The sequence below is a fragment of the Dysidea avara genome, chromosome 4, assembly GCF_963678975.1.
Source record: "Dysidea avara chromosome 4, odDysAvar1.4, whole genome shotgun sequence".
Lineage (NCBI taxonomy): Eukaryota > Metazoa > Porifera > Demospongiae > Dictyoceratida > Dysideidae > Dysidea > Dysidea avara.
Window position 1 is genome coordinate 1,509,213 of NC_089275.1, and position 72,089 is coordinate 1,581,301.

Consider the following 72,089-nt stretch of genomic DNA (forward strand, 5'->3'; position numbering starts at 1 on the left):
CAGAGTTTGGCAAGAGGGGTGCAGTAGGTATACAGAGTAAGGGGTCTGCAGGATGAAGCTAAAGGATCAGAACTGAAATTTTGAAGTAGAGCAGTGTTATATACAATTATCTAAATCATATTACTTTCTATTAAATGATCTGCATTGATCAAGAATTGTACAGTCATGTCATTGAGTAACTATATAGTTCAGCAAGAATGGCATACAAAGGATCATGTTCATTTTATTTGCAAAATATTTCTAGCACACTAAATGTGCCCAGTGGATGGTACTGCAGATACAAGCTGTCATGCTCAGTAACTGTCGAGGGTTCTTAATAGTGGTATATATTTGTGGCCACCACTGCATATTGTAGAGCAAAATTTGAAGTAAGAAACTTAGAACAACTAGAACAACTGAATATTTCAATGAGCAAATTTTTTGACAATATGTTATGTTATGGAATACACTAAACATTGAGGGAAAATGTTGGAGATCTGAAAGTGTATTGTATATTTTTGTACTCTGGAGTGATTTTGTTCTTACTTAAAAAGGACAATACATTGGTTTTGTTAACATTTCTAAGTTTACAACAGAATAACTAGTGATGTAGAATAATAAAGAAGTAGGGGAAGTTTATAAAACACTTGTACTTCTACCTCTGTGAAAGAATAGCAAGGTACATCTGTATGAAAGTAACACTATGCAACAATTTGTGTCCTTGTATCACAACCACGTGGATGATCAGAGTGTTACCATTATCATATCTGAGTTCTATGGAAATGGGTGAAACTATATCTCACTTGGCTAACAATCAATGTACAACCCTGAATCTTGTAATTTCTAGTGTACTTACTGTAATAGTGCATATAATTACAGCTTTGAAAAGATTTCATTTAGCTAAAGTGAAATAGTGCATGGCTATGACATACTATACCTTTTAATAGTACTGTAACTAGCTGTATAACTAGGTAATAGTTTTTTACTTATAATTTACTTTATTTTAGTGCAAAATTTTATGATAAAAGTTTTCATGTTACAGTTTTTCATATGATTTACATGAATGACTGCACTATTAGAGTATCTCAATCTCTTGTATGTAAAAAAATCATATAATTTTTGTACAATGAAAAAAGTGAATACAGTATATTAGGATCTCCAATTTGATTCTAATCACATGCAAAAGAATGTTTACAGCTGGATTGAAGCTGTATTATCATAGATACTATAGACTCCATACCAGTATGGTGTCTATAGTATCTATGGTATTACATGTACCACCAAGGCAACAAACTTTATGAAGTAAAAAATTTATGTATTTTCATTCAAAATTATTTCCTGATCTTAGATCAACCACTAAAACATTTTTGCTCCATATCTACTATAAAACATACACAGTTTAAGTGTGTATGACTTATAACTGGATCTTCACCTGATCAGCAGGTTATTCCAGTAGATGTTCTATTGAAGTTTTGGTTACATACTGCATACTGCTGGACCTATAATAATGTATTAAAAAATATTTAACTTCAGACATTTCCTGATTATTATCAGAACATTGTGAAAGTTGAGTGGACATCAAACAATTTACCCGGACATTTAAACCTTTTGCTTTCTTACATGTGCTTCTGCCAATGTAGCTAAATGTTTGTTTCAAGCATTGAAGTCACCATTGTATTGCACTGTACTCAACTTCTCTCTAGTAGTGGCCAGGTTAAACTTAGCTTAGTGGTCCTAAAACTATAGTCAAAATTATATCTTGTTCATTCTAACCTAAAATGTAAAGTGACTATACAGGTGAATACCACAAGTAAAAGGCTAACATGGTATAAGTAGAGCGGCATAGTGTGATAGTACACTATGTGCAAAATTTTATGATAAAAGTTCTCATGTAAAAGTTTTTCATATGATTTACACGAATGACTGCACTATTAGAGTATCTCAATCTCTTGTATGTAAAAAAATTCATATAATTTTTGTACAATGAAAAAAGTGAATACAGTATATTAGGATCTCCAATTTGATTCTAATCACATGCAAAAGAATGTTTACAGCTGGATTGAAGCTGTATTATCATAGATACTATAGACTCCATACCGGTATGGTGTCTATAGTATCTATGGTATTACATGTACCACCAAGGCAACAAACTTTATGATGTAAAAGTTTTATGTATTTTCATTCAAAATTATTTCCTGATCTTAGATCAACCACTAAAACATTTTTGCTCCATATCTACTATAAAACATACACAGTTTAAGTGTGTATGACTTATAACTGGATCTTCACCTGATCAGCAGGTTATTCCAGTAGATGTTCTATTGAAGTTTTGGTTACATACTGCATACTGCTGGACCTATAATAATGTATTAAAAAATATTTAACTTCAGACATTTCCTGATTATTATCAGAACATTGTGAAAGTTGAGTGGACATCAAACAATTTACCCGGATATTTAAACCTTTTGCTTTCCTACATGTGCTTCTGCCAATGTAGCTAAATGTTTGTTTCAAGCATTGAAGTCACCATTGTATTGCACTGTACTCAACTTCTTTCTAGTAGTGGCTAGGTTAAACTTAGCTTAGTGGTCCTAAAACTATAGTCAAAACAATATCTTGCTATTCTAACCTAAAATGTAAAGTGACTGTACAAGTGAATACCACAAGTAAAAGGCTAACATGGTATAAGTAGAGCGGCATAGTGTGAACGTTACATCACACATGACACAATTATGAAACTTTTCACATAAGTTATACATCTGGTTACATATATAGTGCCATTGAAGATTTGACTTTTGGTGACCTTTGCAGCCACTTTGTATTGAAAATTTATCATTATTGTGCTTATCTCCCTTAGGCATTATTTTACACTGTTAAAACACAGTTTCAGATTAAAGGTCTTGCTAAAAGAAACAACCTTTGAAGTCAATAAGTAGTTACATTCCAAAGTTACAATAATTATATACTAGCCATGAAATTGTATAAAGTTTACTGCTCATTGGTAATTTACACCCCAAGAGCAGCAAATTTTATTAAAGTAACATAACTTTGCAGTGGAGCAAGCTATTCACTTCAAACAAAAAGTCATGTTGTTTCTTAAAACAGCCCCTTTAATGGTTTGACAGTGTAGAATAATGTCTCAGGGAGATAAAGACAATAAATTTCAGTGCAAAAACAGCTGTAAAGGTTATAAAAAGCAAAATCTGCAGTGGCACTATATCAAAAAATAAATGTCATCAGGAGTATTATTTATGTTGTTAAAGTTTCACAATTGTACCACAGAGTGCACAAAATTACCAATCTTTTTGCACTTAGCTGCTCTGCTAATAAGTAGTTTTACTGCAGTATTAGACAAGTAGACTGGTACAATGTTAGACATATATACCTTTGTGGTCACCACAAACCAGCAACACAATACTTAATTACATGCCATGGCCTCCCCTAATACCACACAATAAACTCTACTACACTTAAACACATTATTACAGTGTATATGTGACAAATTCAGACAATTATTGCAACACATCTAGACTGGTAATTGTTCATTTTCCAACTATTATTTCACATACTTTCGATCTTAATATAATTTGTTGAACCATTAATTTTGTGTTTAGTGTACAGATTAATTATAATGTACTGGGTAGTGTGATTTGTATAGTCACATCAGTGTATGTTATTTGTTCTCACCTACAGAATGGTGACACTCCTCTACACATTGCAGTATATGAGGGCAAAGATGATTCAGTAAAAATACTACATAAATATGGAGGAAACATGTATTGTGAGAACAAGGTCAGTTGAGTATTGTTGTTATAGAGGTAACATATGTGTATCATAGTTATGCTATAACCAAGAGTTCATAGTATGTGTTTGTACAGGACATACTGGCAGTTAGATACTATCTCCTGTACAAATATTATGAACTCTGGCTATACTACAAATTGTTGTTAAGCTATTAGTTAAGGTACATGCAATAAATAGTAATGAATCAATAGTCAGGGGGGAAAATCCCTACTTCAGCATTGAACAAATTGTAAGTGTAGGGATTTTCCCACATTACCATTGGGTAATACCATCATCTCTTGTTTCTATACCTTTTATTTTATGGATCTTGTTTGGTGTTTATTTTTAAACTAAATTTTTCATTAGAGTATGTTGTATTAGTGTGACTAGTATCTTGATCATGTGACTGATCTCACTGGTAGAAATATCCCACATGATATATCAATAAGAAATGTAGTCACTGGGTCTTCCAATTATGTCAGCAGAGGAGTAACAAGACATTGAGCATAATACCAGCATAATAGACACAAGGTTTGTGTATTGACTGCATGGTTTGCATGATAATAATCTAATAAAACAGACAAACCCATAAAATTAGGTTACAGCTAGAATATTTGTGAAGGGATGAGCATAATAAAGATTGAGATACTCTAATAGAACGGTCAATGCATCTTAAATATCCTGTAATAATTATCATGTGTGTAGTAGTTAGAGATCAAAATAATACAAAAATGTGCTCCAGAACTTTTTCAGAAAAGAATGAGCACCATCCTTGATGGTCTAGTAGGTGTCCTGTGCTTGATGGACGACATTCTCATCTTTGGGAAAGACCAGAAGGAACATGATGTTAGACTGACAACAGCCTTGGAAAGAATCCAAGCAGCTGGTGTGACACTCAACAAGGACAAGTGTGAGTTCAATAAAACCTCATTAACTTTCCTAGATCACACTATTGATGGAAAAGGAATCTCTCCTGATGCTCAGAAAACAGCAGCAATCAACAAGATGGCTTCACCCAAGTCTACCTCTGAGCTAAGACGTTTCATGGGGATGGTCAATCAACTGGGAAAATTTTCTCCCCCGAATTGCTGAGCTTTCAAAGCCAATGAGAGAACTACTCAGCAGCAAACGAGCCTGGAACTGGGGGCCAGCTCAAGAAGAATCATTTGTCAAGGTGAAAGCTGAACTAACAGCACACACAGTTTTGGCGTTGTATGACCCACAGGCAGATACAAAAATTTCTGCTGATGCCTCTTCTCATGGACTTGGTGCTGTACTGCTACAAAATCAAAAGAAAGAATGGCGACCAGTTGCCTATGCTTCTAGATCTATGTCAGAGACAGAAACTAGATATGCTCAGATTGAGAAAGAAGCTCTTGCTATCACATGGGCATGTGAGAAATTCTCTACCTACTTCCTTGGAAAACATATCAGTATCGAGACTGATCACAAACCTCTAGTTCCACTATTGGGAAACAAGCATCTTGACAACCTCCCACCAAGAGTGTTGAGATTCCGTTTGAGACTGATGCGATTCAGCTACTCAATTCAACATGTTCCAGGGAAACTTCTGTATACTGCTGACACACTCTCCAGAGCTCCACTGAGAGAAGAGTATGATACTCAAACCTTACAGAGACAATCTGAGGTAGAGTCATTCATTAACACCATTACTTTCCAATTGCCAGCTAGCCAACAGCGACTTCAAGTGTACCAGAAGACTCAAGCAGCAGATCCAGTTTGCTCCAGAGTTATCACTTACTGCAAGTCAGGATGGCCGAAAAGCTGCAATGATCCTGAAGTAAAGCCCTACTGGACTGTCAAAGGCAACCTTACCCTTCATGATGAGCTATTACTATATGGAAGAAGAATAGTGGTTCCAAAGCAGTTACAAAAAGAAACCGTTCAGAAGATACACACTGGTCATCAAGGAATTGTGCGATGTCGCCTTAACGCAGTTTCTTCAGTTTGGTGGCCAGGTATTTCAAAACAACTAGAACACTTTGTACAACAATGTCCTGAATGTGTTAAGTTGACTCCAACCCCAGGGAACTGCTGATGCCTACTCCTTTACCAAAACATCCTTGGGAAAAGTAGCAACCAATTTGTTTCAGCTGAATAACTCAACCTACCTTTTATTTGTGGACTACTTCTCAAGGTACCCTGAAGTGATAAAGCTCAATTCTACCACATCTAAAGCTGTGATCTCTAGTCTGAAAGCAATCTTTTCTCGCCATGGTGTTCCCTCAGTGCTAATAAGTGATAATGGGCCACAATTTGATTCCAGTGATATGAAAGAGTTTGCCAACACTTATGCTTTCCAACATATCACAAGCAGCCCTCGCTATCCACAGAGCTATGGTCTGGCAGAAAGAACAGTGAAGACAATGAAAGGTTTGCTAAAACATACTGCTGATCCATATATGGCATTGCTTAGCTACCGATCTACACCACTGCCATGGTGCAATTACAGTCCTGCAGAGCTGTTGATGGGAAGAAAAGTCAAGACTGACATACCCCAGACAGCCAATTAACTCCACAATGGCACTTCATACCTGACTTTCAACAAAAAGACAGGGACTTTAAAGACAAACAGAAAAGGAACTATGACCGCCAACATCGTGTGAGACCAGCTGACACATTACCTGACAATTCATCAGTGTGGGTGAGAACTTGTAACAATCAAACAACAGGAAGAGTTGTGTCCAATGCTGGCACTCCAAGATCTTATGTTGCATCTACCCCTTCTGGACAAGTGCGTAGAAACAGACAGCACCTTAACTGTAGACTGAACACAGCAAATGACAATGTCCAAGACATTCCTGATGATTCCATTACATCAACATCGCCTCATACTACAGAGCCTCCAAGAAACAGAATCATGGCTAGAACTCAAACAGGTACTGACATTAGACCTCCTAACAGATTGACGTATGACTAAGCTCAGGAGGGAGATGTGGCATAATGCACACACTGATTAGATAGAAACCTGCAACACACACTGTTTACTGTGTATGCATAATTGGGTTGTAATTTACACATGTATTAACACACTATTTTATGGTTATCTTGTAATAGGTAAACACAGTTGTTTTTGTAATATACCCACTAGCACTTTTGTAAACATGTATACTCGTATGTATTCTTGTTGTAGTATAAATAGAGTTGCGTTGTACCCTGCATTCATTGCCGTTGTTATATTGCTATAAAGACTTTTAACTAGAATATATTCTGTGACACTACAGTTAGTAGGATGTGTAACACCTGATTACTTTCATCGTCCCTCTTCTCTTAGGTCATGTCCTGCATGTAATTCTTCTATGAAAGACATATGCAGTAAACATAATACAGCTTGTGTATTACAGTATCTGACTATCTGTAGTTTATGTGCACCTCTTTTTTAACTGTTTGTGCAATTAACTCACTCCTTCACGCTGTAAATGCTGGTGTCATAGTGTCAATGTGCTGCTCTGTGAACAAATTAGAGATATAAGACAAAATTACAACTTAAGAAAAGAGTCATCAGCTTTCTTTCTTATCTTGAGTAAATTTGTTAGCATGTAATTGAATATAACAAGTCAAAAAACCTATAATATTTATGAAGTTGTTGTAAATTAAAAAATTGTGATAATATAACACTGATTGGTAATGGCTCACTGCATGGACTTTCCCTTACTGCAATTTTGTGTTGGTCATCTGACTTCACAGCTCACCAACGTCCTTCCTAAGAGTTAAAATTGCCTGTATCATCATTTGGCGTTCTTGAGACCCACATGCAGCTATATAAGTAGAGGATATTGTACACAGGACATGGCATACACAAGTAAAATTCATACCAATACCTACAGTAAATTATTATTTATTCTTGCCAATACTATTAGCACACAAAGCTAAGGGGTATATATGGCCACATGTTGTCTTGGGTTTGGGCTAGGCCAGTCACATGCATCACACCCAAGAGTAGGGACCCGCCGATTATGCTCATAATTTTACCTATTATGCTATGCTGCACTGCTCAAAAATTCACCTATTATACTTAAATTAATGCTCAATATTTACCTATTATGCTCGATTATGCTCAATGTTCATGCCTTAGTTCACATGCTTTGCTACTAGTTTAACACTATATAGAAAGAAAAAAATGAGTGGCTGGAACACAAATAATAAATTCTTGCTGCATGCCTGCATGTAAGAGACAAGATCGATATACTCTAATAGAACAGTCAGTTTGATGATTGTTCTATTAGAGTTACTGACTGCTCTATTAGAGTATATCGATCTTATTTTGCAATTGTCATTTTTCCAGCAAGAGTTTACACTATCGTACTAATATTTAACCTATTATGCTGTCATTATGCTCAATGCTTTTAGGTACCTATTATGCTCAAAATTATGCCAGCATAATCAGCGGGGCGGGTCCCTACCCAAGAGAGATGAGACAAAGATGCAACAGTTACACTTTTGTCTGTAACCGTAGTTATTATATTAATAACTAGCTGGGCACTTTATAATAACAGGTACAGAGATTTAAAATAAAGCACACTACAGGAATATCACAATAATTAATAATTGTATGTGACTCATCTGATACAGATGGGTCTCTCAATACATTGCATCAGCTCCCACAGATGCAAAGCATCCCACAGAATGCCCACGCAACAGACCAGACAAGTAGAACTGGTAAGTAAAGCGTGTCGACAGTTTTATGAGTACATGTAAAGAATGACCCCTTACAATCTCACACTCAAGCAATCCTGTGTGTACTACTGCATGTGTGCAAGCTTCTGTTGTTCTTTTTGAAGGGGTGAGCATTGCCAGACTGACTCAACAAAATTTAATTCTGCCATGGATTCACCTTCATTGACCCACTCGGACTTTTACACCTCTGTTCAGGACCACAGAAATCAGGCCAGCCTAGATTCTATGCTGAGACCATTGGATTGACTCTACTAGTCTGTTGTGGCCATGTCACTTTCTCTTCAGACAACAGAGGAAGTATGCTGCAATATATGGATTGGCAGTGAGCAACTAGTCTACAGCCAGAGCACTGTTTTGTCATTGGGTCAGCAAAAAAACAGATGTTTTACTATGTGATAGCAGTGTTGGGCCACTACTAAATATCTACCATCAAGAATCTGCTAACGTTTGCACCTTGAATCAAATTTACTAATAACATGATGCTGATATTTCGTACATCACAAAGAATCTCTCTGGCTAAAGTTTGTAAAGAGTGGCTAGGAATTCATATTGCCTAACCAAATTCATACAAACTGAAAATAATTACTAGATGAATAAAAAATTGGAAATTTTAAAATGGGAATAGGGATCACTGAAAAAAGCCACAAAACAAGAATGGATCGCTGGGGTGGTAATGTAAACCACAAATCCCTATTTTGACTCTCTGTCATAAATCTTTAGTTACATGCTCTGTTGTTTTGAAGTGAGTCAAATAGGGATTTGTGGTTTACATTACCACCGACAGAGAGTCAAAATAGGGATTTGTGGTTTACATTACCACCCCAGTGATCCCTTCTTGTTTTGTGGATTTTTTCAGCGATCCCTATTCCCATTTTAAAATTTCCAATTTTTTATTCATCTAGTTTGTGTACTTTTTGTTAATCTGGTAATGGATTATGAAGAAGACTGTGGTGAATAGTGTAATTTTGCATTCTGCATAGTAACACCGTCAACATTTCAGTACACACATGAAACTGATCAAATTGCAATGTGCATACAGACTGAGAGTCTTCTAATATGAGCTACAATTTACGTTACTGGTGCCTTTAATAGCTATCAAATTCAGTACAAGGATTGTTGTTATACACTTGACTGCATTATTCATCAGGGTGAACTCCCTTCAGACTGGAAGAGGGCATATGTAACACCAGTATACAAGAAAGGCCCGTGTACTAATCCATCGAACTATAGACCTATATCATTGACTAGTATTTGCTGTAAGTTGTTGGAACATATCATCTCCTCAGCAATATCTTCTCACACCATTGACTACAATATCATGTGTACAAATTAACATGGATTTATTTGATCGATAATGAAGACTGTTGTGAATACTATAATTTTGCATTCTGCATAGTAACACCGTCAACGTTTCAGTACAAACATGAAACTGATCAAATTGCAATGTGCATACAGACTGAGAATCTTCCAATATGAGCTACAATTTACATTACTGGTGCCTTTAATAGCTGTCAAATTCAGTGCAAGGATTGTTGTTATACACTTGACTGCATTATTAGAGTATTTACATGACTGCTCTATTAGAGTATTTAATCTGGATAACCCGCCCACGTACAATAATCACGGAGCGAAATAAACCACCTTACAACCAAGTCATCAGCCCAGATTAAGCTTCCTGGCCTATACTGAGTTTAATAAAGACGGATTCTATTAGCCACAAGTAGCGCACACCAAAAAACTTAACTCTGAGCGCGTCTTGTATGGCTTCTCGAGCGTAATGGCGTTTTGGCAAGAAGAAACGGCCCGATTTGGGCTGTTTCCATCCGAAAACGAAATCAAAAATAGGTCATGGACACGCAAAATGATCCATTTAGCAAGCTTTGCTACTTTTTATCCCAGGATTCTCCTTGTAAACTTCGCTATGCCTGTGAAAGAATAATAATGATAATAATATTATGAATCAAGACACACGGTAGTGTGTCGTGCGGCCCAAGAAGCCGGCGTGCCACCCGTGAGTATATTAACAGGAAGAAAGAAATTTTCACACCTATGTAGCTCTGTGATCCCTTACCCGATTGGAACCAAATTTGCTAGAGAGGTGCCGGCCAGTAAGGGGAGTCTACACACCAAATTTGAAGAAAATCGCTCCAGCCATTTCCGAGATACGAGCGAACAAAATTTCGTTTTAATTTCTTCGTTTTTTTCTTCTTCTAGTTCTACTTCTTCATTACGCACACTTCGCAAAATCCGCCATAAAACACGAATTCGTGCTCGGATCGGGCTGAAATTTGGCACACTTAAAGGGCTCATTAAGGCGGATCTGTGTACCAACTTTGGTAGGAATCCGATGAACATTCACGGAGTTATGACCGATTATTTGCGTAAAATAAGGTCGAAGGTCTGTCACGCCTACAGGGTAAACTCCTTTGAGGAATCAGTTGAAAATTGCTATGTAGATGGAGCAACCATCGTAGGAGTGCCTTTTTGTGGTTTGAAAGGAATCGGGATAAAGACCACGGAGATATGACACAAAACCCGACCTGTGTCAAAATTACGCGATCGATTTTTATGAATAAAAAACTATTAGTTTTCGTGTCTATCAGGCAAACCGCTTAGAGAAATGAGCTGAAAATCAGTATGTAGCTGGAATAATCATCATAGAAAGTCCTTGCAGTAGTACAGAAGAATTGGATTACAAACCACTGAGTTATGATTCGAAAGGCAACTACGTGTAGCAAATGCGAGATCGAGATACTCTAATAGAACAGTCACCCTAATAAAGCATTCAGCTACATTTATAATCTAATCAAAAACAGCCAAGCTGTAAAAAAAGGTATGGCCCCCAAAAAAGGCCATGGTGAAAAAAGATGTGAAATCCAAAGTGGCGGCCAAGAAATGGCTGTGATGGTAGGTTAATGGTTACATTTTAATAACAACAATTCAGGTGAATTTGGTGCCAAGATCAAGCGGCACAAAATTCACCTGAATTGTCGTTATTAAAATGTAACCATTAACCTACCATCACAGCCATTTCTTGGCCGCCACCTTGGATTTCACATCTTTTTTCACCATGGCCTTTTTGGGGGCCGCACCTTTTTTTACAGCTTGGCTGTTTTTGATTAGATATCACTTCTTTTTGTATTCGTATACTGCAAAGCCGGCCTATGGCTGGCTTTGGGGCTTTTTTTAACCCATGTGTTTTTTTCTTTACCACAGGAAGAAGAAAAGAACTTAAAGAAGATTTGTAATACTTCAATTATTTTTGATTTTATTAGTAATTATACAAATTATATACATATATTTATTACATGCCCATTATGCCCCACAGGATATTATTTTTGCAGCTGATCACTCTACTGGGTGACTTGAAATGTAGCTGAACTATATACAGGATGGTTTCTTTGTAGCTGAACTCTCTACAAGGTAACCTCTTCTAGCTGGTCTCTCTACGGGGTATTTTGTTTCTAGCTGAACTCTCTATAGGTGATTTGTTTGCAGCTAAACTCTCTACATGGTGGTGTCTTTGTAGCCGAACTCTCTACATGATGGTTTCTTTGTAGCTGAACTCTCTATAAGGTGACTTCGTCTAGCTGAACTCTCTACAGAGTGATTTTTTTGTAGCTGAACTCTCTGCAGGGTGATTTGTTTGCAGCTGAACTGTCTACATGATGGTTTCTTTGTAGCTGAACTTTCTACAAGGTGACTTCGTCCAGCTGATCTCTCTACAGGGTGATTTGTTTCTAGCTGAACTCTCTACAGGTGATTTGTTTGCAGCTAAACTCTCTACATGGTGGTTTCTTTGTAGCTGAACTCCCTACATGATGGTTTCTTTGTAGCTGAACTCTCTACAAGGTAACTTCTTCTCTACAGGGTGATTTGTTGTAGTTGAATTCTCTATTCGTACAAGGTGGTTTGTATGAGGCTGAACTCTCTACATGGCGGTTTCTTTGTAGCTGAACTTTCTACAGAGTGATTTGTTTGCAGCTGAACTCTCTACATGATGGTTTCTTTGTAACTGAACACTCTACAAGGTGACTTCTTCTAGCTGATCTTTCTACAGGGTGAATTGTTGCAGCTGAACTATCTACAAGGTAACTTCTTCTAGCTGATCTCTATACAGGGTGATTTGTTTGTAGTTGAATTCTGTACAGGTGGTTTCTTTGTAGCTGAACTCTGTACATGATGGTTTCTTTGTAGCTGAACTCTTTACAAGGTGACTTCTTATAGCTGAACTCTCTACGGGGTAATTTCTTTGTAGCTGAACTCTCTATATGATGGTTTCTTTGTAACTGAACTCTCTACAAGGTAACTTCTTCTAGCTGATCTTTCTACTGGGTGATTTGTTTGCAGCTGAACTCTCTACATGGTGGTTTCTTTGTTGCGGAACTCTCTACAAGGTGAATTCTTCTACCTGATCTCTCTACAGGGTAATTTGTTTGTAACTGAATTCTGTACAAGTGCGTTTTTGTGGGTGATCTCACTGCAGGTTGATTTGTTTGTAGCTGAACTCACAAAAGGGTGATTTTGCTTGTAGCTAAACTCCTTGCATTGTATCTAGTTTCTAGCTGATCTCTCTACACGGTGATTTGTTTGTAGCTGATCTCTCTACAAGTTGATTTGTGTGTAGCTGATCTCTCTGCAGGTTGATTAATTTGCAGCCGGTCTCTCTACAAGGTAATTTGTTTGTAGCTGAACTGTCTATAAAGTGATTTATTTGTAGCTGATCTCTCTTCAGGTTGATTTGTTTTAGCTGAACTCTCTACAGGGTGATTTACTTGTAGCTGAACTCCTTACATTGTGTGTAGTTTCTAGCTCATCTCTCTACAGGGTGATTTGTTTGTAGCTGATCTCTCTACAAGTTGATTTGTGTGTAGCTGATCTTTCTACAGGTTGATTTGTTTGTAGCCGATCTCTCTACAGGGTAATTTGTTTGTAGCTGAACTCTCTACAAGGTGCTTTTTTGTAGGTGATCTCACTGCAGGTTGATTTGTTTGTAGCCGAACTTACTAAAGGGTGATTTGCTTGTAGCTGAACTCCTTACATTGTGTCTAGTTTCTAGCTGATCTCTCTACAGGGTGATTTGTTTGTAGCTGAACTCTCTATTAGGTGATTTGTTTGCAGCTGAACTCTCTACATGGTGGTTTCTTTGTTGCTGAACTCTCTACAGGGTGTTTTGCTTGTAGCTGAACTCTCTACAGGGTGATTTGTTTCTAGCTTATCTCTCTACAGGTTGATTTGTGTGTAACTGATCTCTCTACATGCTGATTTGTTTGTAGCTGAATTCTCTGCAAAGTGTTTTGTTTGTAGCTGACCTCTCTTCAGGGTGATTTGTTTCTAGCTGATTGCTCTGCAGGTTGATTTGCTTGTAGATGAACTCTCTACAGGGTAACTTGCTTGTAGCTGAACTCCTTACTTTGTGTCTAGTTTGTAGCTGATCTCTCTACAAGGTGATTTGTTTGTAGCTGATCACTCTGCAGATTGATTTGTTTTAGCTGAACTCTGATTTGTTTTTAGCTTATCTCTGTACAGGTTGATTTGTGTGTAACTGATCTCTCTACAAGCTGATTTGTTTGTAGCTGATCACTCTGCAGGTTGATTTGTTTCTAGATGATCTCTCTACAGGTTGATTTGTTTGTTGCTGATTGCTCTAAAGGTTGATTTGTTTGTAGCTGAACTCTCTGCAGAATGTTTTGTTTGTAGTTGATCTCTCTACAAGGTGATTTTTTGTAGCTGACCTCTCTTCAGGGTGATTTCTTTCTAGCTGATATCTCTACAGGGTGAATTTTTGTAGCTGACCTCTCTTCAGGGTGATTTGTTTCTAGCTGATCGCTCTACAGGTTGGTTTGTTTGTAGCTGAACTCTCTACACGGTGATTTGCTTGTAGCTGAACTCCTTACATTGTGTCTAGTTTCTAGCTGATCTCTCTACAGGGTGATTTGTTTGTAGCTGATCTCTCTACAAGTTGAATTGTGTGTAGCTGATCTCTCTGCAGGTTGATTTGTTTGTAGCCGATCTCTCTACAAGGTAATTTGTTTGTAGCTGAACTGTCTAAAAGGTGATTTGTAGCTGATCTCTCTGCAGGTAGATTTGTTTTAGCTGAACTCTCTACAGGGTGATTTATTTGTAGCTGAACTCCTTACATTGTGTGTAGTTTCTAGCTGATCTCTCTACAGGGTGATTTGTTTGTAGCTGATCTCTCTACAAGTTGATTTGTGTGTAGCTGATCTCTCTGCAGGTTGATTTGTTTGTAGCCGATCTCTCTATAGGGTAATTTGTTTGTAGCTGAACTCTCTATAAGGTGATTTGTTTGTAATTGATCTCTCTGCAGGTTGATTTGTTTTAGCTGAACTCTCTACAGGCTGATTTGTTTGTAGCCGATCTCTCTACAGGGTAATTTGTTTGTAGCTGAACTTTCTACAAGTTGATTTGTGTGTAGCTGATCTCTCTGCAGGTTGATTTGTTTGTAACCGATCTCTCTACAGGGCAATTTGTTTGTAGCTGATCTCTCTACAGGGTGATTTGTTTGTAGCTGATCTCTCTACAAGTTGAATTGTGTGTAGCTGATCTCTCTGCAGGTTGATTTGTTTGTAACCGATCTCTCTACAGGGCAATTTGTTTGTAGCTGATCTCTCTACAGGGTGATCTTTTTGTAGCTGACCTTTCTTCAGGGTGATTTGTTTCCAGCTGATTGCTCTACAGGTTGATTTGTTTGTAGATGAACTCTCTACAGGGTAATTTGCTTGTAACTGAACTCCTTACTTTGTGTCTAGTTTGTAGCTGATCTCTCTACAGAGTGATTTGTTTGTAGCTGATCTCTATACAAGTTGATATGTGTGTAGCTGTTCTCTCTGCAGGGTGATTTGTTTTTAGCCGATCTCTCTACAAGGTAATTTGTTTGTAGCTGAACTATCTATAAGGTGATTTGTACGCAGCTGATCTCTCTGCAGATTGATTTGTTTTAGCTGAACTCTCTACAGGGTGATTTGTTTCTAGCTTATCTCTCTACAGGTTGATTTGTTTGTTGCTGATCGCTCTAAAGGTTGATTTGTTTGTAGCTAGCTGAACTCTCTGCAAAGTGTTTTGTTTGTAGTTGATTTCTCTACAAGGTGATTTTTTGTAGCTGACCTCTCTTCAGGGTGATTTGTTTCTAGCTGATATCTCTAAAGGTTGATTTGTTTGTAGCTGAACTCTCTGCAAAGTGTTTTGTTTGTAGTTGATTTCTCTACAAGGTGTTTTTTTGTAGCTGACCTCTCTTCAGGGTAATTTGTTTCTAGCTGATCGCTCTACAGGTTGGTTTGTTTGTAGCTGAACTCCTTACATTGTGTCTAGTTTCTAGCTGATCTCCCTACAGGGTAATTTGTTTGTAGCTGATCTCTCTACAAGTTGAATTGTGTGTAACTGATCTCTCTGCAGGTTGATTTGTTTGTAGCCGATCTCTCTACAAGGTAATTTGTTTGTAGCTGATCTCTCTGCTGGTTGATTTGTTTTAGCTGAACTCTCTACAGGGTGATTTGTTTGTAGCTGAACTCCTTACATTGTGTGTAGTTTCTAGCTGATCTCCCTACAGGGTAATTTGTTTGTAGCTGATCTCTCTACAAGTTGATTTGTGTGTAGCTGATCTCTCTGCAGGTTGATTTGTTTGTAGCCGATCTCTCTACAGGTAATCTGTTTGTAGCTGAACTCTCTATAAGGTGCAAAGTGTTTTGTTTGTAGCCGATCACTCTAAAGGGTAATTTGTTTGTAGCTGAACTCTCTCCACAGTGACTTGTGTGTAGCTGAATTCTGTGTAACTGAATTCTCTAGAGAGTGACTTAATTGTAGCTGAATTCTCTACACAGTGCATGACTTGTTTATAGCTGAACTTTCTTCAGTGTGACTTGTAATGTTCTGAATCTATATTTGCTTAACTCTCCACATGGTGACTGTCTTCTTGCTGAACTGTCTATAGGATTAACTGTTTGCAGCTGAACTCCCTACAGAATAACTTGTGATGTAATAAAATTCTATAATGGAATAAATAAATTAGCCGAATGCTCTATTAGGGTGACTGTTCTATTAGAATATCTCGATCTCGCATTTGCTACACGGAGTTGGCTTTTGAATCATAACTCAGTGGTTTGTAATCCGATTCTTCTGTACTACTGCAAGGACTTTCAATGAAGATTATTCCAGCTATGCACCGATTTTCAGCTCATTGCTCTAAACGGTTTGCCTAGTAGGCGTGAAAACTAATACTTTTTTATTCATAAAAATCGATCGCGTAATTGTGACACATGTTGGGTTTTGTGTCATATCTCCGTGGTCTTTATCTCAAACCACCAAAAGGCACTCCTACGATGGTTACTCCATCTACATAGCAATTTCCAACTCATTCCATGAAGCGGTTTACCCTGTAGGCGTGGCAACAAATCGATCTTGTTTTACGCGAATAATCGGTCATACCTCCTGAACCATTCATCGGATTTGTACCAAATTTGATGCTAGGATCCGCCTTTGGACTCCCTTTCTGTGTGCCAAATTTCAAGGCGATCGGAGTACGCGTTTGCTTGTTATAGCAATTTTTGCAAGTGTGCGAAAAGACGAAGAAGAAAAAAAAAACAAAGAAAAAAAGCGAAACTTTGGCAGCTCGTATCTCGGAAATGGCTGGAGCGATTTCCTTCAAATTTGGAATGTATACTCCCTTGGCTGGCGGGCAACTGTGTAGCAAATTTGGTTCCAATCAGATAAGTGATCACCGAGATACAAATGTGTGAAAACGACGTTTTCGTTCTTCCTGTCAATATACTCACGGGTGTGGCGCGCCGGCTTCTTGGGCCGCACGACACACTACCGTGTGTCTTGATTTACTCAATTATATTACATTGCAAATTATTCTGTAGTGAATTCAGTTACAAACAAGTCACCCTGTAGTCAGATCAGCCAGAAGAAGGTACCTAATAGAGAGTTCAGCTACAAAGAAACCATCATGTAGAGAGTTCAGCTCAAACAAATTGCCCTGTAGAGAGATCAGCTAGAAGAAGTTACCTTGTAGAGAGTTCACTTTACAAAGAAACAATCATGCAAAGTGTTTAGCTACAAACAAATCACCCAGTAGAAAGTTCCGCTATGAACAGATCATACTGTAGAGAGTTCAGTTAGAAACAAGTCATGTTGTAGAGAGATCAAGTAACCTTGTAGAGAGTTCAGCTACAAAGAAACCACCATGTAAGAGAGTTCAGCTGCAAACAAATCACCTGTAGAGAGTTCAGCAGGAACAAGTCACCCTGTACAGAGATCAGCTAGAAACAAGTCACCCTGTAGAGAATTCAGCTACAAACAAATCACCCTGTAGAAAGATCAGGTAGAAGAAGTTACCTTGTAGAGAGTTCAGCTGCAAACAAATCCCCTGTAGAGAGTTCAGCTAGAAACAAGTCACCCTGTAGAGAGATCAGCTAGAAATAAGTCACCCTATAGAGAGTTCAGCTAGAAGAAGTCACATTGTAGAGAGTTCAGCTACAAAGAAACTACCATGTAGAGAGTTCAGCTGCAAACAAATCACACTGTAGAGAGTTCAGTTACAAAGAAACCACAATGTAGAGAGTTCAGCTGCAAAAAAATCAATCACTCTGTAGAGAGTTCAGCTAGAAAAAGTCACCTTGTAGAGAGTTTGGCTGCAAATAAATCACCCTGTAGAGAATTCAGCTACAAACAAATCACCCTGTAGAAAGATCAGCTAGAAGAAGTTACCTTGTAGAGAGTTCAGCTACAAAGAAACCACCATGTAGAGAGTTCAGCTGCAAACAAATCACCTGTAGAGAGTTCAGCTAGAAACAAGTCACCCTGTAGAGAGATCAGCTAGAAACAAGTCACCCTGTAGAGAGTTCAGCTAGAAGAAGTCACATTGTAGAGAGTTCAGCTACAAAGAAACTACCATGTAGAGAGTTCAGCTGCAAACAAACACCCTGTAGAGAACTCAGCTACAAACAAATCGCCCTGTAGATAGATCAGCTAGAAGAAGTTACCTTGTAGGGAGTTCAGCTACAAATAAATCACCCTGTAGAGAGTTCAGCTACAATGAAATCATCATGTAAAGAGTTCAGCTGCAAACAAATCACCTGTAGAGAGTTCAGCTAGAAACAAGTCACCCTGTCATGAAGACAGAGCGAGGTTTTAGCTGCCACTCGTACTGTGATATTGTCGAGACCATTCATGTTAAAGAGCACACAGTATTTATACAATAATTGATAATTAATAATCGTTGAAATAATAATTGAAGTCCAGCTTCGTTAAATAATAAACAATAATATAAATCTCAGTCTATCTTCTCAACACTCCCGAGGGAAGCAAAATATAACTGTGGTGGAAATGTTATCATTTAAATGTTTTTGAATTGCTAGTCGAGCTTGAGTGGCTGCCTTTCTTTGCTGTTTGATAGGTTCAATTTGGCTTGGAACAATACTGTTTCTAACAGCATCAATCTTGTCTACATCAGTTACAGAATTATCAAGATCCTTTGGTTTATCGTTTTTGTTTACATCTGATTCAGTAATAGAGTTATCAGGGTTTTCTGGTACTTCTAGTGGATACAAGTGGTTCACTGGTCTTGTCATAATAATGTTTCCTGGTAATTGTATTTCGGCTGATCAAATTTTGGAGTCTCTACTAACTATTAGTCTTAATATTTTGCCAATTCTCCAATTGCTTCTTGGCAAATTATCATCCTTTACGATTACGATACTGCCCTCAGTGGGTTCCTTCTCACTATGTGACCTAGGTTGTCTATGTACAAGTGGATTTCTTTCCCTTAAACTCAAGAGATATTCATCTCTCCAGGATTTCCAGAATATGTCTAGATGTTTTTGTCCTTTCTTCCAGTGTTCAATCAATTTAGTTGCTGAATTCTTAACAACTTGGAATTCAGGATCACTATGATCGTTGCCATCACCAAAGGGACTGATACCCAGTTTTCTGTTGGATGCTAAAAAATGTGAAGGCGTTAGTACAAATCCTGACTTTAAATCTCCATAAACATACGTTAAAGGTCTAGAATTAAGTACTGCTTCTATCTCAGCTATCAGGGTTATCAACTGTTCCAAAGTGAAATGTTTCCTTCCAGTAGCCTTCCTTAATGATCGTTTAACCATACCGACAAGTCTTTCATAAAAACCCCCTTGCCATGGGGCAAGAGCAGTTGTGAAGTTCCATTTAATTCCCTCCATAGAAATATAATTAAGTACATCCTTATTTTTGAACACTTGCCTCCACTGTTTATCCAAAACTGTATTTGTTAATCGAAACTGTGGGGCATTATCGGAGATAATTAGGTCTGGTCTACCCCGACGTGATACAAATCATCTGATACAATTTAGAAACTGAGTTGCAGTCAGGTCTAGAACCCACTCCATATGGATAGCTCTAATCGACAGACAAGTGAACAAGCATATCCAGACCTTCTTAAGTTCAGTTCCTTGTTTCACATATAATGGTCCCAAGTAGTCAAGCCCAATAAACTGAAATGGGTCACTCCTTGAAACTCTCTCCCTGGGCCAGGGTGGCATGTTGGGTAACTGGAATGAAGGTCCTTCATGTCTATTACAAATCAAACATTTAGAGATTACATGCCTTACTTGTGTCCTGCCTTGGGGAATCCAAAACTCCTCTCGTATTTGAGATAAAGTATGTGAAACTCCAGCATGAATCAATCTCTGGTGTACTTCGCTGATTAAAAGAGCAGTAAAACGTTCATACCTTGGAAGTAGCTTGGGATTCTTAGTATCCTCATTCAAATCAGCATTACCCAACCTTCCATAACATCTAAGCAGCCCAATATCATCAATTTTAACACCAACTTGTTGTTGAATACAATTCTTTCGATGTTTCTCAATATCGTTGAGCACCTCGTGATATTTTCTATGTTGTATCACATAAAGCCAAAGTAGTGTAGCATTTCTAATTTCATCTGAATAAATGGAACCTTCCCTCATATTATTAAACACTTTCTCCAAAATCTTGTGTTTCCTCAGAACTCTTTCTTTCAATTCCTTAGAACATTTGTTTAACACCATAATGTAAATGAACTTGATACAGTAAACAGTTATGCGAAGTAACTTTTGTAAAGAGGAATATTTGAATTCATCTATTGTTAGTGGAGATGGATAATCATTGTGGACTTGAAAACCATCGTTAACAACATTCAAGTTAGTAACTTCGTATATGACTTGTGAACCTTTCTTACCAATTTCCAACAAGTTATCCAGCTTATCTGGTGTAATGTCTGGCATGTTCCAACTAGGCCATGTTGTTTCTTCAGACTTCAACCATTCCGGTCCATGCCACCATAATTTACAATCGATAATTTCTTGAACAGTGAGCCCCCGTGTTGCATAGTCTGCAGGGTTTTGTTTTGATGGAATATAACAAAATGTAATATCCTTTTCCATTCGTATCTCCTTAATTCGATTTTCAACAAACAAAGGTAACAATTTTGAACTCTTCATCCAATGTAAAATGCATTCAGAGTCAGTCCAGAGATATCTCTTATATATTGGTAGTTTAAGCTCCTGAACAATAAAATTTGCAGCACGTACTCCAATTAAGACACCTAATAATTCAAGCCGTGGCAATGTGATCTCACCAGAATTGTTGGCATTCTTCTTCTTTCCAGTGCTGCTTGGTGCCAAACGCATCTTAGAAAAAACTAGGTTTACAAAAGTCCCACAACCTGTAATGACTCGTAAGTAAACTGTAGTAGCATATGACTTAATTGAGGCATCACAGAATACAAGTACCTCAAAGACCACGTCATGTTCACATGTTGCAATGAAACGTGGGATTTTTATCAATGATAGATGTTGAAGTGTTCTTGTTAATTTTCGGAATTCCTGACAAAGTGATTGTGGCAAATGTTCATCCCATGATAATTTATGTTTCCATAGACTCTGCAAGAACACTCTTCCATGAAATGAAACTGGTGTGATCAGACCCAATGGGTCATATATCTTGGCAACAAAACTTAGTACTTCTCTTTTAGTAATGGTCACGTTTGATGAAGGGATATTAACATCAGCAATCTGGATATAATCCTCAATTCGATTCCACAACATTCCAAACAATCCAACGACACATCCCATTACCTTCTGATCATCAGGTAAGCAATCAAGAAATTCCTGAGAATTTGAAACCCATTCACGTAAATTCATTGATGCCTTTCTGAAGATATTTCTAGATTCAACAAATATTTGGTAGGCTTCATTAACTGATTCAGATTCCATAGTAACATTATCCACATACAAATTCTCAAGAATTTTCTTTGCCACTAAACTGTTCTCATTTTTCAGGTGAAATTTCAAAGTTCCCTCCAGCAGAAATGGGCTACATACTATTCCGAATGGGACACGACAAAATCGATAAATGTCTATATTACCTTCTAGTTTATCTGGATGTTCAGGATCACGAAACCATAGAAAACGCGTCACATCCCTTTCTTCCTGCTGGATCCCAATTTGCAGAAAGGCCTTTTCTACATCGGCCAAAATAACAATTGGGTATGTTCGTTGTCTTAATAACACTCCACACATATCAGGTAGGGTTATAGGTCCTCGATATAAACAATCATTTAAACAATTAGCACTCTTACTTGCCTTAGCTGAGGCGTCATAAACAATTCGGACCTTAGTGGTGTTTTTAGAAGGTGTCAGTACTGGATGGTGTGGTAAATAATGCGTCTTGTGATCAATTTCTTTTTCTATAACCTTTTCAATAATTCCTTGCTTTAGTTGACTCTGTAAAATATCATCATACTGTTGTAAAAGAGTTCTATCAGCTTGAAATCGTCGTGACAATGATTTCATTCTCCCGTAAGCCACATCAGAATTATCAGGTAAGTGAGGTTCAGGTCTCTTCCATGGCCATTTAATCTGATATCGTTCTCCATCATGATAAATTCCCTGATTGAACTGTTCTAGGGCCTTGTCATCACCATCCATCTGTACAGGGTCACTAATACTGATTATGTCTAAACTCCACATATCAGTCAAGTTAGGATTCCTTACCACAACACTATCTGCAGCTGAAAACAAATTCAGTTCGGAAACAATTTGGTTCATCTGTGTCATAACAAAACAAGCGGCTAACTGCTGATTAACATTAACATTACTGTTAGGGTCCACAAACTTCCCTGTAAGTAAATATCCCAACCTAGATGACAACAATAATAAACCTGACGGCAGCACAATCCTCCCATTATCAACAATGCTCCAAAAGTAATCAGATCCAACTAAGATATCAATGGGAGCTGTATCTGATGGGTCCGGAATAATATCAGCCAGTTTCTCAGGTGAAATTGATTGAAGAAACTTTAAATCTGATGGTTGAAGTGGTCCTCTTTCAATGGGACTAGTGATCTGAGTCAAAACATTAGCATTGAGGTCCATATTTGAATTCTCTTTTGTAATGATGGTAAAATGGACAACATATGTATCAATGGTCTGAGGACACTGTGAACTAAACTTAGAAATAGATAAGGTTTCTTTTCTTTGAGAAGGCAAACTCAATTTTTTAGCAAGTCTTTCTGTCATGAAAGTTCTCTGGCTAGCACTATCTAACAGTAGGCGAGCTGATATAATAGATCCATTGGAGCAAAAAATTGGAACTAGTGCTGTTTGGAGAATTACTCTTTCCCCATGCGTTAATAACATATGATCTGTACTTACTGCAGGTGTAACAGTGTTTGTGCTAGAAGTGGTTTCAGTGCTAACAACCAACTGGTTATCAGTAGATGACTGGTTAACAGCTGTTGTATCCGATGAGGAAGCAAGTCCTGGTGTTTCTGACGAAGAAGTAATTCTTGGACGTATCCTGGAAGAACCAGCAGGTAGTTGATTAACAGCCGTTGTGTCAGGTGATGAAGCAAACTTCTTGGGACATATACACCGGTTGTGGTGACCACTTGCTCCACAGTAGCAGCAAGATCTCGAGTGACCGTTAACACATTCCCTAAAAAGATGACCAATCTTGAGACATATAAAACAATGACCTTGAGAAGTAAGTAGACGTTTACGATCTGCAACAGTTTTAACCTTATCACAATTGTCGTTAAAGTGACTACCTTTGCAGAAAATACATGGGTATGATGGCTTACGTGATTGACTCTGTTGTTTTTCAAAGTTCCTTTTACTGTCAACTAGAAAACTCTCAACTGAATGATAACCTTGTTTTTCAGTAAGTGGCTTGTAAGAGCTTTCACTTCTTCTCTGACTTCTAATTTGACTCCCCCTAGAATTAGAGTCATGCCTTTGTGCATTTTCATGAATTGAAACGTATCGGTTAAGTGACTCTCTTAATAACTTTACTGTCCATGTTTGTTCAATGTCCTTTGACTCTTCTAACCTTATGATTACCTCAACTGGAAATTTTGATAGTATCTGTTGTATAAGCATACGTTGCTCATTAACCCTCTCTCCCTGAGATTCCAACTGTCGCAACATCTTCTCCATGGTTTCGTAATTATGTTTAATATCGCTAAATCGATTTGTAGCCATTGAGAGATGCTGTAATTTGGAATACAAGGCCTCTATTATGTTCTCTTTCTTACCAAACTTATCTTGTAATATCTTCACGGCTGATGAATAGTTATCGTTAGTGACAGAAATTCCACTTATCGCAGTAGCAGCTGCACTGCGAATTGAACCTTTTAGGTAGTTGAACTTGGTGACATCTGGTATATCCTGTTCATGCACAGCTGTGCTGTACACATCCCAAAACTCTTGCCATTTGAGAATATCACCATCAAAGGTCGGAAGACTTAATTTGGGTAGCTTCATTTTCACATTGTTGTCTGTTTGTGATTCTGTAAGGTTTCTAGACGTTGTCAACAAGGGTGAGGTCGCAGGTAATGTCAAAGGTCGCATAGCTGCCCTTTCAGCTTTCCTCAACACCCTTGCTAGGCGCGCTTCCAGATGCGCTGTAGTCTCTTTGGAGTCTAATAATATTTCGATTAGACCTCCATCTCCATCCGTAGCCCACAGATACTCCTTTTCTTCTGTTTCCTTTTCGTCGCCAGCCTCCATTACGTTTACCAAGGTCGTCCATTCCTGGTTGCATCGTTCAAGGAGCGCTATATTCGTTGAAAATCGGTGAATAAGATCGTCCACCTCAGTCTCCTCCTGGTCCAAGTCAGTCTCATCCACTGGACGTTCCAGTATCGTCTTTGCTTTCTTAATGTAACTCTGCAGTCGCGCTTTTGTTGGTCCAAGCAATCTTCTTATGGGTCCCGACATTGCAAAACCTCGCGGATAAAGCCAAGCCAAACTCTAGATCCTGGTCACAGCACCATTTGTCATGAAGACAGAGCGAGGTTTTAGCTGCCACTCGTACTGTGATATTGTCGAGACCATTCATATTAAAGAGCACACAGTATTTATACAATAATTGATAATTAATAATCGTTGAAATAATAATTGAAGTCCAGCTTCGTTAAATAATAAACAATAATATAAATCTCAGTCTATCTTCTCAACACACCCTGTAGAGAGATCAGCTAGAAACAAGTCACCCTGTAGAGAGTTCAGCTAGAAGAAGTCACATTGTAGAGAGTTCAGCTACAATGAAACTCTCATGTAGTGAGTTCAGCTGCAAACAAATCACCGTGTAGAGAACTCAGCTATGTACAAACAAATATGTCCTGTAAAATATCAGCTAGAAGAAGTTACCTTGTAGAGAGTTCAGCTACAAAGAAACCACCATGTAGAGAGTTCAGCTGCAAACAAATCACCTGTAGAGAGTTCAGCTAGAAACAAGTCACCCTGTAGAGAGATCAGCTAGAAACAAGTCACCCTGTAGAGAGTTCAGCTAGAAGAAGTCACATTGTAGAGAGTTCAGCTACAAAGAAACCACCATGTAGAGAGTTCAGCTGCAAACAAATCACCCAGTAGAAAGTTCAGCTATGAACAGATCACCCTGTTGAGAGTTCAGTTAGAAACAAGTCATCCTGTAGAGAGATCACCTAGAAGTATCACCTAGTAGAGAGTTCAGCTACAAACAAGTCATCCTGTAGAGAGATCAATGCAGCTAGACGAAGTTACCTTGTAGAGAGTTCAGCTACAAAGAAACCACCATGTAGAGAGTTCAGCTGCAAACAAATCACCCAGTAGAAAGTTCAGCTATGGACAGATCACCCTGTTGAGAGTTCAGTTAGAAACAAGTCATCCTGTAGAGAGATCACCTAGAAGTATCACCTTGTAGAGAGTTCAGCTACAAACAAATCACCTGTAGGGATTTCAGCTACAAACAAATCACCCTTTGTGGCAGCATGTTACCCAAAGACTTTCTTTTCTTGCTGAGTGTAGCTAGCCGCATTTTTCATCCATTGTTCATTCTCTTTTCCCGACCCATTGACTAATAGAATAAAAGGGACAAGCAAACAAGGGCGCCTGAGTTACCCAAGAGTGGGCAAAACCAGTTCTTCTTTCCCGTTCGGCCGCTGGTAGCTCAACTACAAGGACGGCGGTTAACAGCTGTTATATTTGTACATACAAACTAGTACTCACTTAAACATCAGTCACTTCTACCATCTGTGCTTCGGCTGCACCATACTGCTACTCGAGCGTCAGTCAATCAGTAGCTGCGGCTGGTTCTTTGTCACAATAGCGATTCAACCCCGACAACGTTTCACACGATGCAGTCAAGTTGACCACAATTATGTGAACAGAAGAAGGCATTCACGTATATGTAACATCGTTCATTGGCAAGCTATACACCTGTATACTGCCTGCCATCTTGCTCCATCTCTGTATTTGCCTGTATATTCTCCGTATACATCTGAAAATGATGGTTTTGTATTTATCCGTATATGCTTCCAGTTGCGCTGTGGAGATTCACATGATTGTCCTAGATATTACATCATTATGTCATCACTATGCATCGTGCTCTACCAACCATAGGAGTTGGCTTCACCTCAAAAATCAAAATCAACACTCATGACATAGCCTTAAATGACTAACCAGTTTCAACTGTTTTAAATTATAGTGAACTTGGACAACTATAATTATGTAGACTTTCAGGCACCTGGTCATCCCCAAAATTCTTGATTCCCCCTAAAGGAGAAATCCTAGAATAAATACTGTTTTATTGTACAGTATTCTTCCAAAAGTTTCTGGTGTGGGTGTACATGTACTTTGCAGCAGTTACACCTTTCTGACTCTCAGGCTTTAAGCCTCCTCACAGGTCCCCAGTGGGATAACATTCACAGAGTAATCAAAATTGTTTACTAACATGTTACAGTATATGAGGCTTAATATGGTCATTCATTACAAGTACAATATTCCGCAATGTTTACTGAAACTCCATATTGGGAAGGTATGTATATACCATTCATCACAGAGACTGTAAGCAAACTTGACAGTTGACAAGGGCATGTTTGGAACATGGAGTAGCTGACAATGAAACTCTTTGTACACTGATTAGTGTATCTTTCAGCCAGACTAGCGATGTAGAGTGACTAATATTAGTTTACAAGTCTAACATGACATTTGTGTCAAGTTTGTCACTCTGCTAATACTCTGTACACTTAATAGATAAATGGCAGGACTCCATCATGCTGGTAAACATTGATGATTGATATTAAAACATGCACAGATCAATTTAACAACACAACAAATGTTACATATTACTTCACATTACTAGCTGCTGAAAGATGCAGCACACAACTGAATTAACATGATCCAAGCTACAATGGGAAATCCATTTTACATTATTTTCTGAAAAAGTCTAACATAATTGACAATTATTGCAATTTCACAAGCAAATATTGCATGGTACTAACACATTTTGCACCCATTTATTTGCCAATTGTCATTTATTAGTCATATTTGCAAATAGCTGAAGTTTCAAAATGTTTAGAAAATAAGACTACGTACAGTACAAATTTACATACAAGCGTATTTTACATAAATGCATATACAGTAGTTCACTCCTAAATACAACTACCTAAATGGCAACAAATATTATTTACACATATATATTCAATGTTCTCATAGTCAGTTTTAATTTTGGGTATGTCAGTTTCCTGTAACTCTATGCTGGCATTGAATTCGATGCATTGGATTATGGATCTCCGAGATAACTCTACTATAACTTGCCTGCCTCCATACTTCCAGGGTGACCATTTGCTTTTAAAACTACCATTCATCCATTTGATTTTAATTTTGGCGTCACCTATTGTTAAAACCTGCCCAATCTGTGGTAGCCAGTCTTTGTACTGCTCGCATTTCAATTGAACATAGTTCCCTTTTAGTAAACTGCTCCGATGGCTTTTCTGACAAGTCTCCTTCAGCACTTTCTCTGGGTGTAGATGATGACTGCTTCCCTTTCTTAGAGGGGCAATCCATGGCCTTGGATGAAATTGTTCTTTTATCACCAATCACAATCTGAATGTTGGTAAACAGCAACAGTATAAAACTTATGAATCTGAGTTAAAAACTATTCTAATATGAAGTGTTATATCCCTACCATGCATTTCCATTATGGTATATTGAGCACAGTAGGGATATAACACTTCTTATTGTTTTACTGTGATTTAATATCATGGTCTACTCCAACTTATTTCAGTATTTTCTATCGATATGCTATGGTCCCTACTCTAGTTGAAAGCTCTAATTTTGGGGAATTGTTTTATAAGTTTGATGATTTGTTAACCGGTAGGGTCTGCAATGGACAAAATCAATACTTATTATGGTCAACTTTTTCAACCTGTTTTGTTCTGTACACAAAATCATGAAAATTCAAGCTCTCTGAATAAACTATGGGTTCTTCCTTCCCATAATCGGCATAAAATTAAGGTTTATAGCTGATTAAGACCCACTGCAGAAGTTAATCAAATTGTTGCTGTGGATTTGGTACAGAGCTGCTCTTTGCCTGAAAATCAGGAATTGGAGTGGCATAGCACTACCCAACAAACCTCCACTATACAGCTGCATAGTTTTGTCTTACATTATGCACAACACAATTTCCTATAGATCTGAGCTTTCCTTCCATCAACAATAGCGGCATGAAAGTTTCTTCTTTGTTTCTTCTTTGTGTGTGAGACTATAGCAGGAGGCATGACTGAAATAATTACAAGTTTTTGATTCCTCTAGCAAGTTATTTAGCTAGGCTTAAATATATAGAATGTTTTGACCACATAGTGGCATTAGATTCATACCAGAAATGCCTCAGGTGATCATTTTATTGATTTTCTATGCAACATCGTAATTAAATGATCAGCTACATAGTAGCTATCTAGCTTATAGACTATGTTTCACAGTAATATTGAGGCAGAGCTTGATTCATACCAAATTCCTCAAAGAGGAAAATTTTGAAAAGTTGCCTTCTGAGATTAAACTTGGTAACACTTTTAGCTAATTGAATAGCTTAACACAATGATATTATGAATTACTACATGTTGAAAGAGATATATTATTGATGATCCATCTCTAGCAGTGGTAATTCTAAAAGTTGACATGCAGGCAGACTGGAAAGCAAACTTGAATGTACCACACAGGAAACTATTGACATTTGAGCCTTCTGAGATGTACAGTATTTGGTAAGAATTCGGTTGAACGTTGTTGAATACACATCATAAATAATTATACATGTTGAAAGGAAACTTATTCCAGTCTCTAGAAGTGGAAAATATGAATATGAGTGACATGCAATGAGGCATGCATGCACAACATACAGTAAATCTATTAAGGCAGTGGATACTCAACCAAAAGTCAGTTCAACAGCATACTGGCTATTTTCATTTATACAACTAGTGTGCATAATACTAGAATAGTTTGTAATACTATCAGTTCAGTAAACACTTCCACATATTAGACCCTTTTGTGGTAGATGTTGGAGGTATCTAAGTTACTGAGACCTTTCATTTTTACTTAGATACTTTTCATGTTCACTTAGACCCTTTTCATTTTAATTACATGCATCAACTCTGGTATAGTTGGTGCACATTCACCTGAGCTCCCACTAAATATGGTATGCATAGTATCAAAGAAGTGAACAAGTGTTCACTCCCGATGGTTTTGTACTGGAACAAGTCATGTTTTCATGTTGTAAACATGTCTGCATGCCTGAATCATCTATTCTAAAATGTATGGGATATTTTTAAAGCCTCATAACTCATTTGTTCTTGCCCGTATCAAAGCGCTTTTTTGATAAACAGTTCCAGCATTTAAAGGACTTCACAGTGCTACTCAATTTTTGGGCAGCTGGTCCATGTAATAAGAGTTATTAACAAGAAATGAGGGCTCCAATTAATAGGTAAAATTTTGAACATAATAGGCTCAGGCCTACCTTCAGGTCCTGTAGCACCTTCATTTCTCTAAGGTGCCATGCATAACACAGGGCCATCAGATTACTGAATTACTTAGACCCCTGTGGTCTGAAGTTCAACTATTACATAGCAGAATAATTCCAGCAAGTGCAACCCCTTAACGCCACATTAAGATAATTAGCTACTTAAAATGACTACAAATTGTCACAACCAGCTATGCCAATCTATATTCTAACTACTCTGAAAAATGTTAAACATTTATTTTCATCTGTAGCTAGACCTGAGAGAATCTCACATAATGTGTTTATTTAAGGAAATCAGGAGTTTGAAGGGGTGCATGATACATTTTAGCTGTTCACATTGGTAAAGAGCTCTATAACAGTATTCACTATACTTTCTGACACATCCAACTGTTTTGTAAGAGTAATGACTGCACTCGCTTCAGCTACTAACAGCTCTCTTAGAGTGATTGCTGTATTAGGGAGATGTATTTAATATGGATTGATCTTGTGCATTGTGACTGCCTCTCAACCCTGATAGAGATGCTGGCCATAGATTCTATAGCTCCACTGTAACCACTCAGTAACTATTATGCAGCTAAAAAGCTACATAGTTTCATGTTCCTGCTCTGTCTGTGAACTGGTTGTGGGTGCACACACTGTTTTCAAATGGAGGATTCAGTCTAAGCCAATACACCTGTATCTGACACTGTTTATAGCAGTCATGTGAATCAGGTTACTTTAAGCATACATGTTTGTACATAATTGATAAACAGATATTTCTATAGCTACCTCAGCGCTGTTTTGTACAGCACATTTTAGCATACAGTATGTACCTTACATGTAACACATAAATATACTCATTTAGTGCACTTTGTGAGAAAAGCATCAAACTTGGCACATAGACTGTGCTCCCATTTTTGCTATTGCATATTTGACCTTTTGCAACCTTTATGGCCATTTTTACAATGAAAATTAATAATCTTTTGTCTTTATCTCCCTGCAGCATTGTTTTACATGGTTTCAAATTAAGGGTCTTGTTGAAAGAAACAACTTGGTTTTTATTTGAAATCAATAAGTAATTTCATTCCTAAATTATGATTTATACTAACCATGAAATTCTATAAAGTTACCTACTCATTGACTTAGGTTTCAGCCTTGAATGCCTAGAACTTTTGTAATTACAGCCTTACAAATAACTACAACAAGAAGATCAATTTGTACAACAAACTATAAAATGGTGGTAAAGTTATGATTCCTATGATATACAGAGTTGTGAGTTGCACAATCTTGTTTACCATGAGTAGGGGAGTACATTGGTTGGTAGATCACCTTCTTCACCACAGATAATGATAAAATCAGTGCTGAAAGATCAATTGTGTACTATGTATCTCTTCAACATGAGGTAAACAAATGCCCATAACTTTCATTACTGAAATTTTAAGAGACCAAGATGGCATCCCGGTTTCTATAGTTAGACCCATAAAAGTGACAAAACAAATATTTACTAATGCATAGGTAAGCAGTGCTTTATACTGTAAAACTAAGGGTTGTGCTATCATGTCAGGGTTTTGCAACAATATTAAATCCTTTTAAATGATTCAATTCTAGGCCTGAGTCAAAGATGCTCAAAGTTTTGTCTATAATACTTTCAGGATTTTCCCAAAATTTTCACTTCATTGTTCCCATTATGCTTAAATTGTGCACCTACATAGGTTAACAAAAATGTTCTTGGAATACTTTAATCACTGAATGTTGTAATAGAGTATTTCACTACAAAGGAACTGTTCTATAATAGAGTATCGATCTAACTGCATAGGCGGTGGAGACGGAGGGGCCTGGGGGGCTATGCTCCCCCCACTTTTATGGGACAATGTTTGCAAGAAAAAATCGAGTTGCTCTAATAGAACAGTCAGGATCTAGATATTCTAATAGAGCAGTCACAGTATTCAGAGAAGCAGTGTAGCAAGCTACTTAGCTATGTATGTGTAGTTATAAATAAGGAGGTATATTTGGTGGAGGGCAGCTATTATCAGCAGGTAGTTACTTTTTTTTGGTCTTCAGCTTACAGCTGGCCTGGCCCCCTCACGCTTTGGCCTGCTCCAACGCCCCTGCATCTAAGGAACTATGTACAATGCGTTTTAGTACTCCATTGCAGTCAGTAATTTCCACTGACTGCTCTGTTAGGGAGTACTGATCAATTTCATAGAATTAACTTGAAATATCTGCCTAATATGCTAGTATTATGCTGACATAGCACTTCATGCCTTTTACGCTTACTTTTTCAAACTTTCACATCTCATAACTTTTATACCATTATGATATGGCAATAAAATTTTCAGCTCTTAAGTAAGCATTTAATTGACGTTATTATGCAATTTACTGAATGCAATCTTTAATATTCTGTTCCACTACTGAGATAATACCTGTTGTGTATAGTTTGTGCCCACATGCACTGTTTTCGCAGACCTGGTCACAAACTCGCATTTGTCTAATGTGACTGCATTATTAGAGTATCTCGATGCTTTGCAGCACTGGCAATTAATTCTAAAAGCTATTCTTTGATTCTCAATGTGTGTTTTAGTTTTGAAAGCATATAGCTACAATATTAAAGGAATGAACAACACAAAGTTAATGTTGGAAAACTTTGTCTGGTACTGTATATAGCCATAAGGTGTAATAGTTATACTTGTGCAAAAATTTCGGGTGAATAATCACAACAACAATGTACAGTTTCACAATATAACAGTCTCATACTGGAGCAATTCTGCAGCAATACAGCAAACATTGCTAACCTGTTGATAGTTAATTGAAGTGGTCATCTTCAAGTCTGATTTTCAGACACTCAAGACATGCAAAAAGTAGCAGAATTCCTTTCTTTACTGCTTCTCCTTGTAAGTAGTACATTGAAGAGTACTTATATCAACCATCAAAAAGTGTGTGATGATACTCATGATAGTTTGTGAGTGACCTGTTTATCTTGTTCCTGTTTACTTAAGAGCTACTACAGGATAAGTGCAGTGGCTACTAAAATGTACAACAGAAGTTATAGATCACCTAGAAAGTGATACTAAGGGAATTTATAATTAGCTGGCATTAAATTTCACTCCTTTTAGTGTTGTACTGATATAAGAGTTTGTAACATTCCAATAGCTGGTGTATAATAATGTCCTCAGACCAATAAATGTAGCCAATTGTTATAGTAAAGCACATACCCCATTACAACTTTGAACTACAGTATCAAGGACTAATGTGTGGGATTGTAGTGTCATTAATACTACTACTACAACAATTGATGATGTTACCTCAATAACAACAATAGAAACACATCTATTATGTACACTATACACATACATTAACATGTATATTTCTATGTATCAAATTATATATCTGTATCTGCTGCTATTATGACATGTAGTATCAATCCGATAAAATATACAACTGATATATGACATTTCTGATAGTTAATCTAATGACTGGTACAACTACCTGTATGCGTAGTACGATAGCTAGTTTGCAAAATCTGTAAAACTTTCAACTTATATTATATTGTATGCCTTATAGCAGCTTATGCTACAAAGGTAAACAATTCCCCTACCAAACTAAACATAAAGTACACAATATTACTAATATAATACAGTAATGCTGATGGTGTTTAACCTGTTATCATTACAGAAACACAAAACTCCCCTACATGATGCTGTTGATAAGAAGAAGATCAGTACAGTGAAGTGCATAGTGGAGGAGCTCAAAATGGACATCAGCAAATTTGATGAGGTACAGTATGACATTCTGTTGTATCTAGAGAAATTTGTGATAGTGAATAATTTGTGTAGGCAGTTATTTATAAGGTAAATAGTGTATTAGTGCACATTGAAAATCTACAAAGCCAATAAAAACTTTCCAATAGCATTTCTGTTAAAAGTCTGCACTATGTGTTATAAGTACAACACCTCAATATAACGTGTTGATGTAACACTTTGTAGTTATCAACACTTTCATAGGCAGACAATGCCTACAGAAAAGAAATAGTAGCATTTAAGTGCTATATAGCTATGTCTCAAGATATGGTACATGTTGCTGCTACACTTTCAGCTATGATGGGTTTTTTGAGTACTGTATGTTCTCGGAATAAGGACATTCTACAATGTTTCTGTACAGCTAGTACCAACATTCATATTTGGCACACTTGATCAGTGCCTCAAGAGCAACCCAGTATTACTACAATCCAAGAGCAAGAACAGCTGGTCTGCATCTTATGGAGCATTTTATAAGCATTTTATAAGCATCTATAATTCTGCATGCAGTGACGCATTAAGCTGCACATCTACATATACCACATGCACTTGACACCTCAGACAAAAGGAAACCACAGGGTTATATTTCACATATTGCCCTGACCACAGGGAAATATCTAGATATCATCCTGTGGTTCGGGACTTATACCATGGTGCCTAATATATATTCCCAAGCCCAATGGCTGCAGGCCCGAGGGCGTGGGGATATATCAGGCAAATCCCTCATGGCCATGGTATAACTATTAAATGTACCATGAAACCACCTAACTTCAAAGCCAAATTCCAGGGTACATATGTTATAAACCCTGGCTGGCCATGGTACATTTAAGTTAAACCATGGCTGGCTATGGTACATTTAAAATAAACCATGGCTGGCCATGATACATTTAAATGTACCATGGCCTTGATATATCTGATGACGTAACGTTGTTTGTTTTTATAAGAATCCTGGCAGTATTCGATTGTGGGAGTTTATTATTACTCACGTGATGAAAACCATGAACCCAATTTTGCATTCTACAGCACTCATACGAAGGCGATTCGACACCCTTACCACCCCATGAGTTGACAAATGGAAGTTTAAGGTGAGAACTAGTGTCATGGTTAATTTACAATCGCGTGTCCGCGTGTTTGATTACGTACCACGCCCACTTTTCGTATATCACGAGGTAATCACTCTACAGCGAAGCTTACCCCTCTGGATGTTTAGAAAACATTGTAAACAGTGGTTAAACGATGTAGCAACTTTGAAACACTTGTTAAATTGCAAAATTGAGTGTTTCCGTGATATTCATAGGATTTTCCCGTTTATGTTAACAAACTTAACTGCAATGTTACTTGCTGCTGACCCATAATCGAATTTTACAAGACTCTCTATATAATAAATCCAGCGGGTTGCCTCGTATTGGCTTGGGTGATTAGTCGCCCACCACAGTAGGCTATTAGCCTACATGGTACATATCAGTTGTATCACGTGCCCTCGTGATTTGCCTGATATGTACACCCACGCTCTCGGGCCTAACGGCCCTCGAGCTTGGGTGTACATATCAGGCAAATCACTCGGGTACATGATACAACTATTACGTATACTATGAGGGTAATAATCATAGTATACTTAATAGTATACTTTATTCAAATCATAGTATACTAGTATACTTTATAGTATACTTTATCATAGTATACTTTATTCAAATCCCTCATTTCTGATGTTTAGAAAGTTAGTCCAAGTAAGTTGTGTTGTCTAGCTGAGCATTCAATGATTGAACATAGCAACCAATTATAGTAATAATCCATAATTCCTGGTGATGATAATGACGCTTCCTTTGTGACATAGTAGAACACCATAGGAGTCAGAGTATGTTTCCCAAAGGAAATTAGATTTTCTGAATTTGAATTTAAGGGTAATAATTTATTCCAACAGTGTATTATATTAATGGATGCTTGGCTTTTGTACTAGGGTGACTGTTCTATCAAGGTGACTGCTCTATTAGGGTGATAGCTCTATTATTGTATTTCAATCTTCCTTGAATCCTCAGAAACTGCCCTGTAGCCACCCCTGCATAGGGATGCTTGCAGGGGTGGTGTTCTACTATGTGCACTCTTGCTTCTGTGTAAACTTGATAACAATTAATGTTAGAAAGATTTCCAGCCACCACATTATTCAACATGTACTTTCTAATAAAATGTAACTAATGACTGATTTAATAACAGAATCTTGTTCTTGAAACTGCATAAGTCGTTTTGCTTGATAAGTACAAAACTATAAAGATTCTTGTATTTTCACTTTTCAGCATAAACAGATTTTAAAGTGTATGTCATAAATATCTTAAGTGACACAAAAGCAGCTTTTCATTGAAAAGGTTGACACAGCCTACAGTGCTTGAAATAATGGTCGGACATCTGACATTTTCTGACCAAAATTGGTGTTTGTCTGAACATGTTCTATTTTGGTCGGACATCATGTCCAACCAAAATTAGTATAAAATTTACTCAGACAAATGTATATCAGATTTAATATAATAATTTTTCATGGTAAAAGTATTCAATCTCTGAACAAGTTTTACAAATGTCTGATCAAAAATAGTTTAGTTTAGGTGCTATGTCCTAGCATTTTTGTCTGCTTATTTCAAGCACTGCATCAGGAGAAATCAAACCTAGGACAACACAGTGTTAACTGTTTGAAGGCACTGAGGAAGCAAGCTCTTCAACATTTTCTGAGCTGGCACCTTTGTGCTCTTCATCTTATATGGTTGTGCTTTTTAAACTAAAAACCATTTTGATCCTCTTTTGCTACTGACTGTAGTGGTATACAACAGATCATGTCAGAAATCAATGGCTAAGTGTGAGATTAAAAACACCACTAGATTCAGGCAAACAAGACATCAGTTGCTGATCATTTTGCTTTGAAATTACTGTTTTCATGTGCTTTATTTCATCCATGGTAGCAAATAACTTGGTATAATAGAATCGTACAGTGCTGTATTACTGTAACTTTAGTGGGAGTCATGGAGGTTAGACTTTTGTGTCCAAAACTTCATCCAAAATCTTACCTAACTTTTCCTTCATAACAGATTAGCTGCATTAGCTATCCACAATCAACCCAAACATGTCTTCAGAACAGAGAATAGATAAGTAATATCAATAGTACAGTAGCCCATGTTTTATTAACCCCATGATTGATAATAGGTTAGCTATCTAGTAAGCAAATGCAAAGCTATAAGCAATTAACATCAATTACACACAGTAATCCAGGGGATATTTCAATCGGTTTTGAATATTTGCACTTGTTAATAATGTGAGCCAAATACTGGGATGATGCTGTGATGAACTGTTGTGTGTTCCTTATTAAAGTAGTTGTTTGATGTATAAAAGTATCTGGAGTCTCTTCAGTTTTGTTGATTACTTTTCCCATATTAGGACTACAAGAAGAAGATTAAAGAAATGTTGGGAGGGTCATTACCAGACAATCAAACTGGATCACCTAATACACAAGGTATTATTATTGTACCATCTACAAATGTTTAGAATGTGGAATTTAATTGTAGTTTACTAAAATCGTATGATGCATCAATTTGTCTACATCAACAAATAAATAAATTTAATTAAAAAATTTAAATTAATAATAATAATAAAAACAGGTACAGCTTTGAATACTAGTGTTTGAAAATCAGTTTGCTTCAACAAGTCTTAAAGAATCAGCATACCCTAATAGAACAACCACAAGATGTCAACTATTCTACTATAATAGTCACATGTGTTTGGAATAGTTTGTGGGGTATACCTTTAACATTAAGTGGCTCCTTGCACCTATAGCCTGGAAAGCTCATATAGAATTGCTACTGGTTTTCTCTTTAATGTCTTCATGAGATGTTACTAGTTGTTTTATTTTCCTCCTAGTATGAAGTGTGAGAGGAAATCAATATCTTTACAGTGAGGCTATATACTGTATGACAAGCTGCCATTGGTATAATAAATAATTGCTGTGCTATGATTATCATCATTGTAAAAGACTCTATGCTCTGTGTTATTTAAAGGAATACATAGCAAATTGTGTTGCTCCAAAACTACCAAGATAGCAATTCCTAAGCAACATATTTTTGAATCCTCTGAAATATGCATTAAATCAGCCAAGAATAAAATTTTGTTGTGAGCCGTAACAGATTGTACACGGTAGTGTAATAGGGTTTTTCACTCCACAATTTAGCTTCAAGAAATATGTACCATTCTATATATCTGTAGTCACTGAGCAAGAAAGAAAAGCCTACAGACTAGCATTGAAGCATGAATTAGCAAAGTCTGCCACCTTCTGACTCCTCAGTGTTTGGCTCAGTGAACTCTGGTAAAACATGCCTCATAGGAACATAGTTCAATGAGCCCTTCCAAGAAAACGCTGCCTCTAAAGGTGCAGATGTCCATATCTGCACTATTTATGCCACCAACTGGTGCAAGTGGTCAGCTAAAGAAATGGCAGAGAAGTTATAAATAAAGTTTTGCCAAAACCTGAACATTGCAGCAAAGAAGCAGGTTGATCCAATGTCACCCTTCCAGTAGCCCATCCAGACCTGCAGCCTCGGTCAATGTCCAGGGGCGGATCCAGGGGGGGTTCCAAGGGTTCCATGGAACCCCCCTTTTGAAAGAGCCTCTCTTACTCGAGATACTCTAATAGAGCAGTCAAATCGATATACTCTAATAGAGCAGTCACAGTAGTCTTTTGAGGAGCAGTGTAGCAAGTTATGTATCTAGATATAAATAAGGAAATATAGTTGGTAAGGGTATCTATGGTGAGGGGCAGCTGTTGTCAGCAGGTGATGACCTTTTTTTTTCGGTCTTCAACTTACAGCTAGGCTGAAGTTGCAATTCCAAAATTGAACTCCCATTTTTAATAGTCTGGATCCGCCGCTGATGTCCAAAGCAGTGCTAAAATACCTGAGGTCAAAATAGAGGAGATCAAACATGCCAAGGCCTTCAAGATCACCAGTGAAGAGGAGTTCACTGCTGTTGTTTGGGATTGTGCAGGCCAGGAGAATACATCACTACTCACACAGTTTTCGTCAGAAGAAACAACCTGGTTTTTATTGTCTTCAAGGCTTCCTGCAACCTATTTGGCCCAATTGAAGCAAGACTAGGTGTTCACCAATCATCACAAAAAGTTACCCACTTCAAGGTGATCCACCACTGGCTGCAGACAGTGATGTCTGTTCGCCATGAAATGGGTAGAACTGCTCATATTTCTGAATTTTTACCAACAGTAGTTCTGGATGTCACACACATTGACAAAATCATTGAAGATATTGAGGAAGCAAAAGACGCAATCATCATCCAACTTGCTGGGGAGCTTAAGGGGAAACCTTATGCCAAACACCTCATAGGAAATCGTGATGGACAAGGCAGCTTAAGATTCATGCGAAGATTCACAGCAGCACACAAACAACCCTACTTTAATAGTGTAAAGTGTAAATGTATACCTCATTTGTTGCACCATGGCTTCAAACAAGGGATCTGTATGTAGATGCATTTGCCACGTTCCTTGGCTCGGTTTAAATTTGAAATTTAAAATGGATTTGAAGTGTAGAAGTCTACTGTATCTCTAAGCCACAGTACTAGTGATAAGCCTTAGTAGGATTTAGTGTGGATAGTGCTGGCAGCAAAAGATTTCGTTTCAGTGCGATCGACTTGTCAAATGTATTTTTTGATAAGTGCCATATAACTATATTGTTGGTTCTTGAGATTGATGTAATTCCCAACCATCAAATAGTGGCTAGCAATGCCCCTGTCAGCTCGAGACACTAGAAAGTAATTGAAGCTAGCAGTACACAAATCCACTGCATGGTTGCCTGAAAAGCGAATTAGATTGCACCACAAATGACCACACCCACCACTAAAATGCAATTGGAAGCTAAACAAGCTGTAGAGAAAGAATTCTTACATTATAATTCACTATGGTTGTACTTGAAGAAGGTCTTGTAGCGCAGGTATATGTGAACCTATTTTGGAAAACCATACCTTTTGACACGTTGGTAAAATTTCTTTTGATAGCTACGATTAAACACTGAGTGGTTATCTACCTTGTGTTAAAAATTTGTAATAATACATTGAAGCATTCTAAAGATATGGCTAATTTACTGTCTGATACATAACAAACAAACTTTTCATTATCAGTTTATGGTATTGTACATGTACAGTGATCTGGTATGACAAATAGATGACAAATTACTTTGTTGACAAAGATTTCCATTTTTACAAGATAAAAAGAGGTCCTTGAGAGTTTAATCATGTGTTCTTTGTGCTTTTCAAATAACCTGTATACATTGCTTTTAATCACCCCATTTCTTGATGTCCCATTCATTGTGAAACCACCACACATTCTGATATAATTGAGTATATCTCCTAGAAAAATGAAGTTATGGGTCTAAAATTTCATAGCAAGAAGGCTGAATAGTTGTCCTATCAAAATCTACAAAAAACATTATTTTAAAGTCTCTTAAAGTTTCAGTTGAGTATTCTCACAAATTTTGCATGTGCCCAAATGTATGATTTTCCAAAATATAGTCACATATATACATCTTGTTCTTTTTGTACCAACAAAATCAAAATGATAAAAATTCAAATATCAAAACCTGTAGAAATACTGTAAGTTCTAATCCACCCCAAAAAACACCTTCGCTGTAAAAAAGGGGCGTCCAAGAAACTACAAGTACCTGGAACCCAATGTAAAAAACAAAAAGAAAAAACAGCTTAGCTGAAGTGAAAAGTAACTGGTAACTTAAAGAGCTGATATCTGAAGCGGCCAGGAATACAATTACTAAAGTTTAATCCATGCAAGAACACCTTGGCTATAAAACAGGTGTATACATGAAAGTAACTGGCAACTGAAATGGCTGATATCTGAAGCGGCCAAGAATGAATGGTCATATACAACTAATTCAAAAATTTAACACTGAACCTTTATAATTCAGCTGTGTTCTATATTCACTCTTGCTGCATCGTAAAGTAATTTCTTTTAACTCTAATTGGCTGGTAATTTGGCCGCCTTTTTTAATAGTCAGTATAATAGAGCAAAAAAAGGCGGCAAAATTACCAGCCAATTAGAGTTAAAAGAAATTACTTTACGATGCAGCAAGAGTGAATATAGAACACAGCTGAATTATAAAGGTTCAGTGTTAAATTTTTGAATTAGTTGTATATGACCATTCATTCTTGGCCGCTTCAGATATCAGCCATTTCAGTTGCCAGTTACTTTCATGTATACACCTGTTTTATAGCCAAGGTGTTCTTGCATGGATTAAACTTTAGTAATTGTATTCTTGGCCGCTTCAGATATCAGCTCTTTAAGTTACCAGTTACTTTTCACTTCAGCTAAGCTGTTTTTTCTTTTTGTTTTTTACATTGGGTTCCAGGTACTTGTAGTTTCTTGGACGCGCCTTTTTTACAGCGAAGGTGTTTTTGGGGTGGATATCACTCATTTTTGTCAGTGAAAGGTAATTTTTTTGGAAATGAGCAATTAACATTAATGCAGAATATTATCTTGGAGAGTCAGTAAAATCCATACATAATAATGATTGTTTCATAACACCATAAATTTGGAAGTATGAATTTACGGTGTAGTATGACTGTTCTATTAGAGTAAATTTATCTTTACTGCCTGCACGTGATGAATATATCTCATATCTGTGCATGTTAAATGCTTCAGACACCTAATTAAACTTGCAAGTGCCTAATTAGTTCACAGTTGCTACACAGCTATAAATACATTTGTAATTGTTATCATCATAATAATTTATCATGTTATAACCATTTTTTAATATTTTGGTCACAACTTCAGGATTAGAGCAGCAGAGAAAGGAATAGAGGACTCAACCATCAAGACTTGTATACGGGAGATGGAACAGTATTGCGATGGACAATGCCGGTACTAACCCCTCAAGGGTGTTGCAGTACAGTATAGATGCAAGACCAGAGCCTCGATCGTCACCGTGGTCACAACTTCAGGATTGGAGCAGCAGAGAAAGGAATGGAGGACTCAATCATCAAGACTCGGGGAGATGAAATAGCATTGCCATGGACAATGCCAGCACTAACCCCTCAAGGATGTCACAGTGCAGTATTGATACAACCACTCCAACCAGTGCATAAGACCAGAGATCAATCATCACCTTTTGACTGAAATTTTTATACTTGATGAAGCAATTAAAACAAAATAGTTGTAGTACTTATACTTTCCTGAGGGAGCATGCCCCCACAGTCTCAGACTCCCTTGCCTGTTAGGCAGAATAATAGGATTGAGCCTTACTACCACTTTCACCTTTATTCTTGGCCTGAATGTACATATCAGCAACATACAGTAGCTGTAGATAATGCTAGTTAATGCCCCTAGGCAGAGCTATAGGGGTGGGAATTTTTCCCTACTATCATACTATCATAGTAGTTCTTCTCGCAGTTCTTTGCCTGGCCATCATCAACTGCTGTCAAAACATTAGTCTCGTCCCCCAGACTCTTCCTCAAGCATGCTTATCACACAAAAATAACTTAGTTTAGCAGTGCACAAACGATTATTCATTGACAGCTTATACTATAATAAAGTACACTTACCGCATTGTTGAACCATGTATACCACCAGATTGACAACTAACACGTGATCTATTTAGGGGAAATCTCGTGGAAAGTCCCTAATTACCTTAAGCGGACACTCGTGATACGTGGTTTTAAATTGAATGCTTTAAGAATGTAACTGGATGGTGAGGCGTACTTTAATCGGCTCGACTTTACTGAGAAACTCGAGCCCCTCGTGAGAAACTACATCGCTTGAGCAACGCTTGAAAAAGTAAGAGTCAAGAATACTGAGGGACTCTATGACATATGCCGGTCTTGATGCTAACGAAACGAGGAGTGAAGTTTGTGCAACGTGTCACATCGCCACACACTGATTCACCGTGTTTGTGCGATAGGGTTTTTGGACCTGTCCACCAGATGTTGAAAGGAAATTTATTCCACCACATGTTGAAAGGAAATTCATTCCAACTTGTGAAGTTATTGGTATACTCATTGTTGGGGTCCATGGGGACATCGATGATCATTTACCAGTCAGCTGTAAGTAATGTCACAACAGAAGGAAAGGAACCATTTTCATATCCCTATGGCATACTGATTTTCCAGGTCAGCCGTTTATGTACACCCAACCACGGAAATGTAGAACTTTGGTTGCAGGTGGAAAATAAACACCTTTTTACTCAGTTACAAGATATTCACCCAGCTGGAATAAAATGTTGAAGTGAATGTCATTAGTACCTACTTGCGGTTCATCAGGTATTGGACAATTCCAAGTGTCCAGATTATGCAGTTGTCCTCATGTTCAAGTTTACATGTTTAGGCAAGTTCCACAACATCCTATAATTTATTATTATATCAGTGTGGAATAGTGCTTATATAATATTTTTCATATTCCAGGCTTTAGGTGTATTGTATTTAACGCCTGCTTGTTGGTTTTTGCAGGCCATCTGGTCATACCGGTTTATCCACTAGCAGTTGAATGTGATCATTGTACATATGTAAGTTGAGACCATGCAAGAACAAAGATACAGGTGTCATGAATTTCAGGTCAGTTAACGTTCAGAGGAATTGTATTATTGCAATTGTTCTTGTTGTAGTTATCAATTATCAGTGACCAGTTTGTGATAGCGTACTTTGTTTGACTAATGACCAAATGTTCTGGTTTACTTGCTTACCCAACAGTTATGTTACTCACTTAACCTGCATATGTGATATATATTTTTTTAGTTCATTTTGATTATTCATCCTTTATTGGTACAGCCTGGCATATTGATTTTTTGCACATTCTCTTTTTAATTCAGTGCCTGCTGGATTGTTTCATCAGAAGATGTCTTTGGTGTTGCGACCGATGTTCCAGGTCAGTTTGCATGTGTGTTTAATTTAAGGTTGACTTCAGTGCCTGCTCATTCTTTTACAGGTCTCGGTATTGAGTGTCATGAATTTCAGGTCAGTTGACGTACAGAAGAACTGTATTATTGCAATTGTTGTTTTTGTAGTTATCAATTATCACTGTATACTAGTGATGTGAATTTGCAGGTCAGTCTACTCAGATGTATCAGGCATAGTGTTGATGGGTTCGAGCAAGTATCCAGTGTAGACTGTAGTGGCATCAAGGGTGTTAATTTCCAGGTCAGTTTACATGTTGTGATGTTAGTGATTTTTTCCTAGTACCCAGATGTTAAGTGTATTGTAGTTAATGCCCACTTGTTATGTTTTTAAAATTATGGTATATCAGTGTAGACAGTGCAACAGTAAGCCTTCTGTGTTGTAGTAACTATTTGTTTCATAATATTATGCTGTTGTCCCGGAATGGCACAATTTTTGGGCAACCAGTGTGAAGTCCAGTGGTACAAACATTGTATTATGACCAAGTTGTGATAGCGTACTTTTGTTTGACTAATGTCCTAATGTTCTGGTTTGACTAATGTCCTAATGTTCTGGTTTAACATGCTTACCCAACAGTTATGTTATTCATTCACTTAGCCTGGGATATAATTTTTGTTTATTTTGATTATCTATACTATTATTGACACAGCCCAGCATATTGATTTTTTGTACATTTCTCTTTTAATTCAGTGCCTGCTGGATTGTGTCATCAGATATCGAAACAAGTGTTTTTGGTATTGCGACCGATGTTCCAGGTCAGTTGCATGAGTGTTTAATTTAAGGTTAACTTCAGTGCCTGCTTATTCTTTTACAGGTCTCAGTATCGTCATGCTGACATACAAGAAATCATCACTATTGTTGGAACTATTTTTAGTCAAGTCTTGATGTGATGTTAATTAACGTTGTTACACATAGTTGTATGTTTACCATATGGCAAGAAATTATCATGGCCATCATGAAATTTGAATATTGTGTAAGTTGTGTGGAACAACCCCAACTCATACATGGTCACTGGCAAACCACGAAACACATTCGAGCCACAACACCACGAACCACATTCGAGCAATCCATTACAAAATTTTGTTGCACCATTTGTGTGTGCATAATACTTAATGAAAGCCACAACACAAGCTACATGGTACACACTACATAGAGGTGGTAACCCCTAAAAGCTTGTTACCTTTTGTATTCACCTTACCGGCCTTTGTGGTTAATCTATTAAAAATTACATGTAAATAGAGAATTGAAGAGTATGCTAAAGCACCTTCGCTAGTGATTTTGTTCTTCAAACCATAAGACAACTGGCGATTTATAAACGCTCGCATGGGGTGTGGTACTAAATGGAATTTAAAAGATTTCTGCTTAAAACGCCATCCCTAGGGAACTTACGGTTCAGCACGCTGTCACAACTTGTTTATCAGGCATTAGAGTTTGTGTCCACATCGTGTCTTTAAAAGTTATTGTAGGGATTAGAGGTTTGATTGAAGAAAATACGCGTATAGGCAAACCACGATTGGATAATGTCAGTGCTAGATGGACTATACAAACACGACTATGTTGACTGGTATAACGTGACAGTAGTTGTAACATAAGGTAGAGAAATAAAGTGAAATACGCCTATTTTTTATTTTGCGATGGTTACTTTTTTATTTTAGCGAGGTCGCAAGAAAACTATGATGACGACTCCTAAAGATTTTTTTATCACGTAACGCAATACAAATCTATTGAGAGATGTTGCGTAATTTAGGACTAATATTGCGAAACCGGCCCTACACGTAAATAACTCACAGTAGTGGCCGCGCGTCTTTTAATTGGGCGTGCGCTTTGTAGTTTCTTGGCCGCGCGACTCACTACCGTGAGTCTTGATACACTCAAAATTATGTCATTACAACTACATGATACACAGTAACTATGGCCACATGTGATATTCATCTAAGGTTTCAAGGTTGCATCCAAACCTTCAAAGCTTAAAATAAACAAACATCCATTAATGATGCACTAATTTCTAATGCAAGTTCTTAATGTCAACTTTGCAGATGATAAGCTCACAGAAATAATTGAATTAACAATGCCTGTACCTAACGGAATTTTCTACTGACTGACTGCCTGAATGCCTGACTGTCTGATTCCTTCAGAAAAATGTAACGTGATAATGGCTAAGGCTACGGGATTGATTTTTCACTGTTTGACATCGCTTTGGCCTGAGAGGTGTCTTTTGGCATACCACAGTACGTACAAAACTTTAAATAAGTGAATGCCTTTTGAGTCCTGCTTATTACACATACTCAATTAATTACACTACTAAATAAAACAAATATTATATGTAGTATATTGGCATTGATAGGGTAAACAATCGTTAATCCCAGGTTTGAAAACTATCAGCCAGTGCATTAGAACATGCTACAAATGGTGTCTTTGATCAGCTCGCAAATATCAGTAGAATATACCACAGAATATTTTATTTTATTTTGTAGCAACATATCAGGGCATACATGTACTAAGGCACTTTTGGGCTTGTTTATACATAACTAATACTACCAATACTTGTGAGGCTGGTTTCTGGTCAATAGTTGTTTTTGTGAGAGAAAGTGCAAACCTTCTAATATACAGTACCACCATACTGTATGATAGAACAGCAATTATCAGACTGAGGGCAGGGTTTCAAATCAGATCCAAATACTCATAGTTGTGTTGTTAATTTTACTTACAGTATGTCACAGTTGTTACCTAATTTCTACTCGCTGTCTCTCTGAGTGTTCCTCCATGTGGTATATTTTATGTCTAAAGAAAAAAGTTTTGTAATATAGCTTATGTATCCTTCTTATGCAGTTAAAGGAAGTATAAAATGTTACTAAAATATACTGCTGTTCTCATAAGGTGAAACAACAAAGGAATTGCTTTAATTGGATAATTGCATTAAAATCTGCTTGAATGTTAAAGCAGCAGATATCACACTTGATCATCACTGAAATATAACTTAGTAATGTATATGTACTGGTATAAGAATTGATATCATTTAGAGCAATAATCACATTAACATATCAGCAAAGCAAATAGCTAAGAACAACCAACACTTTGAATAACATCACTTAGCTTTTTCAAGATACCAGTTGTATGATCAGTCAAAATTACAGGCACACATCAATAATTAGTTTTATTTAAAGAACCTAGTAATGGTGCTTTGATATAGTTGAACTGGCAAGCTAACCATGGAGCAAAATTCATTAAGGTCATTATATTGATAAATTATTATCATTACAGTACTACTGGTGACAGCAGTAGTGGATCTAGAGGGGTTTATATGGGTATTCTGGAAATGATATCAAAATCTAATACTATTCCAGATCACCAGCAATGAATTAACATGTCAAACTAGGGAGACCTGAGTATATGTTCTTACTGAGCTCTAAGAGGCCATTTTAGTTGTATGACTACAAGTAAATATTCAGTAGCCGGAGTTTAGCAGCTGAAAACAATTATCATTGCTACAACATTAAATATTTTGGTCTGCTACTGCTACATGTGGTACCAGCATACGTAACTATAATATATAAATAGTAAACAAAATGGACCATAGAAACTTTTAATATGGCATGTGTACATTCACAAGTAATAGTTATACAGGGACAATTTGTAGTGTATGGAATTTATAAACCTGAAGGTCCAAGGGGTCTATAAATTCCACAGACTTCACATCAGGCTTGAGCCAATTATGCAGTGCTCAAAAATCCAGCCTATTATGCTCAAAATTATGTCTTCAGAATCAAGATTATGCTCAAAAGCTGACTGTTTTATTAGAGTATATCTGCATTTCCTGACTGCTCTATTAGAGTAAGCGACTGCTCTATTAGAGTATCTCGATCTTATTTCGTGAATAATCAGTCAAGAAATAGTAGTAATAATAATAACACTACAAGGTTTTTTGATATGAAATGAAGTAATAATGTGCAGTGTGTTTATGTTGTGCAGTATTTTTGGCAAGTGCATCGTGTGTTTTAATTGAAATTCTTGAAAATCATCCTATTATGCTGGCATAATGCTTGATGCTTTTGCTAGCCTATTATGCTCGAAATTATGCTGGCTTAATTGGCGCAAGCCTCTGGTCCCATAAGTGTACTTTAGACTCTATTTTACTTTACACACAGATTAGTTATGTTGGCCATGTTTCTGCTGTAGTGCCAGCAAAAGCAGCTGTTTTTTTCATGATAACACTAGCACCATTCCAACCATGCAATGGATGTGTGGCACAAGTAATCACTCTCTTTACTTCACTGCACATTAGTAGTGCATATACTCATCAGATAAGCATAGTTTTTCAGCATATGTTATATTGTGCCTAAAACCGTGGAGTATAATGATTATCTAATCCAAAACAGCCAAGCTGTAAAAAAAGTGTGCGGCCCTCAGAAAGGCTATGGTGAAAAAAGATGTGAAATCCAAGGTGGCGGCCAAGAAATGGCTGTGATGGTAGGTTAATGGTAAAAATTTTAATGACGACAATTCAGGTGAATTTTTGTGCCGCTTCACAAAATTTACCTAAATTGTCATTATTAAAATTTTTACCATTAACCTACCATCACAGCCATTTCTTGGCCGCCACCTTGGATTTCACATCTTTTTTCACCATAGCCTTTCTGAGGGCTGCACACTTTTTTACAGCTTGGCTATTTTGGATTAGATTTCATTTCTTTTTGTATTTGTATACCCCAAAGCCGGCCTATGGCCAGCTTTGGGACTTTTTTAACCTATGTTTTTTTCTTTACTACAGGAAGAAGAAAAGATGAAGTAGATGTACTTTAAATATTTTATCAGTAAATGTACAAATTATATATGCTGTATAATACATATGTGACCGGATTTGCGAAAAGGGGTCTTCCACACACATCCAATTTGCCAACTTTGACAATTGATAACTTCAGATTGGAAAGAGCTATTGCCTTGAAATTTGGGCAGTGGTGCGCACCACTATAGCTGAATACATGGTGAAATTTTCAGGTTAATATGTTACTTGAACACTGAGTTATAGTCTCCAACGTTTATGGAATTGGGTGTGTGTGGAAGACCCCTTTTCGCAAATCCGGTCACATTATATTGATTACAGAAATCTCCATGGTGGTTTCTTTGTAATTGAACACTCTACAAGGTGACTTCTTCTAATTGTTCTCTCTACAGGGTGAATTGTTTGTAGCTGAACGATCTACAAGGTAACTTCTTCTAGCTGATCTCTCTACAGGGTGATGTGTTTGTAGCTGAATTCTGTATAGGTGATTTGTTTGCAGCTGAGCTCTTTACAGAATGGTTTCTTTGTAGCTGAACTCTCTAAAAGGTAACTTCTTCTAACTGATCTTTCTACAGGGCAATTTGTTTCTGGCAGAATTTTCTACAGGGTGATTTCTTTGCAGCTGAACTCTCTACATGGTGGTTTCTTTGTAGCTGAACTCTCTACAAGGTAACTTCTTCTAACTGATCTTTCTACAGGGTGATTTGTTTGTAGCTGAACTATCTACAAGGTAATTTCTTCTAGCTGATCTCTCTACAGGGTGATTTGTTTGTAGCTGAATTCTGTACAAGTGATTTGTTTGCAGCTGAGCTCTTTACAGAATGGTTTCTTTGTAGCTGAACTCTCTACAGGGTGATTTGTTTGTAGCTGAAATCCCTACAAGGTAACTTCTTCTAGCTGATCTTTCTACAGGACGATTTGTTTGTAGCTGAGTTCTCTACAGGGCGTTTGTTTGCAGCTGAATTGTCTACATGGTGGTTTCTTTATAGCTGAACTCTCTACAAGGTGACTTCTTCTAGCTGATCTCTCCACAGGGTGATTTGTTTGTAGCTGAACTCTCTACAGGTGATTTGTTTGTAGCTGGACTCTCTACAAGGAGATACTTCTAGGTGATCTCTCTACAGGATTCCTTGTTTCTAACTGAACTCTCAACAGGGTGATCTGTTAATAGCTGAACTTTCTACTGGGTGATTTGTTTGCAGCTGAACTCTCTAAATGGCGGTTTCTTTGTAGCTGAACTCTCTACAATGTGACTTGTTTCTAGCTGATCTTTCTACAGGGTGACTTGTTTCTAGCTGAACTCTCTACAGGTGATTTGTTTGTAGCTGAACTCTCTACATGGTGGTTTCGTTGTAGCTGAACTTTCTACAAGGTAACTTCTTCTAGCTGATCTTTTTACACTGCATAATTTGTTTGTAGCTGAGTTCTCTACAGGGTGATTTGTTTGCAGCTGAACTCTCTACATGGGAGTTTCATTGTAGCTGAACTCTCTACAATGTGACTTCTTCTAGCTGAACTCTCTACAGGGTGACTTGTTTCTAGCTGAACGCTCTACAGGTGATTTGTTTGCAGCTGAACTCTCTACATGGTGGTTTCTTTGTAGCTGAACTCTCTACAAGGTAACTTCTTTTAACTGAGCTCTGTACAGGGTGAATTGTTTGTAGCTGAACTATCTACAAGGTAACTTCTTCTAGCTGATCTCTCTACAGAATGATTTGTTTGTAGCTGAACTATCTACAAGGTAACTTCTTCTAGCTGATATCTCTACAGGGTGATTTGTTTGTAGCTGAATTCTGTATAGGTGATTTGTTTGCAGCTGAGCTCTTTACAGAATGGTTTCTTTGTAGCTGAACTCTCTACAAGGTAACTTCTTCTAGCTGATGTATCTACAGGGTCACTAGTTTGTAGCTGAATTCTCTACATGGTGGTTTCTTTGTAACTGAACTATCTACAAGGTGACATCTTCTAGCTGATCTTTCAACAGGGTGATTTGTTTGTAACCTAACTCTCTACAAGAAAACTTCTTCTAACTGATGTCTGAACAGGGTGAATTGTTTGTAGCTGAACTCTCTACAGGGTGATTTGTTTGTAGCTGATCTCTATACAGGTTACTTATTTCTAACTGATCTCTTGAATTCTGTTCAGGGTGACTGCTCTATTAGGATGACTGCTCTATTAGAGTATCTCGATCTCGCACTTGCTACACCAAGTTGGATTTCGTGTTATAACTCCGTGGCTTTAAGTCTGATTCTTCTACACCATTGAAGAGCCTTCCTAAGATGATAACTCCATCTGTACAGCGATTTTCAAAGCATTACCCCAAGTGGTTTATCTGGTAGGCGTGGCAAGCATAATAATAATAATAATAATAAAAAAATTAGCTAATCTCGATTGCGTAATTGTTACACACTGTTGATTTTTTCGCTGTATCTTCCTGGTTTTTAGCTCGATTTCTTTCAAACCACAAAAGGTTTGAGGTTCAATAGTTAACCTATTCACCCACTGACTTTCAGCTTCTTCCCATACGCGGTTTACCCTGTAGGCGTGACAACATATTGGTGTTATTTTTCGTGCATAATCGCTCATAACTCTGCCTGTTTATGGTATTTCAGCCAAAGTTGGTACCGAGATGCGCCTTTATACCCCCCTTCTGTGTGCAAACTTTCAAGGCAATCGGATAACGCGTTCGCGTTTTATAGCAGTTTTTGTAAGTGTGCGAAAAGAGGAAGAAAAATAAGAAGAAAAAAAAACGAAGAAACTAAGCCAATTTTTGAAGTCGTATATCTCAGAAATGCCTGAAGCGATTTCGCTCAAATTTGGAATGTGGAGTACTGAAGTTGGAGGGAATGTACACAGCAAAATTTGTCTTGTTTCATCAAGGCAGCACAGGGCTACGGAGGTGCGAAAATTGCGTTTTGTTTCTTCCTATCAATATACTCACGGGGTTGCGCGCCGGCTTCTTGGGCCGCACGACACACTACCGTGTGTCTTGATTAGAAAACAAGGTGGAGTATATGAGATTTATTTTCCACCCACAATGGCTGATGTTGAGTCTAAATTTCTATAGCACATTATTTTCAAAGCATAAAATATTTGAAAGTTTTCAAGATCTGAATTTCAAAGGTTTTAAATAAATATTGCTTGTGGTATGATACATAGAAAATTCTCTAGGAGGCAAGTACATTAGAACGTAAAAATCATCTAAACACTTTAACAGAGCAATTATACTGACCCTAATGAAACCATCACCTGAATGGTATGTGACCACTTCTTTGAATAATGGCACTTTAGATTGCAGTTTTATGCAGTGACCAGAAGAAAGTTTTTTTTACATTCTTTTGTGTACAGGTGCCATTGATTGTGCCAAGGCAGCACAGAAAATTAAATGTGTCTATGATAAGCTTGTCAGGTTGCCAATCAAGTCAATGCTACCACAGCTTTACTCCAACGAAGTGATAACACTAGAGCAGAAAAAGAAAATTGCCGTCAAAGAGCTAGAGATTGACGGAATGCTATACTTTCTTGATGAGGTGTTGATTATGAGTTTAGAGCTGGACATGACAGAGATCTACAACAAGTTCATTAAGGTATTGGAGGACAGTGATGATTTGATTCAGCGTGGAATGGCTAAGGAAATAGGTGAGGGTGGATGCCTATAAACATTTGTACAATATATGTTTTATAAGCAAATTTAATGCATCTCATAATAAATTATTTTTACGACTAACTTCGGCTTTGGATATTTTTTGATATAGACAAGGATATCAACTAAGCCAAAAAGGTGGAATCAATACAACTCTAGTTTCTTACTATTATTTAACATACGAAAAGTACAGGTGTAGCTTCTGTTACACAGTATTAATCCAATATTTGCTACCCTATTTTACATTCACCAATACTCAATTGGCAGCTTGTATATTTACAGTGTACACAAGTCAAATAAAGCTATTGATCAGACAGGGAAGCACTAAGGCTCTAACCTCATTGTTTTGTTTAGGATGTGATTTGTAGTATGATGCAGCCCCCCAAATGTAAACTGAATAGATTAAATAATCTGCTAGCCACAGCCTATTACAACTGATTTCTGATTATGGTAGTTTTTGGCCTCTGAAGGCCTTCATAAAACGTGTTCTTAAAAGTGGTTAAAAAACAAACGAAAAAGTTGCCTGTAGTGGGAATTGAACCGGGTACCTCTTACTTTGAGATAGTGTCTTATCACTGTACCAAGTGTATCCAGGTGGCTAAAGACTGTTTTGTACTGCTTACAAATGCTATAATAATAGTATAATAAGTTCCTGATTAACCCTGTAGTCAACAAAATATTTGCCAAAGAGATTTTTATTAGCTTCAGTAATCAGATAACCTAGCTGTTTTAAATACTTTTGACTAAAAGTTGGTGTTTTAGTTAAAGCGCTACAAATTGTACCTATAAAATTGCTATAAATCAATTTTGGTGAACTTTGAGACATTGTGAAAGCTAAAATCTAATCCAAAACAGCCAAGCTGTAAAAAAAGTGTGCAGCCCTCAGAAAGGCTATGGTGAAAAAGGATGTGAAATCCAAGGTGGCAGCCAAGAAATGGCTGTGATGGTAGGTTAATGGTAAAAATTTTAATAATGACAATTCAGGTGAATTTTGTGCCACTTCACAAAATTCAGCTCAATTGTCATTATTAAAATTTTTACCATTAACCTACCATCACAGCCATTTCTTGGCCGCCACCTTGGATTTTGCATCTTTTTTCACCATAGCCTTTCTGAGGGCCGCACACTTTTTTTACAGCTTGGCTGTTTTGGATTAGATTTCATTTCTTTTTGTATTTGTATACCCCAAAGCCGGCCTATGGCCAGCTTTGGGACTTTTTTAACCTATGTCTTTTTCTTTACTACAGGAAGAAGAAAAGATGAAGTAGATGTACTTTAAATATTTTATCAGTAAATGTACAAATTATATATACTGTATAATACATATGTGACCGGATTTGCGAAAAGGGGTCTTCCACACACATCCAATTTGCCAACTTTGACAATTGATAACTTCAGATTGGAAAGAGCTATTGCCTTGAATTTTGGACAGTGGTGAGCACCACTATAGCTGAATACGTGGTGAAATTTTCAGGTTAATATGTTACTTGAATACTGAGTTATGGTCTCCAACGGTTACGGAATTGGATGTGTGTGGAAGACCCCTTTTCGCAAATCCGGTCACATAATATTATATTGATTACAGAAATCTCCATGGTGGTTTCTTTGTAACTGAACACTCTACAAGGTGACTTCTTCTAATTGCTCTCTCTACAGGGTGAATTGTTTGTAGCTGAACGATCTACAAGGTAACTTCTTCTAGCTGATCTCTCTACAGGATGATGTGTTTGTAGCTGAATTCTGTATAGGTGATTTGTTTGCAGCTGAGCTCTTTACAGAATGGTTTCTTTGTAGCTGAACTCTCTAAAAGGTAACTTCTTCTAACTGATCTTTCTACAGGGCAATTTGTTTCTGGCAGAATTTTCTACAGGGTGATTTCTTTGCAGCTGAACTCTCTACATGGTGGTTTCTTTGTAGCTGAACTCTCTACAAGGTAATTTCTTCTAGCTGATCTCTCTACAGGGAGATTTGTTTGTAGCTGAACTATCTACAAGGTAACTTCTTATAGCTGATCTCTCTACAGGGTGATTTGTTCGTAGTTGAATTCTGTACAGGTGATTTGTTTGCAGCTGAGCTCTTTACAAAATGGTTTCTTTGTAGCTGAACTTTCTCCAAGGTAACTTCTTCTAACTGATCTTTCTACAGGGTGATTTGTTTGTAGCTGAACTATCTACAAGGTAATTTCTTCTAGCTGATCTCTCTACAGGGTGATTTGTTTGTAGCTGAATTCTGTACAAGTGATTTGTTTGCAGCTGAGCTCTTTACAGAATGGTTTCTTTGTAGCTGAACTCTCTACAGGGTGATTTGTTTGTAACTGAAATCCCTACAAGGTAACTTCTTCTAGCTGATCTTTCTACAGGGCGATTTGTTTGTAGCCGAGTTCTCTACAGGGTGTTTGTTTCCAGCTGAATTCTCTACATGGTGGTTTCTTTATAGCTGAACTCTCTACAAGGTGACTTCTTCTAGCTGATCTCTCTACAGGGTGATTTGTTTGTAGCTGAACTCTCTACAGGTGATTTGTTTGTAGCTGAACTCTCTACAAGGCGATACTTCTAGGTGATCTCTCTACAGGATTCCTTGTTTCTAACTGAACTCTCAACAGGGTGATCTGTTCATAGCTGAAATTTCTACTGGGTGATTTGTTTGCAGCTGAACTCTCTAAATGGTGGTTTCTTTGTAGCTGAACTCTCTAGAACGTGACTTCTTCTAGTTGAACTCTCTACAAGGTGACTTGTTTCTAGCTGATCTCTCTACAGGGTGACTTGTTTCTAGCTGAACTCTCTACAGGTGATTTGTTTGTAGCTGAACTCTCTACATGGTGGTTTCGTTGTAGCTGAACTCTCTACAAGGTAACTTCTTCTAGATGATCTTTTTACACTGCATATTTGTTTGTAGCTGAGTTCTCTACAGGGTGATTTGTTTGCAGCTGAACTCTCTACATGGGAGTTTCATTGTAGCTGAACTCTCTACAATGTGACTTCTTCTAGCTGAACTCTCTATATGTGATTTGTTTGCAGCTGAACTCTCTACATGGTGGTTTCTTTGTAGCTGAACTCTCTACAAGGTAACTTCTTCTAGCCGATCTTTCTACAAGGTGATTGAGTTTTTGCAGCTGAACTCTTTACATGGTGGTTGCTTTGTAGCTGAACTCTCTAAAAGGTGACTTCTTCTAGCTGAACTCTCTACACGATGATTTGTTTGCAGCTGAACTCTCTACGTGGTAGTTTCTTTGTAGCTGAACTCTCTACAATGTGACTTCTTCTAGCTGAACTCTCTACAGGGTGACTTGTTTTTAGCTGATCTCTCTACAGGGTGACTTGTTTCTAGCTGAACTCTCTACAGGTGATTTGTTTGCAGCTGAACTCTCTACATGGTGGTTTCTTTGCAGCTGAACTCTCTACAAGGTAACTTCTTCTAGCTGATCTTTCTACAGGGTGATTTGTTTGTAGCTGAATTCTCTACAGGGTAATTTATTTGCAGCTTAACTCTCTACAAGGTGACTTCTTCTAGCTGAACTCTCAACAGAGTGATTGATTTTTTTTGCAGCTGAACTCTCTACATGGTGGTTTCTTTGTAACTGAACTCTCTACAGGGTGATTTGTTTGTAGCTGAACTCTCTACAGGGTGATTTGTTTGTAGCTGAACTCTCTACAGGGTGATCTGTTCATAGCTGAACTCCCTATAAGGTAACTTCTTCTAGCTAATCTTTCTACAGGGCGATTTGTTTGTAGCTGAGTTCTCTACAGGGTGATTTATTTGCAGCTGAACTCTACATGGTAGTTTCTTTGAAGCTCTACAATGTGACTTCTTCTAGCTGAACTCTCTACAAGGTGACTTGTTTCTAGCTGATCTCTCTACACGGTGACTTGTTTCTAGCTGAACTCTCTACAGGTGATTTGTTTGCAGCTGAACTCTCTACATGATTTATTTCTTTGTAACTGAACTCCCTGCAAGGTGACTTCTTCTAGCTGATCTCTCTACAGGGAGATTTGTTTGTAGCTTAACTCTCTACAGGTGATTTGTTTGCAGCTGAACTCTCTACATGATGGTTTCTTTGTAGCTGAACTCTCTACAAGGTAATTTCTTCTAGCTGATCTCTCTACAGGCCGATTTGTTTGTAGCTGAACTCTCTACATGATGGTTTCTTTGTAACTGAACTCTCTACAAGGTAATTTCTTCTATAGCTGATCTTTCTACAGGGCGATTTGTTTGTAGTTGAACTCTCTACATGATAGTTTCTTTGTAGCTGAACTCTCTACAAGGTGATTTCTTCTATAGCTGATCTTTCTACAGGGTGATTTGTTTGTACCTGAACTATCTACATGATGGTTTCTTTGTAGCTGAACTCTCTACAAGGTAACTTCTTCTAGCTGATCTCTCTACTGGACAATTTGTTTGTACCTGAACTCTCACATGATTGTTTCTTTGAAGCTGAACTCTCTACAAGGTGATTTCTTCTAGCTGATCTTTCTACAGGGTGATTTGTTTGTAGCAGAACTCTCTACAAGGAAACTTCTTCTAGCTGATCTCTCTACAGGGAGATTTGTTTGTAGCTGAACTCTCTATACATGATTTGTTTGCGGCTGAATTCTCTACATGATGGTTTCTTTGTAGCTGAACTCTCTACAAGGTAACTTCTTCTAGCTGATCTCTTTACAGGGTGAATTGTTTGTAGCTGAACGATCTACAAGGTAACTTCTTCTAACTGATCTCTCTACAGGGTGATTTGTCTGTAGCTGAACTCTCTACAAGGAAACCTATTTTAACTGAGCTCTGTACAGGGTGAATTGTTTGTAGCTGAACTATCTACAAGGTAACTTCTTCTAGCTGATCTCTCTACAGGATGATTTGTTTGTAGCTAAACTATCTACAAGGTAACTTCTTCTAGCTGATCTCTCTACAGGGTGATTTGTTTGTAGCTGAATTCTGTATAGGTGATTTGTTTACAGCTGAGCTCTTTACAGAATGGTTTCTTTGTAGCTGAACTCTCTACAAGGTAACTTCTTCTAGCTGATGTATCTACAGGGTCACTAGTTTGTAGCTGAATTCTCTACATGGTGGTTTCTTTGTAACTGAACTATCTATAAGGTGACATCTTCTAGCTGATCTTTCAACAGGGTGATTTGTTTGTAACTGAACTTTCTACAAGAAAACTTCTAACTGATGTCTGAACAGGGTGAATTGTTTGTAGCTGAACTCTCTACAGGGTGATTTGTTTGTAGCTGATCTCTATACAGGTTACTTATTTCTAACTGATCTCTTGAATTCTGTTCAGGGTGACTGCTCTATTAGGATGACTGCTCTATTAGAGTATCTCGATCTCGCACTTGCTACACCAAGTTGGATTTCGTGTTATAACTCCGTGGCTTTAAGTCTGATTTTTCTACACCATTGAAGAGCCTTCCTAAGATGATAACTCCATCTGTACAGCGATTTTCAAAGCATTATCCCAAGTGGTTTATCTGGTAGGCGTGGCAAGCATAATAATAATAATAATAAAAATTTGCTAATCACGATTGCGTAATTGTTACACACTGTTGAGTTTTTCGCTGTATCTTCCTGGTTTTTATCTCGATTTCTTTCAAACCACAAAAGGTTTGAGGTTCAATAGTTAACCTATTCACCCACCGATTTTCAGCTTCTTCCCATACGCGGTTTACCCTGTAGGCGTGACAACATATTGGTGTTATGTTTCGTGCATAATCGCTCATAACTCTTTGCCTGTTTATGGTATTCCAGCCAAAGTTGGTACAGTGATGCGCCGTTATACCCCCTTTCTGTGTGCAAAATTTCAAGGCAATCGGATAACGTGTTCGCGTTTTATAGCAGTTTTTGTAAGTGTGCGAAAAGAGGAAGAAAAATAAGAAGAAAAAAAACGAAGAAACTAAGCCAATTATTGAAGTCGCATATCTCAGGAATGCCTGAAGCGATTTCGCTCAAATTTGGAGTGTAGAGTACTGAAGTTGGAGGGAATGTACACAGCAAAATTTGTCTTGTTTCATCAAGGCAGCACAGAGCTACGGAGGTGCGAAAATTGCGTTTTCTTTCTTCCTGTCAATATACTCACGGGATTGCGCGCCGGCTTCTTGGGCCGCACGACACACTACCGTGTGTCTTGATAGCTACAGCGTCTGGGAAGGGGGGTTGTGCTCCCCAGATCCCCTGCTGTCAGAGATTCTATACTCTTGTCAGCCCCCCTCACATCAACCACTTACTCCGCCACTGGTGCTAACAAGTATGCATGAGATTATTACAAAATTGAGTGTTATAGTGCTCAAATAAAACCCAAAACACTAGTACTGTTTTACAGGTTCATATCAAAACATTTGTCAGCTTTTACCATACATTATAGAACTTTGCGTGGGCGAGATCAAAGGAAAAGTGTACTTTAAATTTCATAAAGTACACTCTCAGCCGGCCAACTGCTTCATCGACCACAAAGAGTGCTTTATTTCACCGCAAACAGTGCTTTATTCGTTCAATAAAGCACTCTTTGAGGTGCAATAAAGCACTCTTTGTGGGCAATAAAGCACAGTTGCCCACGTGCCTTAGTGTAGGCTAATAGCCTACAGGGCTCGCGCCAGTACGACTAATCACCCAAGCCGGTGAAGGCTGATATCCTCGCCGCGCTGAGTGATCAATCACCCCAGCCGATATGAGTTCCACCACTGGATTGCTTTTATAGACATACTTAAATGCTTCGATGATGGTTGGGAGAAGATAACGTTGCTGTTACGTTTGTTAATGTAAACGGACAAGTCCTGGAGATATCACGGAAATACTTCACCATGTGACTCGCAATAGAATCGATTGTGGGTTGCGTGCAAAACCTGCCAAAAGACGCGATGAACGTCTACTATGCCAAAGTATGGTGAAATACGCGTGAGTTACTTTGTTAACTAGTTTGTGTGCGTTCAGGCTGCTAATAGTTCGTGCAACGCTTGTTAGTTAGGCCACTACAATGAGATAACTTGTTTCTCATCAACTTCTCATAGAGTAACACATGCGGGCGGGCGGGTTATCTCATTATTTCATTACTGCACAAACCATAGCTATAAATTGCAGATGTGTACAAAACCAATATAATAATCCTTTATTTTAGGTAATTGGCAGGTACACACCAAGCAATGGTGCACACTGAGGGTAAAACTCCAAGTTCACATAAGCTTCAACTTCAGTAACAAAGCTTTCATTTCCTTTACGAGAGCTCCACCAGTTTTGGGGTCATGTACCATACCACAGTACAGCAACAACAGCAGCAACAGCAGCAACAGCAGCAACAGCAGCAGCAGCAGCAGCAGCAGCAGCAGCAGCAGCAGCAGCAGCAGCAGCAGCAACAGCAGCAGCAGCAGCAGCAGCAGCAGCAGCAACAGCAGCACTGAGCAGTAGCAAACATGCAGCAGCGGGGTTAGCATGTGTAGGATGGTCAGTCTTATTAGGGGGGAGGGGCTGTCTTATGCACTAAAGCTACTATGACTCTTAGATATGCACATAGGGCATGCAGGTCACGGTACCAATGCTAGTGTATAGTCTACTGTACACTGTAGTCACAATGTTGATGCCTTGATGGTTTTTGATGCTCCAGAAAGCACTCTAATCAACACAGAAGTAAACAAACACTAATAAACAGTGTCTGTATCTCAATGGGGTTGTAGTTTTCCATGGAAATAGTGCTTTTCTACGTGATAAGCCCACTACCACAATACTCAAAAAAGTTATGCTGTAATCTCATGCACTAATGAGTGCGCATGGGCAAAAGAAAACTTTGGTGCGGGCGGTTGATGAGAAACATTGTAGTGGCCTTACGAGTCCTAGTGTATGGTGAAGCTACAAAGTTCCATAAATCATTTAAAGCATATATAGCCTTGCTCGTGCTATATGAAAAATAAAGTACTCGGCGCTTGGCCTCGATGCTAATATTAGCATCTCGGCCGCGCGCCTCGTACTTTATTTTTCATATAGCACTCGCGGCTATGCTTTAACATATGCTTATAAAAATCCTGTAACGTATAATACCAAGAGTAAATAATGGAAGAAAGAGTATCCAACTGCCATATACTGCATCAAAAATGAGCACGTCAAGTAGAGAAGCCATCCTGTAGTGCTATCAAAGTAAGTGTTGAATGAGGTAATAAACACCTTCTAGCTCAGACTGTTTGACTTCAAATCATGCCTGGGCACTTCAAACAGTCTGAGCTAGAAGGTGTTTATTACTTCATTCAACGCTTTCTTTGAAAACACTACAGGATGGCTTCTCTACTTGACGTGCTCATTTTTGATGCAGAATATGGCAGTTGGATACTCTCTCTTCCATTATTTACTCTTGATAATACTATATACAGTAAGCAAACATGACACCGTCTAATAAACACGGCACCATAACTTTAATTTACGGAGATCTGGTATGGCTCGCTCATCAGGACACTTGATAAATGGCGAATCAAGTGATATATAGGAGTTTGTGAAGTGACCAAGAGAAAAGGCAGGATATAGCCTTGTATCGCCAAAATATGCATTCAGATACACAATAAAACAGCAGAAAGCCCTGTTGTTTCATATGTTTTACAATGTAACTCGGTATAATAATTGGTTAGGCACTTACTTCAGGCAGATTCTTAATCAGTAAGTGTTGACACGTAGAATGATATGAAGTCTAAATACATAAACATTGTTGTACTGACAATTTGTCACTATATACTACAGTAACTGTATTTCAGTAGCATGCATGTATGCAGCTGCACTTAACTGACACCATTAAGCTAAACCCTCAGCAACACTTCACACACCTGCCCAGCACTGTGTTAAAAATGATCAAGATATGCTAATAGAGCAGTCAAGTAACTATTCTAATAGAACAATCAAAGCTATACAGTGTAGCTCCCATCTTTCATGATCTTTGCCCTATGGTTAGCTATAGTATTTATATTTTAAAGCATTAGATTTATTGTAATAGCTAATCAAAGTAGCCTTATTAATAGCCTAAATTAAAGTATCTCAGAGCTTCTAAAATCTCAAAATTTTCTGGAGAAATGTCATCATATCCCTTATTCATCTATGCCTACTTTCAGAAACCCCTTTATAAAAATCGTAGATCCACCACTGGAATCATATGAAGTTGATCACACATCATCAAGCATCTTGTAACCTCACATAACCCTATGACGTACAGTATCAAAATTGATGGTATTTGACTTAGGCCTATATAGTAGTGTAAGACTCAGTCTGGTTCTAGTCAACATTTTATAGTGCAAACCTCCATGATTGCTAACACACACGACTACCATATGCTCAAAATTTTGCCCAAAATGCTTTCAGAAATTTGCCTAAAATTTCACCCATTGTGCTCTTTCAGTGTTTCCATTACGCTTACATTATGCTAGCAAAATTTGTTACAGTTATCTTGGAACAATTTAATCAGTGAATGCTCTATTAGAGTATTTCACTATAAAGTGACTGTTCTATTAGAGAGTACCAATCTAAGGAACCATGTACAATGCATTTGAGTGCTCTATTGCAGTTTGCAGTTTTCACTTACTGCTCTGTTAGGGAGTATCAATCTATTTTTATGGAATTAAGCTCCATACTTTAATTTAAAATATCTACCTAATATGCCAGCGTTATGCTAGAATAGCACTCCAGCCTATTATGTTTTTTATTATGCTGACACAACCCTAAACACTACTTTTATTGTGCCGTGAAAGTATTGGTCAGGTATTATCAAGCCCAATAGTGCCTTCAGTACAATCCTTAATGCTTCCAAAGGTAGAAAAATATTCAATGGAATTTTCTATTGACTGATTTGACTTATGTCTTCAGACAAGCACAACTCAATAATGACAAAGATTATGGGCTCACTTTTTTTCATTGTTAGATGCAACTTCAGCCCGACAGGTACCTTTAGGCATACAACAGTATGTACTGGATAATATTATACTGTTGTTCTCCTTTGGTGGCAATGCAAGGTTTTGTGGCAGTGTGATGGCTTCTCCACAATCACAATAGAAATCACTCATATATTTAGTAGTGACTGGAGTAATCTCCACTCCTTTTTATTTCAATGAATCCCGAATCATCCTTATAAGATGTAATTGTTGTTATTTGATTGCACACTTTAACATGGCAGTTGAAAATGGTCTCACTGTTTAAAGTCCAACTGTGACATTTGTGAGATCAGTACATACAGTGTTACCACTTTTCTCTTAACTTTGATAGTCTCACAAAATGTTGGACAAGAAAAGCTCTAGGAGTGTGATTACACATGTCCCTAGACCTTCCACACATTTGTTGTTAACCTTTAAGATCCCTACCATAAGTTATACATTGTTATATACGTAATTACTACAATATTCATTGTATCACGGCTGCTGTACTCCATAGGACCATCAAGCTAGAAGACTTCACAAACACTTTATAACTAATTAGTGTAGAGCTGCAGCATTTTGAGTTGTGTTATACATAGTTATATTTCTACATTAGTTTATCATACATCATTACACAACATGTATAAGGTATACACATTCATACAACACACAGTATATGCTGTACAACACTGTACTGTAATTTGAAACATTAGTAATACAAGATGTTATAGTTATACACATGTTTTGAATATTAGTGAGTGGACTTTTTTGCCTTAAAATGTAACCAGGAAGGACAGCATCAGACAAAGAATACTTTTCAGTTGTGTTCTGACACGTAATAATTATTAGTGTTCCACAGTTTTACAACTGGGAGCAATGGGAGTAAAGTTTCTTGATAGCTCGCATGTGCAAGAACAATTGGAGATATTCAGTACTCAGTAGCAAGATAAATAGGTGGATTAATAGGATGATCCAACTTCAGGAAAATTTATTTAGAATCTGTGCATTTTACTTAAAGCATTATATTGAAGGCAGCTCTCAAACACTACAAATATAAAAGATCAGAATAGTATAACAGTCATTTACCCTAGCTAAGTGATATTTAGAGCATCTTGATCTTCTAAGTTACAGAACATACTTATTGTGTTTGATAGAAAGAGTGGATGATAAACAGGAATAAAAATATACAGGAAACTTGATATCTTGCTTAAGGAAATAGTTAACAGTAGTAGCTAGTCTCTGAACATATTGTATACTAGTTATTTCATGATATTATATGCTTATTAGTTTTATCATGATGCTCAAAGGTTTTGATAAAGATGTATTGTACAGTAGGGACCCGCCGATTATGCTGGCATAATAATGAGCATAATAGGTACCTGAAAGCATTGAGCATGATGCTAGCATAATGGGCAGAACACTTATGCATTACCATAATTTCTTGCTTATAAAAATACACATCACAGAAAAAGATCGATATACTCTAATAGAACAGTCAGAGAAATCAGACAGCTGACTGTTCTATTAGAGTGTATCGATCTTTTCTGTGACATGCATTTTGACAATCAAGGATTTAGAGTTTGTGCTTCAGCAACTTGCTGTTTTCCCAAAAAAATGCAAATTTACTAGAAAACATGGGAACTGAGGTATAAATATTGAGCATAATTTGAGCATAATAGGTAAATATTGAGCATAAATTTAAGCATAATAGGCAAAAGTTTGAGCAGTGCAGCATAGCATAATAGGTAAAATAATGAGCATAATCGGCGGGTCCCTAACCATGGCCTTTATGAGGGCCGCACCCTTTTTTAAAGCTTGGCTGTTTTTGATTAGATATCACTTCTTTTTGTATTTGTATACTACAAAGCCGGCCTATGGCTGGCTTTGGGGCTTTTTTAACCCATGTGTTTTTTTCTTTACCACAGGAAGAAGAAAAGAACTTAAAGAAGAATTTTAGTACTTCAATTATTTTTGATTTTATTAGTAATTATACAAATTATATACATATATTTATTACATGCTCATTATTCCCCACAGGATTTTTTTGCAGCTGATCTCTCTACTGGGTGACTTGAAATGTAGCTGAACTCTCTGTAACAGGTGATTTGTTTGCAGCTAAACTCTCTACATGGTGGTGTCTTTATAGCCGAACTCTCTACATGATGGTTTCTTTGTAGCTGAACTCTCTATAAGGTGACTTCGTCTAGCTGAACTCTCTACAGGGTGATTATTTTGTAGCTGAACTCTCTGCAGGGTGATTTGTTTGCAGCTGAACTCATTACATGATGGTTTCTTTGTAGCTGAGCTCTCTAAAAGGTGACTTCGTCCAGTTGATTTCTCTACGGGGTGATTTGTTTCTAGCTGAACTCTCTACAGGTGAATTGTTTGCAGCTAAACTCTCTACATGGTGGTTTCTTTGTAGCTGAACTCTCTACAAGGTAACTTCTTCTCTACAGGGTGATTTGTTGTAGTTGAATTCTCTACTAGGTGGTTTGTATGAGGCTGAACTCTCTACATGGCGGTTTCTTTGTAGCTGAACTCTGTACATGATGGTTTCTTTGTAGCTAAACTCTTTACAAGGTGACTTCTTCTAGCTGAACTCTCTACGGGGTAATTACTTTGTAGCTGAACTCTCTATATGATGGTTTCTTTGTAAATGAACTCTCTACAAGGTGAATTCTTCTACCTGATCTCTCTACAGGGTGATTTGTTTGTAACTGAACTCTGTACAAGTGCGTTTTTGTGGGTGATCTCACTGCAGGTTGATTTGTTTGTAGCTGAACTCACTAAAGGGTGATTTTGCTTGTAGCTGAACTCCTTGCATTGTATCTAGTTTCTAGCTGATCTCTCTACAGGGTGATTTGTTTGTAGCTGATCTCTCTACAAGTTGATTTGTGTGTAGCTGATCTTTCTACTGGTTGATTTGTTTGTAGCCGATCTCTCTACAGGGTAATTTGTTTGTAGCTGAACTCTGTACAAGGTGCTTTTTTGTAGGCGATCTCACTGCAGGTTGATTTGTTTGTAGCTGAACTCACTAAAGGGTGATTTGCTTGTAGCTGAACTCCTTACATTGTGTCGAGTTTCTAGCTGATCTCTCTACAGAGTGATTTGTTTGTAGCTGAACTCTCTATAAGGTGATTTATTTGTAGTTGAACTCCTTACATTGTGTGTAGTTTCTAGCTGATCTCTCTACAGAGTGATTTGTTTGTAATTGATCTCTCTACAAGTTGATTTGTGTGTAGCTGATCTCTCTGCAGGTTGATTTGTTTGTAGCCGATCTCTCTATAGGGTAATTTGTTTGTAGCTGAACTCTCTATAAGGTGATTTGTTTGTAGTTGATCTCTCTGCAGGTTGATTTGTTTTAGCTGAACTCTCTACAGGCTGATTTGTTTGTAGCCGATCTCTCTACAGGGTAATTTGTTTGTAGCTGAACTCTCTACAAGTTGATATGTGTGTAGCTGATCTCTCTGCAGGTTGATTTGTTTGAAGCCGATCTCTCTACAGGGCAATTTGTTTGTAGCTGATCTCTCTACAGGGTGATTTTTTTTGTAGCTGACCTCTCTTCAGGGTGATTTGTTTCTAGCTGATCTCTCTACAGGGTGATATTTTGTAGCTGACCTCTCTTCAGGGTGATTTGTTTCTAGCTGATTGCTCTACAGGTTGATTTGTTTGTAGATGAACTCTCTACAGGGTAATTTGCTTGTAGCTGAACTCCTTACTTTGTGTCTAGTTTGTAGCTGATCTCTCTACAGGGTGATTTGTTTGTAGCTGATCTCTCTACAAGTTGATTTGTGTGTATATAGCTGATCTCTCTGCATGTTGATTTGTTTGTAGCCGATCTCTCTACAGGTAATCTGTTTGTAGCTGAACTCTCTATAAGGTGATTTGTTTGTAGCTGATCTCTCTGCAGGTTGACTTGTTTTAGCTGAACTCTCTACAGGGTGATTGCTTGTAGCTGAACTCCTTACATTGTGTCTAGTTTCTAGCTGATGTCTCTACAGGGTGATTTTTTGTAGCTGAACTCTCTTCAGGGTGGTTTGTTTCTAGCTGATCTCTCTACAGGTAGATTTGTGTTGATTTGTTCATTGCTGATCGCTCTAAAGGTAATTGATTTGTTGCAGTTGAACACCCTGTAAAGTGTTTTGCTTGTAGCTGATCACTCTAAAGGGTAATTTGTTTGTAGCTGAACTCTCTCCACAGTGACTTGTGTGTAGCAGAATTCTGTGTAACTGAATTCTCTAGAGAGTGACTTAATTGTAGCTGAATTCTCTACACAGTGCATGACTTGTTTATAGCTGAACTTTCTTCAGTGTGACTTGTAATGTTCTGAATCTCTATAGTGGTATATTTGCTTAACTCTCCACATGGTGACTGTCTTCTTGCTGAACTGTCTATAAGATTAACTGTTTGCAGCTGAACTCCCTACAGAATAACTTGTGATGTAATAAAATTCTATAATGGAGTAAATAAATTAACCGAATGCTCTATTAGGGTGACTGTTCTATTAGAATATCTCGATCTCGCATTTGCTACACGGAGTTGGCTTTTGAATCATAACTCAGTGGTTTGTAATCCGATTCTTCTGTACTACTGCAAGGACTTTCTATGAAGATAATTCCAGCTATACACCGATTTTCAGCTCATTGCTCTAAGTGGTTTGCCTAGTAGGCGTGAAAACTAATACTTTTTTATTCATAAAAAATCGATCGCGTAATTGTGACACAGGTTGGGTTTTGTGTCATATCTCCGTGGTCTTTATCTCGATTCCTTTCAAACCACCAAACGGCACTCCTACGATGGTTACTCCATCTACATAGCAATTTTCAACTCATTCCATGAAGCGGTTTACCCTGTAGGCGTGACAACAAATCGATCTTGTTTTACGCGAATAATCGGCCATAACTCCTGAACCATTCATCGGATTTGTACCAAATTTGATGCTAGGATTCGCCTTTCGACTCCCTTTCTGTGTGCCAAATTTCAAGGCGATCGGAGTACGCGTTTGCTTGTTATAGCAATTTTTGCAAGTGTGCGAAAAGACGAAGAAGAAGAAGGAGAAGACGAAGAAGAAGACGAAGAAGAAAAAACGAAACTTTGGCAGCTCGTATCTCGGAAATGGCTGGAGCGATTTCCTTCAAATTTGGAATGTAGACTCCCTTGGCTGGCGGGCAACTGTGTAGCAAATTTGGTTCCAATCAGATAAGTGATCACCGAGATACAAAGGTGTGAAAATGACGTTTTCGTTCTTCCTGTCAATATACTCACGGTATGGCGCGCCGGCTTCTTGGGCCGCACGACACACTACCGTGTGTCTTGATTCTACCTATTATGCTAGCATTATGCTCAATGCTTTCAGGTACTTATTATGCTCATAATTATGCCAGCATAATCGGCGGGTCCCTATCTAGCTGTCTAGTCTAGAACAAGTACTCCTCCCAGTCTGCTAGGCATGAAAATATTAAATACCACATTGTTAAAACAACTAGAGGACAGGTGCTATTTTTTAACTAGAGCAGTCACTATTTAGCACTTATAGGCTTATAGGTGCTACTTTAACATATTAGGTGTTACCTTAGCACATTAGTTTTAATAGTGCATGTATGCATGCTGATGTACCTGTGGGGACAAAAAGATCTTTCAAACTTTACGGAATTACTTCTATACAACTATTTGCATTAAACAAATATCTTCTGTGAGATTCAAGAACATTTTACTGACATTCTTGTGATCTTCATTGTAAGTCAATGACTTTTGTATGCTGCTTGAAATTTCTTTTTATAAAAATGATGTGGATGTGACTGAAACTGTTATAAATCAAGGCTACTGTTCTGTACCTACAAAAATTGGTCAATTCTCTTCATTGTAGTCTCTTCTTCTTTGGTACTCCCTGCACACTATTGTCGATGTCCATCTTCATGGTGCTTGGCTGCTATCTTTAACAAGTTTCACTCCCAATAAATCTAGTAAGGTGAAATCTCATTGATGGATATATATATATATATATATACAGTAATCTTTTTAGTATCAGTCATTCAATAATATTGCGTAGCAGAATGTGATGGGAATCACATAATATGATAATTGTTTGTTGATCATTTTTCTACAGTGCATATTGCATATAGCCAATTAGGGTTTAGAAGATTATTAGAAATGTTGAATGAAGAACACTAGCTAGTGATAATGGTACAGTGTTAAAGCTTTGTTTACATTATTGTGATTAATCACATACACTACTCATTCTTGGTCACTTGAGATATCAGCTTCATCAGTTGACAGTTACATATAATTGCACTTTCACTAGCATACCACCAATTCTGCATTTGCGTGCATGGATCAAGACACACGGTAGTGTGTCGTGCGGCTCAATAAGCCGGCGCGCCACACCCGTGATCAAGACACACGGTAGTGTGTCGTGCGGCTCAAGAAGCCGGCGCACCACACCCGTGAGTATATTGACAGGAAGAACGAAAACGTAATTTTCACACATTTGTATCTCGATGATCACTTATCTGATTGGAACCAAATTTGCTACACAGTTGCCCGCCAGCCAAGGGAGTCTACATTCCAAATTTGAAGGAAATCGCTCCAGCCATTTCCGAGATACGAGCTGCCAAAATTTCGTTTTTTTTTCTTCTTCTTCGTCTTTTCGCACACTTGCAAAAATTGCTATAACAAGCAAACGCGTACTCCGATCGCCTTGAAATTTGGCACACAGAAAGGAAGTCCAAAGGCGAATCCTAGCATCAAATTTGGTACAAATCCGATGAATGGTTCAGGAGTTATGGCCGATTATTCGCGTAAAACAAGATCGATTTGTTGTCACGCCTACAGGGTAAACCGCTTCATGGAATGAGTTGAAAATTGCTATGTAGATGGAGTAACCATCGTAGGAGTGCCTTTTGGTGGTTTGAAAGGAATCGAGATAAAGACCACGGAGATATGACACAAAACCCAACCTGTGTCACAATTACGCGATCGATTTTTATGAATAAAAAAGTATTAGTTTTCACGCCTACTAGGCAAACCACTTAGAGCAATGAGCTGAAAATCGGTGTATAGCTGGAATAATCTTAATAGAAAGTCCTTGCAGTAGTACAGAAGAATCCGATTACAAACCACTGAGTTATGATTCGAAAGCCAACTCCGTGTAGCAAATGCGAGATCGAGATACTCTAATAGAACAGTCACCCTAATAGAGCATTCGGCTAATTTATTTACTCCATTATAGAATTTTATTACATCACAAGTTATTCTGTAGGGAGTTCAGCTGCAAACAGTTAATCTTATAGACAGTTCAGCAAGAAGACAGTCACCATGTGGAGAGTTAAGCAAATATATCACTATAGAGATTCAGAACATTACAAGTCACACTGAAGAAAGTTCAGCTATAAACAAGTCATGCACTGTGTAGAGAATTCAGCTACAATTAAGTCATTCTCTAGAGAATTCAGTTACACAGAATTCAGCTACACACAAGTCACTGTGGAGAGAGTTCAGCTACAAACAAAGTACCCTTTAGAGTGATCAGCTACAAACAAAACACTTTGCAGGGTGTTCAGCTGCAACAAATCAATTACCTTTAGAGCGATCAGCAATGAACAAATCAACACAAACCTACCTGTAGAGAGATCAGCTAGAAACAAATCATCCTGAAGAGAGTTCAGCTACAAAAAATCACCCTGTAGAGACATCAGCTAGAAACTAGACACAATGTAAGGAGTTCAGCTACAAGCAATCACCCTGTAGAGAGTTCAGCTGAAACAAATCAACCTGCAGAGAGATCAGCTACACACAAATCAACTTGTAGAGAGATCAGCTACAAACAAATCACCCTGTAGAGAGATCAGCTAGAAACTACACACAATGTAAGGAGTTCAGCTACAAACAAATCACCCTGTAGAGAGATCAGCTACAAACTAGACACAAAGTAAGGAGTTCAGCTACAAGTAAATTACCCTGTAGAGAGTTCATCTACAAACAAATCAACCTGTAGAGCAATCAGCTAGAAACAAATCACCCTGAAGAGAGGTCAGCTACAAAAAATCACCCTGTAGAGAGATCAGCTAGAAATAAATCACCCTGAAGAGAGGTCAGCTACAAAAAAATCACCCTGTAGAGAGATCAGCTACAAACAAATTACCCTGTAGAGAGATCGGCTACAAACAAATCAGCCTGTAGAGAGTTCAGCTAAAACAAATCAACCTGCAGAGAGATCAACTACAAGCAAATCACCTTACAGAGAGTTCAGCTACAAACAAATTACCTTATAGAGAGATCAGCTACAAACAAATCAACCTGCAAAGAGATCAGCTACACACAAATCAACTTGTAGAGAGATCAACTACAAACAAATCACCCTGTAGAGAGATCAGCTAGAAACTACACACAATGTAAGGAGTTCAGCTACAAATAAATCACCCTGTAGAGAGTTCAGCTAAAATAAATCAACCTGCAGAGAGATCAGCTACAAACAAATCACCTTTTAGACAGTTCAGCTACAAATAAATTACCTTGTAGAGAGATCGGCTACAAACAAATCAACCTGCAGAGAGATCAGCTACACACAATTCAACTTGTAGAGAGATCAGCTACAAACAAATCACCCTGTAGAGAGATCAACTAGAAACTAGACACAATGTAAGGAGTTCAGCTACAAGCAAATCACCGTGTAGAGAGTTCAGCTACAAACAAACCAACCTGTAGAGCGATCAGCTAGAAACAAATCACCCTGAAGAGAGGTCAGCTACAAAAAATCACCCTGTAGAGATATCAGCTAGAAACATATCACCCTGAAGAGAGGTCAACTACAAAAAATCCCCCTGTAGAGAGATCAGCTAGAAACAAATCACCCTGAAGAGAGATCAGCTACAAACAAAACACTTTGCAGAGAATTCAGCTACAAACAAATCAGCTTGTAGAGAGATCGGCTGCAAATTAATCAACCTGCAGATAGATCAGCTACACACAAATCAACTTGTAGAGAGATCAGCTACAAACAAATCACCCTGTAGAGAGATCAGCTAGAAACTAGATACAATGCAAGGAGTTCAGCAAGGAGTTCAGCTACAAGCAAAATCACCCTTTAGTGAGTTCAGCTACAAACAAATCAACCTGCAGTGAGATCACCCACAAAAACGCACTTGTACAGAGTTCAGTTATAAACAAATCACCCTGTAGAGAGATCAGGTAGAAGAATTCACCTTGTAGAGAGTTCAGCAACAAAGAAACCACCATGTAGAGAGTTCAGCTGCAAACAAATCACCCAGTAGAAAGATCAGCTAGAAGAAGTTACCTTGTAGAGAGTTCAGTTACAAAGAAACCATCATATAGAGAGTTCAGCTACAAAGAAATTACCCCGTAGAGAGTTCAGCTAGAAGAAGTCACCTTGTAAAGAGTTCAGCTACAAAGAAACCACCTGCACAGAATTCAACTACAAACAAATAACCCTGTATAGAGATCAGCTAGAAGAAGTTACCTTGTAGATAGTTCAGCTGCAACAATTCACCCTGTAGAAAGATCAGCTAGAAGAAGTCACCTTGTAGAGTGTTCAGTTACAAAGAAACCATCATGTAGAGAGTTCAGCTGCAAACAAATCACTCTGTAGAGTGTTCAGCTACAAAGAAACCGCCATGTAGAGAGTTCAGCCTCATACAAACCACCTTGTAGAGAATTCAACTACAACAAATCACCCTGCAGAAAAGAAGTTACCTTGTAGAGAGTTCAGCTACAAAGAAACCACCATGTAGAGAGTTTAGCTGCAAACAATTCACCTGTAGAGAGTTCAGCTAGAAACAAATCACCCCGTAGAGAGATCAGCTGGACGAAGTCACCTTGTAGAGAGTTCAGCTACAAAGAAACCATCATGTAGAGAGTTCAGCTGCAAACAAATCACCCTGCAGAGAGTTCAGCTACAAAAAATCACCCTGTAGAGAGTTCAGCTAGACGAAGTCACCTTATAGAGAGTTCAGCTACAAAGAAACCATCATGTAGAGAGTTCGGCTACAAAGACACCACCATGTAGAGAGTTTAGCTGCAAACAAATCACCTGTAGAGAGTTCAGCTAGAAACAAAATACCCTGTAGAGAGACCAGCTAGAAGAGGTTACCTTGTAGAGAGTTCAGCTACAAAGAAACCATCCTGTATATAGTTCAGCTACATTTCAAGTCACCCAGTAGAGAGATCAGCTGCAAAAAAATATCCTGTGGGGAATAATGGGCATGTAATAAATATATGTATATAATTTGTATAATTACTAATAAAATCAAAAATAATTGAAGTACTAAAATTCTTCTTTAAGTTCTTTTCTTCTTCCTGTAGTAAAGAAAAAAACA

General features: G+C 37.7%; 3 protein-coding genes across 11 annotated transcripts; 1 reads left to right on the forward strand and 2 right to left on the reverse strand.

The window, feature by feature from the left end:
• Positions 1 to 19,082: 19,082 nt before the first annotated feature.
• On the reverse strand, positions 19,083 to 19,658 carry LOC136252768 (uncharacterized). Its single transcript, XM_066045333.1, has one exon. It carries the CDS (start codon positions 19,656 to 19,658, stop codon positions 19,083 to 19,085), a length of 576 nt encoding a protein of 191 aa, XP_065901405.1.
• Positions 19,659 to 19,790: 132 nt separating this feature from the next.
• LOC136252769 (uncharacterized) lies at positions 19,791 to 24,716 on the reverse strand. Its single transcript, XM_066045334.1, has one exon. It carries the CDS (start codon positions 24,714 to 24,716, stop codon positions 19,791 to 19,793), a length of 4,926 nt encoding a protein of 1,641 aa, XP_065901406.1.
• Positions 24,717 to 41,699: 16,983 nt separating this feature from the next.
• Positions 41,700 to 44,965, forward strand: LOC136254529 (uncharacterized). Of its 9 annotated transcripts, XM_066047255.1 has the most exons (10): positions 41,700 to 42,433; positions 42,488 to 42,695; positions 42,747 to 42,909; positions 43,032 to 43,136; positions 43,187 to 43,268; positions 43,388 to 43,446; positions 43,507 to 43,535; positions 43,586 to 43,718; positions 44,166 to 44,230; positions 44,290 to 44,965. In XM_066047255.1, exons 5-10 carry the CDS (start codon positions 43,235 to 43,237, stop codon positions 44,363 to 44,365), a joined length of 396 nt encoding a protein of 131 aa, XP_065903327.1. In that variant the 5' UTR covers positions 41,700 to 42,433; positions 42,488 to 42,695; positions 42,747 to 42,909; positions 43,032 to 43,136; positions 43,187 to 43,234; the 3' UTR covers positions 44,366 to 44,965. The 9 variants fall into 9 exon arrangements, 8 of the variants coding, with proteins under 8 accessions (XP_065903327.1, XP_065903326.1, XP_065903328.1 ...); XM_066047256.1 differs by having other exon boundaries at positions 41,704 to 42,695; positions 43,187 to 43,270; positions 43,391 to 43,446; XM_066047252.1 differs by having other exon boundaries at positions 41,704 to 42,695.
• The last annotated feature ends 27,124 nt before the right edge of the window (positions 44,966 to 72,089 follow it).

Coding starts and splice junctions, on each gene's coding strand:
- LOC136254529 (XM_066047255.1), top strand. CDS start 43,235: ATGACCAAATGTTCTGGTTTACTTGCTTACCCAA. Junction 43,447..43,506: donor TGTTGCGACCGATGTTCCAG/GTCAGTTTGCAT, acceptor ATTCTTTTACAG/GTCTCGGTATTGAGTGTCAT. Junction 43,536..43,585: donor TTGAGTGTCATGAATTTCAG/GTCAGTTGACGT, acceptor TTGTTTTTGTAG/TTATCAATTATCACTGTATA.
- LOC136252769 (XM_066045334.1), bottom strand. CDS start 24,716: ATGTCGGGACCCATAAGAAGATTGCTTGGACCAACAAAAGCGCGACTG.
- LOC136252768 (XM_066045333.1), bottom strand. CDS start 19,658: ATGGAGGGAATTAAATGGAACTTCACAACTGCTCTTGCCCCATGGCAA.